This window comes from Arvicola amphibius, chromosome X, assembly GCF_903992535.2.
Source record: "Arvicola amphibius chromosome X, mArvAmp1.2, whole genome shotgun sequence".
NCBI lineage: Eukaryota > Metazoa > Chordata > Mammalia > Rodentia > Cricetidae > Arvicola > Arvicola amphibius.
Window position 1 is genome coordinate 15,997,887 of NC_052065.1, and position 71,706 is coordinate 16,069,592.

General features: G+C 44.2%; 3 protein-coding genes across 6 annotated transcripts in view; 2 read left to right on the plus strand and 1 right to left on the minus strand.

Moving 5' to 3' along the window:
• The first annotated feature begins 15,226 nt into the window (after positions 1-15,226).
• Positions 15,227-20,831, plus strand: LOC119804971 (kelch-like protein 24). The gene is given in 8 exon segments (XM_042054305.1): positions 15,227-15,355; positions 19,087-19,155; positions 19,157-19,183; positions 19,185-19,304; positions 19,306-19,371; positions 19,373-19,475; positions 19,478-20,298; positions 20,301-20,831. Coding segments are annotated over 8 exon segments (1,866 nt in total).
• Positions 20,832-36,999: 16,168 nt separating this feature from the next.
• Slc38a5 (solute carrier family 38 member 5) lies at positions 37,000-46,020 on the minus strand. Its single transcript, XM_038316711.1, has 16 exons — positions 45,926-46,020; positions 45,558-45,611; positions 45,396-45,471; positions 44,723-44,838; positions 44,556-44,629; positions 43,789-43,881; positions 43,588-43,666; positions 41,098-41,180; positions 40,654-40,712; positions 40,417-40,545; positions 40,157-40,236; positions 39,437-39,537; positions 39,122-39,237; positions 38,229-38,373; positions 38,035-38,138; positions 37,000-37,432 (listed from the first exon to the last, which is right to left on the minus strand). Exons 1-16 carry the CDS (start codon positions 45,946-45,948, stop codon positions 37,331-37,333), a joined length of 1,434 nt encoding a protein of 477 aa, XP_038172639.1. The 5' UTR covers positions 45,949-46,020; the 3' UTR covers positions 37,000-37,330.
• A 21,965-nt stretch (positions 46,021-67,985) lies between these two features.
• The window catches only part of Ftsj1 (FtsJ RNA 2'-O-methyltransferase 1), a 12,226-nt gene continuing 8,505 nt past the window's right edge, over positions 67,986-71,706 (plus strand). Inside the window, exons 1-5 of one of the 4 annotated variants that reach the window (XM_038317294.1) lie at positions 67,986-68,238; positions 69,455-69,653; positions 69,910-69,979; positions 70,066-70,156; positions 71,215-71,293. In XM_038317294.1, the coding sequence (XP_038173222.1) occupies positions 69,533-69,653; positions 69,910-69,979; positions 70,066-70,156; positions 71,215-71,293 (361 nt within the window). In that variant the 5' untranslated portion in view covers positions 67,986-68,238; positions 69,455-69,532. The remainder of the gene's footprint in view (positions 68,239-69,454; positions 69,654-69,909; positions 69,980-70,065; positions 70,157-71,214; positions 71,294-71,706) is intronic. The other 3 variants (XM_038317296.1, XM_038317298.1, XM_038317297.1) reach the window with 3 other exon arrangements.

Consider the following 71,706-nt stretch of genomic DNA (forward strand, 5'->3'; position numbering starts at 1 on the left):
GAGCTGGTGTGTGCTGGGCAAGATGAAGCTGGCCTCTCTGTCTCTGACTCCCATGTAGCAGGAAACATAGACAGGACATTTACAAAGTTGAGAGAGGAAGAGCAGACAGACACAAGCAGGTCTTGGAGCAAAGAAAAGAGTAGAGAATTCTTTCTCTGTTCCCCAACTGCCTGGTCCATGGCGTTATCATTTTGCTGACCTTCCCTGTCACCTGGGTACCCTGTCTATGGAGGACCCTGAGGAGTGGCTCCAGGTAGCTAACCAAGTAAGTTCTCTGTCATTTTTAATCAATAACTCAAGTAAAGTTTTATCCTTCTCAAAGATCTCTGATGCAGTTGACAGCTGAGAGGTAATACCACTTTCAGTATAATTTTTTACCATGTTTTAAATAAAAGGTGTTTAAGATATAAAAGTTCAGATATACAAATGCAAGTTATTAAGGTGTGTACCTACAAGTTATAAAGGTCTGAGGACAAAAGCAAAGTTATCAAATTTCTCTCTCACACTGCCGTTCATAGTCTTAACATTATCAATAAAATTCTGATGTAGCTATTAATCTAACTCTGGCAGAGTATTACCACTACCCACTACTGTGAGATCAAGATTTTAAATTCTCTTTGGTCATTTTCTAAAGATGCTTTTCATTGTGGCAAAAACATCTGTCACAGTCATTCTGACAGAAATATGCTGCTGTTTATACATGTATGTGTCTAAAACTTATGTTTTTCACAAACTCAAAGAATTCTTGTGAGTTTCAGGAAGCCCAAGTTGAAGAGGATTCACCCTTAAAACAGTTCAGACATACCCCTCTCTCATCCTTCCCTGGTCCTGAAATTTTTTTTCTTCCTAAACTTTTATTAAATTTGTCCTCTGCTCTGCCACACCTGACCAGGTTCCAAGAAACACAAGACAGTTCCACACTACACAATCCTGGACAAGAAGTCAAAGTGACCAGCTACCCCAGAATATAGCCAAGCACCCAGATTTCTCAGGTCCCCCAAGACTCCGACATCCCACAAATAAGCAGGAAGCAGTCTTACCACGCTGAACATCCTCATCCCTTTAAACTGCCACGCCTAATTCTCCACCTTGTTATTATAAGAAAAGATGGAAATGTTATCATTTTGTGATCTTCCCTGTCACCTGGGTACCAATCCCTTTAAAAGACAGGGTACCTCTCTCTTCCCTCCCCTCCATAACCTCTTACTCTTACACTTGTCCCCCAATACCCACTAAATAAACTCTATACCCCAGTTTCTCTCCGCATGGTGTTTCTGTCTGTGTCCCCTCCTGACACAGTCTCCCACCCACCAGGGGAACCTGACGGGGTTGTGCTGCTGAATATCTTTCACATGGAATACTGAGGCCAGGTAGTTGATTTAAAGGAGTGGTCAGAGGGTCCTCCAAAAGACATCCAATTGGAGTGAGGAGGGTGCATGACACAGTTCTCAAGGATGAGGCAGAGAGAAGTCCAGAACCTGAGAGCTTCAGGCATCCCCAGGACTCAGAGGAGAACCAAACAGAGCTGACACAGGCTGTTCAGGGCATCCTCAGGCAAGAACAAGGGTCAAGGACTACAGGCCCAAGAGAGACACAGTTGCCTGGTACTATGACTAAGGGATAAGCTAGAAGGCAAGAACTGTGCTCGAGAAATGAAGCTTCACATCCAGGGGAATGGTCAGAGGCAGGTAGTCTCACCAGAGCCCCAATTTCCGGTGTTGAATGGAAAGCAAACCCATCAGTGACCAAATCTGTTGGGGGAGGGGTCCCAGCATGGCCAGACCAAACGCCAGGAAAGTCTATTGAGTCGCGGCGCCAATGAAAGGATAAATAAAAAGAAAAGGCGAAGTGGGTACCTTTTGGTGGGCCCTGCCAAGATATACCACTAAGCAAACACGACATGTGCAACAGCGTTGGTGCAAGGGGTTTACTGAGAGAGGGGGAGAGTGAACAAGTGAGAGGCCATGTCTGAGTGGGAACTTGAGAGAGGCAAACAGGACGTCAGATAGTAAGACAAGGGGAAGAAGAGAGAAAAGAAGAGCAAAGAGGAGTAAGGCAAAAGAGACAAGAGGGCAAGCTGTGCTCTGTTGAGCACTTTTAAGGAGCGCAACATGTCGCATAGCTGACGGTGGAAAGGCAACCTGGCGAGGTGGTGATGGAACTGCCTTGGCAGCAGAGGCAGGATGCTACTGGAAACGCAGAAGCTAACAATCGGGGAGAGCTGGCTCTGGGCCAAAGAGCAGAGAGGAGCTGTCCGTGCCCCCACAAGCTACACCACTCAGGAGCAGCAGGCCTGTTGGGGAAGGTTGTGGGTAAAGCCAGCCCTGATATTGTGAACATGAGGAGAACTGTCCCGCTATTCATCTGTCTTGTGGCCAGCATGAGCGGAGGAGAGATGCCTCCCCCATCCACCCCACTATAATGGTCTGTCCTGTAACCTTTAAGAGACAAGCTCTGCCCTCCCCACCCCAGACAAGCCTATCTTCCACTTCCAGCGCTGAAGCACCTTTTCCAATGTGTCTTTCTCCCAAAGAAGTAGGTTCTCTTCTCCTCTCTTCCCCCTCCCCAGTTCTCTCTCTCTTTATCTCTCTCTCTCCTCTCTTCCTCTCTCTCCTTGCCTCCCTTCTCCCTCCCTCTCCCTCTCTCTTCCATAACCCACTAAATAAATATTCAACCTCAATCTTCATGGAGTTCCTATCCGCTCTGTCTCTCACCTGCCACGCTGCTCCCTGCCTGGGACCCACTTGCCCCTTGTGGCCTGCTGCCCACTGCCGCCCTTTGGGGAACAAGCGATTTTATTTTTACCATTTTACCCGCCCCCACCCATCAACACCCTGAGGCAGTGGAGAGCTGGCCCTGCCTGAATTAATAAACGGAGAGCTGTCCCTGCCGTCATCGTTTGCAGCACTTTGGGAGAGTGCCCCTATACCTCACGTAGGCAACACAGTACAGCTTGCTCTTAATTCCAATGGTGACAATAAGACTACTACCACAATTTAGCCAATTTGAAGTAAGCTTGATTTTATTTGGGAAGAATCCAAGAGCTGGCCAATGACTGTGTAAGTCGAGTTAAAGAGAGCAGCCCCAAATCTACCTCCTGGGCCGCTCTTAAGGAGAAATTGGAGTAGTTTTTTACAAACGAGCGAAGTGGGGTAATAAGAAAATACAAAAAAAGAAAAAGAAAAAACGTCGTGTGGTCACCACGTGATTAAGGGAGGGGTCAGCGAGGGTCAGGCTATTCTCAAAAAACAAATCAAGGTCATGGGTTGGGGAAGGGTCAGGTTTCAGGAAACAGAGCAACTCAGCTCTCACAGTAAAATAGAAACTTGTGTTTGAAAATCCAGCACAAGCTCCTGCCTTCAAAATGGAGTCAAGCAGGCTACCTCACTGGCCCAGAAGGTGTAGGTGTGGGAACTGACCTGAGGGGACATGAAGAGTAGGAGAACGGCCCTGCATCTTGCTCATCACTGTGAGGGATGAACTAGCCAGGGCAAAGCTGAGAGCTCACGCTGTGTGGTGAAAGACGGGAGAGCTGGCTGGCTGACCACCCGCAAGTATCCAGGCCCAGAAACACAGCTATGTACTGACCCACCCCAGCATCCACCCCATCTGTATCTGCTGGCCACAGTAGTGGTGGGGTCACATCCTGGGTTCCCAGAGCTGCAGAATCTTCTCAACACAGGGCGCAATGGGATGTACAGGAGAGCCCCAATGATTGCCTAGTATTGAAGGTGCAGCAGAACTGGGGGCCTCAACCAGACCAATGATTCTTTGTGATAAAACACCTGAATGTAAAATGTATGAATAAAAGGGGTTTTACTGCGTGTCTCACTGTGTCACCCTGCAGCTTCCATGACAAGATTTTTCCTTTCTTTTTTTTTTCTTTCTTTTTTTCCTCTTCAATTTTATTTTGTTTTATTTTGGGGGTGGGCAGGAGGCACAAAAAATAAATTTTAAAAGCCACTGTGACCATGGCAACTCTTTCTATTGTTTTTATTGCCCTGTTCATTACTCTTATAAACTTGGGGACTTAGAAATTGTAAGCAACTCTTGGGCCTTGCTTACAGTTTCAGAGGTTTAACCTATTATCCTCATGGTGAAAGCATAGCCGCACCCAGGCAAACATGGTAGCTGAGACTTCTATATCTGCATCTAATCTGAATCATCAGGAATAGAAAGAGTTGCTGGGCCTGCCTTTTGGCTTCTTGAAACAACCAATGCCCAATCTCAGAGACACATTTCCTCCAAAAAAGGCCACACCTACCCAGTAATACCACACCCACTCTAACAAGGCTACATCCCCTAATGTGCTCAAATTTGTGCCACTCCTAGCACTCAAATATATGAGCCTGTGGGGTCCATTCTTATTCAAACCATCACATTCTACTCCCTGCCCCCATAGGCTTATAGGCCTATCATAATGCAGAAATGCACTCACTCCAACTTCAAAGTCCCCATAATCTATAACAGTTTTAACACTGTATAAAAGTTCAAAGTTCAAATCTCTTCTGAGATGCAAGGCCATCTCTTACCTGTAACTCCTGTAAATCAAAATTAAAAGCAGGTCATGTACTTTCCAACGTACAATGGCACAAAATAACCTTATATCCAAAAGGGAGGAAAAGGGGGATAGTGAAGAAATACTGGACCAAACAAGAACTGAAAAACTGTCTCAGTCTCTGATCTCCAACTTTGGAGTCCCGTCCCTGTGTTTCACCAAACCTTGACCCTCCCAGAGGAGGGTCAAGACAGCCCGCCAAAATCTTGACCAATTTCCCTTGTTTATTTAAAGGGCTCCCCCAGAAAGGCTCCTCATGGTCTCTTCCGCCCCCCACCCCCCCCCACCCCCGTGATAGTGTAGCAGCTTCCCAGTTCCCCCTCAGGGCCACCCGAGAGCACAGGAATCCCATTAAACCTGGATATTTTTAAATTTGGCTTGTTGTGATTTGGCTTGATTGGAATTTTTAATTAATTAATTTTTATTGATTTTATTGAGCTCTGCATTCTCTCTGTTTCCCCTCCCTGCCTCACCCCCTCCCCACTTCATCCTCCCCCAAGGTCCCCATGCTCAGGAGATCTTGTCTTTTTCTACTTTCTACTTCCCATGTAGATCTAGGTAAGTCTCTCTTAGTGTCCTCATTGTTCTTTAGATTCTCTGGGAATGTAATTTGTGGGGTGGTTTTCTGTGCGTTATGTTTAAAAAACCACCTATGAGTGAGTACATGTGATAAGTGTCTTTCTGTGTCTGGGTTACCTCACTCAAAATAATGTTTTCTAGCTCCATCCATTTTCCTGAAAAATTCAAGATGTCGTTATTTTTTTCTGCTGTGTAGTACTCCATTGTGTAAACATACCACATTTTTCCTCATCGATTCTTCAGTCAGGGGCATTTAGGTTGTTTTCCAGGTTCTGGCTATGACAAACAGGTGCTGCTATGAACATAGTTGAGCACGTGTCCTTGCTATTGAGCATCCTTTGGATATATACCCGAAAGTGATATTACTGGGTCTTGAGGAAGGTTGTTTTCCTAATTTCCTGAGAAATCACCCATACTGACATCCAAAGGGGCTGTACCAGCTTGCATTCCCACCAGCAATGCAGAAGTGTTCCCTTTTCACCCACATCCTCTCCAGCATAAGCAGTCATCAGTGTGTTTGATCTTGGCTGCGGCGAACCCCCCCTGGCCAGCAGGGAAGAACGACCACCGAGTCGAGGATTCTTCTCAAATCACGCTTTATTGGAGCCTCTTGGTTGAAGGGAGAGCAGGAAGCGAGGGCCCAGAGCACTAAACGGCAGCTGCTTATATAGGGTGAGCAGACACGGCCGTGCCTGGATTGGCTACATGACTCGTCTTTCGATTCCTCCAGCCACAGGACTGGCCATGATTACTGCGCACTACTGCGCACTGGCGAGAGGTTCTGTCTACAGCCTTGCCTAATATGGAGTTGTTTACTCGCGTGATGCAGGGGCTCGGCGCCATCTTGTAATGGCGGCCAGCAAATCGGCTCCTGCACTTGGCCATTCTTACAGGTATAAGATGGAATCTCAGAGTTTGTTTTGATTTGCATTCTCTGATGACTAAGGATGTTGAACATTTCCTTAAGTGTCTTTCAGCCATTTTAGATTCCTCTGTTGAGAGTTCTCTGTTTAGGTTCGTACTCCCATTTTTTTTTTTGGATTAGTGTTCTTTTGGTGTCCAATTTCTTGAGTTCTTTGTATGTTTTGGAGATCATACCTCTGTCTGATGTGGGGTTAGTGAAGATATTTTTCCCATTCTGTAGGCTCTCATTTGTCTTGTTGACCATGTCCTTTGCTTTTCAGTTTCAGAAGGGTCCCATTTATTAATAGTTTCTCTCAGTGTCTGTGCTGCTGGGGTTCTATTTAGAAAATGGTTTACCTGTGTCAATGTGTTCAAGTGTACTTCCCACTTTCTCTTCTATAAGGTTCAGTGTGGCTGGCTTTATGTTGAGATCTTTGATCCATTTGGACTTGAGTTTGTAGATGGTGGTAGATATGGGTCTATTTTCATTCTTTTACATGTTGATATCCAGTTAGGCCAACACCACTTGTTAAATATGCTTTCTTTTTTCCGTTTGATTTTTTTATTTTTGCTTCTTTGTCAAAAATCAAGTGTTAGAAGATGTGTGGATTAATATCCAGTTGATATCCAGTCTTCTATTCAGTTCATTAGTCCTCCTGTTGTACTTAGGCCAATACCAGGCTGTTTTCAGTACTGTAGCTCTGTAAGTAAAGTTTGAAATCAGGGATTGTGATGCTCCAGAAGTTCTTTTAGTGTACAGGATTGTTTTGGCTATCCTGGGTTTTTTGTTTTTTCCATATGAAGTTGAGTACCGTTCTTTTGAGGTATTTGAAGAATTTTTCTGGCATTTTGATGGGCATTGCTTTGAATCTATAGATTGCTTTGGTAAGATGCCAAGAATATATTTTTAAAAGGAAAAATTTCACTTGATAAACTAAATGGAATTTTTGTTTATAAAACTTTACTGATCTTTTTCTTTGCTTTCTGATAATGAATAGCTTTTTTGAGTGTACAAAGATACAATATTCTCATGTTGCTAACTTTCTAATGAAGACATATTTGTTTTTCTTAACTTTTTTTCTGAAACCAAGCCTCTTATATTTAGCCCAAGATACCTTTAAAATGCTCTTCCTCCCAACCTGTGCATCCCAAGTGCTATGATTACAGGTTTTCCCCCCACCAATCTGGCTCCCTAAAAGAATTTCTTCTGACATTGTCCACAATTCAATTTTAATACACAAATAATAATATACTGCATATTCTATTGGAATACAGTGCAATGTTCCTGATAGGTATATGATGCGGCGGAGATTTGAAATACCAAATAGACTTTTTAAAGTGAATCAGTTTAATAAAAGGAGAAAGTGGGGTACACTTACAAAGCCTAGGTTCCAGCGAAGTAGAGAACCAAGCCGAAGAAAACAGGGCACCTATCCCAAACCCGGTTCTTTTTAAAGGTATCTTTTGCCCCTGGGAGGCGCCACGTCCCCTCAGAGAAGGGATTGGTCAGCCGCCCCAACAATCTCCCCCTTTTTGTCTAAATAAGACAGATTCAGAACAATACAACTATATACAATGGGAACAGATCATATAAAATTACAAGAAGCAAACAATATTAAGCGAGGAACATATACAGAAATTTTACTAAACATTCTACTTCAGGAAGTCTAAATAATGTAGAGGGTAGCTACAATTATCTAATCTTCAACCCATTAAAGATCTGAGAAGGGAAGTAATATTATTAAAGCAACCAGGAAGTACAAACGAGAACTTCCAAAATGTGCAACAGATGACAGAGACAACTGACTACCTGGGCAACCACAAAAAGTCTCGTTAGCAATGTTGAGGCAACCAACTTTGGCTAAGGCCTAACACAACCTGACATACCATTTTTCAATGGCAAGGCACCTTTGATAGAACTATCCTATCCTGTCTTGGCAAGATAAGACATTCTGTTTTATCCACTTATGAATATTTGTATCGTTGTCAGTAGTAGAGGTATGGGCTTTTCTTTGCCCAAAGGCCAGTTTTGCCAAAAAGAAGACAAACTCCCATTGGAGTGCCTTTTGGTGCTCAACGTTCCTCTCAGGAGTAGAGCATTGTTGCCAGAGTGATTGTGTCTCATAAGTACAAAACTCTAGGTTAGATTAAAGGCCATGTTCATACAGCTCTTCGAAGAGGTCGAAGATTATACTATCTATACTAAATATAGCTCTATGTATCTAAAAAACCTGATTATCCTAAATATAAATATGACAAACATAATTTTCAACACCTATCTAACTTATGACTAATAGGATAAACAACTGTGCAATAAATGAAGACAATGATTTCCAAATGTATACAGGGTCATTACATAAATAATATTCCGAGGTAGAAATGTACATTGCAATATGGTAAACAATGTCAGTAAATAAATAATATCAGAGGTAGAAATGTACATTGCAATATGGTATACAATGTCATTACATAAATAATATCAGAAGTGAAATGTACATTGCAATATGGTATATATCTCAATATAACAATTGTTTCAAACGAGGTAGGATCATACTCTCATACAATGTTTCAATATATCAATATACAAGATCAGCACCAATACATTTTTCTAAAAACACATAACTCACAAATATCAATCATTCCTTCAGACCAGTTAATCCCTCCTTTTTTACATAAATAATATATACATATACATATACATAGGCATATGCATATGCATATGCATATCATATACATATACATATACATATACATATACATATACCCGAGTCCATATAATACCTCCCTCATCCCCCCAACCCTATACCAAACCACCAATTAGTGTCCCTAAACCTGAGGGCAAACTCTGTTGGGAGAGGGGGGCGTCATCATCTAAGATTGCTTCCAGCTGACATAGGGGCGACTTTCTTCTCAGGGGGTCCTGTGAAAGCAAATGATGGTAAAATACCCAGGGTAACAGTTGATCTAGGAAGAATGTATCTAGCCTCTGAATGTTTTGAGGAGATCCAGCCAGAATGTTGTCAAAAATGCGCACTATTCAAAAGTGTTCTGTGCAATTGGTACCAAAAAAACGGGCCTAATTTTAGCGCTATAAAAAACATGACATCAAGCCGGGCGGTGGTGGCGCACGCCTTTAATCCCAGCACTCGGGAGGCAGAGGCAGGCGGATCTCTGTGAGTTCGAGACCAGCCTGGTCTACAAGAGCTAGTTCCAGGACAGGCTCCAAAGCCACAGAGAAACCCTGTCTCGAAAAACCAAAAAAAAAAAAAAAAAAATGACATCATAATAACCAGTTGGAGTTGATGTTGTGGGACCCCATCTTCATCCTGGAAATTTCAAAGATTACTGAAGAAAAAATTTGTTGTTTGTTACGGGAAAGGTAAGCATTATCTACAGAGACATATAGAGACATATATGTGTATATATTCAATGAAAGGTGTATTAAAGACAGACACAGATATGAGGGAAGGCAAAGAAGGCAAATATATTAGTATCATTATTATCATTATTATTATTATTATTATTATTCTGTCCCATAACATGACTCCTGACCGAGATAGAAACTCTGAGAAATCTCTTATAAACAGGCTTGGAATTGGAGAGGGACTGGGCCAGAGTCCCACTCCAAAAACCAGCTCTAAATATTTATAAAGAACACATTGACACCATTTTAAAAATTGTTTTTTCATACTCATGAAGCTTATCCAATGCTATTGATGATCCTTGGTGGGTTGTAACTGGTTCAATCCATCAGTATTTAGATATCCAGGGTCCTCAGATCTTTGAAGATGAGTGTTTCCTGTGGAGATAAGAAAAGAACCCTGCCCCCAAACTATATTTTTCTTACCATCAGTATGATCACCATCCTTGTGGATGATTGTTATTTTCTTTTCCAAGGGACTTCTCCTCTTCGAACCGAATCTTTATTAATTTTGATGGTATCCACAATTTTTCTTCTCTGTGGAGACAAGAGCAAAACCCCTTCCCCCAACGCAGCACATCCCCTGGTTTCCATTGCGAGTCAGCACATCCTTGAAATAAACCGGTTGATTTAATTCAGCAGACTTTTCCATTATCCAATGTCTTTCTGCAGCCATTGTCCCCTTCTCATTAGCGTTAGAGAAATCAAGGTTAATAGCATTATGTAATCTATTTCTAGGGGTATTTTCCACCCCGTTTTTGTTTGTTTAACATATCCTTTATAGTTCTATTGATCTTCAATGCTGCTTGACCTATAGGATTGTAGGGTATTCCTGTAACATGCTTAATATTGTAATAAGCAAAAAACCGTTTTTCATTTTCCTAGAGACATAAGCTGGACCCAATTAATTCGTCTTTATTTGCTCAGGTATACCCATGGTGGCCATAACTTCTAATAATGAGTGATTACTGAATCGGCCTTTTTCTGAGCTTAAAGCAGTTGCCCATTGGAAACCTGAATAAGTGTCAATGGTATGGTGTACATATTTTAATTTTCCAAATTCTGCGAAGTGGACCACATCCACTGCCAGATTCATTCCTTTTAGGTGCCCTTTGGATTAGCCCCTGCAGGCAGTGGTGTTTGGTTATAGAACAGAGCAGGTAGGGCATTTCTTTACAATCTCCTTAGCTTGTTGCCATGTATAGAAAACTCTTTCTTCAAGCCTTTGCTATTGACATGATGCTTTCATGAAATTCAGAAGCCTGCAGCACACTACCAATCAATAATTGATCAATATCTTGCATTACCTTGTGCTAAAGGACTGGCAGACTCGTATGGGATCAGATGTGTGTTATATACATAGGGCAAAGCCTGTTCCTGATCATGTCTTGTACCTGGATAAACAATGAGGTTAGTTCAGTATCATCAGGTATAAATTCAGCAGTTTCAATATGTAAAATAACTCTTTCTGCATATTGTGAGTCAGTAACAATATTAAGAGGTTCCTTAAAATCCCTTAGCACCATAAGAATGGCATATAATTCTGCCTTTTGGACAGAATCATAAGGACTTTGTTCCACCTTACTCAAGTTTTCTGATTTGTAGCCTGCCTTCCCTGATTTATTAGCATCAGTATAAAATGTACAGGCTCCAGTTATTGGAGCATCATGGACGATTCGAGGAAGAATCCAAGAAGTTCTCTTTATAAAGTTAAGCCTCTTGCTTTTTGGATAGTTGCTATTAATTTCTCCTAAAATGTTAGCACAAGCTCTTTGCCATGGTTCATTGTCTTCCCACAATTTTCTTATCTCATCATCAGTGAAAGGCACTATGATTTCTGCTGGGTCCATGGCTGCTAGTTAACGAAGTCTCAATTTGCCTTTTATAATTAATTCAGAAAGGGGGCTGGAGAGATGACTCAGAGGTTAAGAGCACTGACTACTGACTGCTCTTCCGGAGGTCCTGAGTTCAATTCCCAGCAACCACATGGTGGGTCATACCCATCTGTAATGAGATCTGGTTCCCAGAACACTAGGTATCACATAATAAATAAAATAATCTTAAAAAAAAAGTATTCCTCAGAATAATTCAGAAACCTTCTCCCACATAAGTTTTATTTTCTTACTGGGTTTATGCGGTAGAAAGATGCCACTCTAAGATAATATCATCTTTTTGCATTTATAATTCCTGTAGGAGAAATTTTTGAATGGCAATATGACGAGAATACAACTGAGTTCTGGGTTCACCCTATCCACATGTGCTTCCTGTAACTTTTCTTCAACCATGGTCAGTTCTTTTTCTGCTTCAGCTGTTAATTCTCTGGAACTGTTTAAGTCTCTTTCACCATCTAAGGTTTTATTTAATGAATTATCATATCAGGTGTTATCCCAACAGCCGGTCAAAGGCTGGAAATGTCTCCCCAACAACCTTGAAGTCATTAAGAGTCCGTAGTCGATCTCTACTAATGTGTGCCTTTTGTGTCTTGATTTTTTGCAAGCCTATTTTATAACCTAGATAATCAACAGAATCTCCTCTCTGAATTTTTCAGGAGCAATCTGCAATCCCCAATTTAGGTGGAAAACTATTTTTACCTCTTCAAACAGTCTTTCTAAGGTCATCCATGTTTTGAATCAGATATCCGGATGTCGTCCATGTAATGGAAAATTATAGACTTCAGAAATTGCTTGCGTATTATTTGTAATAGTTGATTACAAAGTATTGGCACAGGGTGGGAGAGTTCAACATGCCCTGTGGGAGGACGGTCCACTTGGTAATCGTCCTGGTAGGTTGAGAGTTACTATAAGTAAGGCACTGTGAAGGCAAACTTTTCTTCTATCTTTTTCTTGTAAAGTTATGGTGAGAAACAGTCCTCAATCAGTAACTATGAGAGGCCATCCTTTGGTAATAAAGAGGGCAGATGAAGTCCAAGATTGCAGAGAGCCCATAGGCTGAATAACCTTGTTGATAGCTCTGAAGATCTGTCACCATTCTCCATTTACCAGATTTTTTTTCTTAACCACAAATACAGGAGAATTCCAAGGGCTGGTTAGATTCTTCTATATGTTGAGCATCCAGTTGCTCTGTACCAGCTGTCTAAAGCCTGCAACTTTTCTTCAGCTAAAAGCCATTGCTTTGTCCATACTGGTTTCTCAGTCAACCATTTTAGAGGTAGGGCTGTTGGTATTTCTGGAGGGGCAATCATTTGCTTTAATGGTCTTGTACAGCCCAAATGGCTGGTTTTCTCCATCTGTAAAATCTTTAATGTTTTCCTCAGAAATATATGATCTAGAATGTAGCAGGAATGTTAATTTGGGTATTCCATTGTTGCAATAGGTCATTGCCCCATAAATTCACCTGCAATATTAGCTACATATGTCCTTAATTTTCTTATTTGTCCTTCTGTCCCTGTGCAATTCAACCCATCTCGGTGCTTTGCCTTACTTGAGATAGGGTTCCAATTCCCAAGAACTGAACATTTACGTCCTGTAGAAGCCAATACTGAGCCAGATTCTGGAGTAATGATACTTACATCTGCTCCTGTGTCACAGCAGGCCAGTATGAAAATGCCGTTTACACAACCCATTCTTACTTTGGTCTTTGATCACTTATAGAAGGTTGCCAAAATACATGTAACTCATCTTTCAGGCCCGTTTTTTTGCTTTTAACAAGCAGGCATGGGGCTTTCTAATTGTTCTGACAAGGGCATGTTCTCAGTAGTAATGGGAAAATGACTGGACCACAGTTCGCCATGGGGGGCTGCGAGAGGCCCCCCATTGCGTTTCCCCGCTTGCAGTGGATTCCTTGTCTATCCTTGATGATCTACATTCGTTTCGTCCAATGTCATACCTTTTCCACATCTCCTACATAAACCGAAGGCTTGAGGCCTCCTATTCCTGTTATTCCTTGAAGAGGCTATTATTATTATTTCTGGAAATCCTTTGTCTACAGTTCCGTTTCATATGTCCCATTCTGCCACAATTAAAACATTTGGTATTTTGATGCCTTCTTTTACCATTGGCAATTGCTTCTTCTTCTACCCATGCTTTAGTGCCATAGTCAAACGTATCAATATTCATTGTATGCAAGACCCATTCATCCAAAGGTGCTGATCTGATCTTTAAGGCGTCAAAAACCCTTTTGTCACTCTCCACATTGGCATTCTCATAAGCCAAAGACTCAATTATTATAACGCCTTGCTTCTGGGTCAGATATCCCTATTTGTACAGCTTTAGTTAGTCTATGTAAAAGTCACCAAAGGGTTCTCCTCGGACCCTGTTTAACCTCTGATATATGATTTCCGTTCTATGTCCTGGGGTCTTGAACCCTGTCCCAAGCCTTTAAGGCTGCTGTAGTACATATGGATAAGGTGTGGTTCATCATAATTAACTTGTTCTAGAGGATCAGAATAAAAGTCCTTCACCCAGATTTGATCTAGGGGTAATCGTTCTTTCCTCTGCTGTTCTAAAAGTCTAAGCCTCTTGTCCTGAACATACACTTCCAGTTTAAATTGAGATCTGCTCTCTAGAACCGCCGATATCAAATGAATCCAATCGTTTGGGTCGGTCTTATGCTTATGGACCATGATTTTAGCATCCCCTTAACAAAGGAGCTATGTATCCCAAAATCATAACAGCCTGTTTAATTTCTTTCAGATCATTCCATACGGATGGGTTCCCATGTATATTCCTTGGTGACCTTAGGGTTTTTAGAACCAGTCACCTTCTCTGCTGTTATTACTGGAAAAACAGGTAAAGTCTTATGGAAATTATCCCAGAGAGTTCTATTCACTGATGGGGTTAAGATTTTCTTTTGTACCATTTGCTCCTGTTCATCAGAGTCTATAATTTCCTCAATATTTTTCAATCTGTTTCCCATTGCCTTCTGCAATGCCTGAATTTCTTGTCCCAGAATTATGTCCAAGGCCTTCATAGAGGATTCTAAGATATGAAGTTTTGTCCCAACACCGATAATATCTCATTCTTGGACAGAATTTTCATGGCATAAATTGTGCCATCTTGTATTGAAATTCTGTCCATTAATCTTTCATAGCCCTTGATAAAGTCTTGTTAATACATCCAACGGTTCGAATCGTCTCAGATAATGGGTTCAGTTCCTACAGACAGGGACTGCAATTTATGATTCAAATCAGCTGTTCCTGCTTCCATAGCAATGAATTTTTTCTGAGAGGCAGTACAAATCTCCCTGCACATTTTTCTCAAATGATAAAAGCCATCTCAGAGAAATATCTATTATTCCTTTCTTCGAGAACTTCAAACGTTTACGAATCTCCTGCATATTTTTCTCATTGATAAAGCCATCTCAGAGGAAGATCTATTATTCCTTTCCTGGAGAACTTCAAACTGTTTATTGATGTGGTTATTGTTGATCTGAATTGTTTTTTGAAATTGTCTCAACCATTTGGAAGTTGTTTCCCAAAACAGTCGTGCCCTTCTTTAATTTTCAACTTCTGCCTGTAAGGACTCTATCATTTTTCTATTGTCCAACCACGTTGTAATGAAAAAAAATAAAAATAAGGAAGATACCAAGCCCTGTAAATATCCAACCAAAGGAAACCACATCTGTATCGCTCCAAAATTCAGGTCACTGTGTAATTAAACAAGGCAATAAAATCGTTTCAACGGTGATATTATCAGACATTTTCAATCAGATTATTTTTAATCGAAAGAAAAATTACCTGTAATGACCGTTGTCCTGCCAGTAGATGGCGCGTGCAAACCTGGATCCCGTGGCCAGGAAAGTCAAAGATGGCACTTGGAATCACGGTGGTGCATGGGCGCGCAGAGAAGCCAGCAGGCCGGTGGCTGCGTGGAGATAGCAGCGGTTGTGGGTGGGGCGCAGGGAATGCGGATCAGGGCTGCAGCGAGGGGATAGCAGTGAGGGGGATCGCAGCGAGGGGATCGCGGCCACGGCGAGGGGAATGCGGATCAGGGCCGCTGAGCAGGCACAATCTACAATCTTTAAAGCGGGCAGGGGGAGGGTGGCCCAAAGGTCTGGCCTGTGCGCGGTGGATACAGTTGGGACTGGGCGCTACTGAATGGGCTTGGAGGAATCAGAGGAGCTCAGTCCTCAGCCTAAGCAGGTGCAAGCAAACAGCTCCTGGGTGGAGTCGAGGCAGCTGAGAGCGTTCGGCCTCTGGCGGTCTCTGTATGGAGGCATGGGAATAAAAAAGGGCTGAGCGGCTCAATTCGCTGAATTAAAATCGACCGGGGTCAGCCCGCCTGCAAATTGCGAGTAGAAATCTGCTGACTGCCGTGGACTGTGGGGTAAAAGTAGTCCCCGGCAGCAACTGTCCCCGGGGTTCTAAAGAAAAAGAAGGCCCCACGTGGTGTGCGCCAGATGATGCGGCAGAGATTTGAAATAACCAAAATAGACTTTTTAAAATGAATCAGTTTTAATAAAAGGAGAAAGTGGGGTACACTTACAAAGCCTAGGTTCCAGCAAAGTGAGAACCAAGCGGAAGAAAACAGGGCGCCTATCCCAAACCCGGTTCTTTTAAAGGTACCTTTTGCCCCTGGAGCGGCCACGCCCCTCAGAGAAGGGATTGGTCAGCCACCCCAACAGGTATATGTGTGTGCTCATCAAATGTGGGTAATTCATATTTCTAGTGTCTCTAAATATTTATCATATGCACGGTGTTGATGAGAGCACCTTCTGGTTTCTCTCTTTCATTATTGTTTAACATGATACAGAATGAAGCTGCTGCCCTTACACAAACTAGACAAGTACTCTACTATTAAAACTGCCTCCACTTCCTCTGCCTCCTGAGTGCTAGGATAAAGGCATGACCACCATCCCCAGCCCTACTAAACATTTTTAGAAGCTCTATGCCCCAGTCCAATTGTAACAAGAATATAATATGTCCCCAAGGAGAGAAGTGCAGGGAATACAGTAATTGGGAATCACCCTTCTGTTCGTTTCTTGATAGTGAGAGCAATATTCAATAAAAGCTCCTCTGGAATAATTAACCAAGTTCACTTTTGTATACCATATTTTAGGAAAAATATTAAATGAGGGTCCACACTAAAATGATCAATTTGTGGCTGGAGAGATGGCTCAGCTAACTGCTTTAACTAGACCACTTGATGCTCTTGCAGGGACCCTGGTTTATGCCCCAAGTTAACATGGTTGCTCATCAGTACCACCTATAACTCCAGTTCCAAGGTATCTAATGCCTTCTTCTAGACTCCATGGGATCTTGCACACATATGGGGCACATTCACTCAGGCAGGCTTGCACACAAATATAATTAATAAAGAAATCTTTTTTAAAAAATGACAAATTTCTGTATCTTTAAGGTAAGCCCTTTGCTCGAGTAAAAAAAAAATAATATCAAGAGAAATTGCCTTCTGAGTGTTTATGCTTATGCCCATAAGTCAGAGCCGCTTTCAGTTTGTGCAGATAAACTTCATTTTGCAGTGGCAGCAATTACTGCAGAGAATATTAACTTTGGCCACAAAGCATTGTGAATAAGGGACTACTGAATGCTCACGCCTAATAGGACATCATTCCACATCCTCTATGGGCCCAGAAGTTGATGGAAGAGGGAGCAGAAAAACGCTGCAGAGGTGGAAGAAAGGTTGCAGTCCTATGGAGCAAAGTCAGTTCATAATTACCTGCACGCTGACTGGCCCCTCAGCATTCTGTCCAGAGGTGGTCAGGAGTTTGTGGGGCCCCCTCTACTCTCTGAGGAGTTTGTAGACAGTTAACAGTTGCTAGAGGGTAGGGCTACGAGAGCCACTCATCCCCAAGGACCTATAGTTTCTCTGTGAGGGGGAAGTTTTTACTTTAAAACAGTGGTTCTCGACCTTCCTAACGCCACGATCCTTTAATACAGTTCCTCATGTTGTGAATCCAACTATGAAATTGTCTTCATTGCTAAGTCATAACCTTTGTCTACTGTTATGAATAATAATGTAGATATCTGATATGCAGGGTTAGTCTAGGTGACCCCTGTGAAAGGGTCCTTCCAACTCTCCCAAAAGGATTACAACCTGCAGGTTGCGAACAAGCTGCTTTAGAGGTATAAGCTCTAGTAAGGGCCCATTCTTCTAATGAGAGACAGAAGTGGATCCAGAGGGGAGGAAGGAGCTGAGGAAGAGGCTGGGAGGGAGTAGAAGGAGGGGAAACTGTAATTAGGAGGATATATTGTATGAGGAAAGATCGTAATTTCAATAAAAAAGAACTAGACTTTTCATCTCTGATACGACCCTTTGTTCATCCAAAACACTTACTTATTCTTTGAGATGTAACACTGGAGCTTTTTTTAAACTTAGATTTATTTTATTTTACAGAAATGGGTGTTTTGTGTGCATGTGTGTGTTTGTGTACATGTATGCCGCTGCCCTGGGAGGCCAGAGACAGTGGTCAGGTCCCTTGGAACTGGCATTATGAATGTTGGAAAGCCACCATGTAGGTACTGGGAATCAAAACTCAGGTCTTCTGCAAGAAGAACAACTGTCCTAAAACCACTGAGGCCATCTCTCCAGCCCCAAACAGTACTGAAATATCCCATTTTTCTCTACTCCTGTTCTGGATACGCAAGACTTCCCTACCCCGGGGCTCAGTGGGCTTCCAAAACCCTAGGGCAGTTCTCAATGCGCAGGCAGTACAGAGGCCAGGTGAGGCCATCAGGGTTGCCTTAACAGAGGGTTCACTTGGGCTGGCAGGCTCTGGAGTGAGGCACAGAGGGGTAGGGCAGATTTGGGCAGACTGCAGCTGCGGGAATACTCTGGCACTTTCTCCCTTCTCTGACCTGTCCTTGTCTCAGCCCCAGAGAGCAGAACATAGCCAAGCATGAGAAGAATCAAGGGGCACAAGTCTGAAATCCAAGTAACAAGTGTGAGAACAAATGAATACACAGCATCTCCCACAGTGAAGAGTTAGCGGACGGTGCATGTGTACTGTGTTGAATGAGACTGATCACATCAGCAAACGAGAAATGCGAAGGAATCATGAAGAAGCTGCGTGTGCTGGCACGTGTTGTAGACAAGGCCAGAAGAATCCACCGAGTGTAGGTTCAGGCCACAGCAGTTGGAAATCTCTACTAGACACGGAGGAGAGAGCCTAAAAATAGTCGCACAAACGGCGACTTCAGGGCTGCAGTTGTGATGCGGAGGAGAGATGGGACAGTCCTCTCCCCATGTGCCATTCATTGTACACTAACAGGAAAGCTTCACTCTGGGGCTGATAAAGAGATATTTTGGTCCCGGGGGGGAGCCCCCCGCTCTCCGCGCTCCCGCTCCCCTCCCCCGGCTCTCCCGCTTCCCCCCCCCCCCAACGCCAGGCTGCCGGCTTCCTTCTCTGCCGGGCTCTACTTCTTAGTTCCCAGTGTTCCCGCCCCCAAGCCCTAGACACCCAAAGCGAAGACTGTCCGGGTTGGGCACTGCATTTGCAGGCTGGACCCAGCTTGTGTGGAAATTTAAACACACGGGTATTTTGCCTGGGGCCTTGGTCAAGCCAATGCCTAAAATTCTCTTAGCAGCCATCCTTGCTCAACAATTACATAGTCAGCTGATGCAACAATGGGACTAATGCTGAGAAGGCAGACCAGAGCAGACTTGACCCAGAGGAGCTTGTGCCATGTGGATTCCCCAACAGCTAGCAGAAAGTTTGTGAAATGGACCCGAAATCGCTGCTAAGTCCCAAGTATTTTGACTTTTCTTTCGGGTCAAGCCCAAGCTGAGAATGAACTCCGGGTATTTAAAGGACTTCCGAGACAATCGCATATTCACAGATGTTATCATCTGCGTGGAAGGAGAGAAGTTTCCGTGCCATCGCGCTGTCCTCTCAGCCTGCAGCAACTATTTCAGGGCCATGTTCTGTAAACGGCCACAAGGAGAGCCGCGAAATGCTGGTTGAGATCAAAGGCATCTTGGCTGAAGCTATGGAACTGTTTTTTACAATTCGTATATACTGGAAAGGTGAAGCTCACAGCAGAGAATGTTCAGTATCTCGTCGAAACATCCAGCCTCTTTCAGGTCAACGGTCTCTGTGACGATGTGTCCATTTTCTAGAGGAACAGCTGGATCCTTGCAATTGCATAGGAATCCAGCGCTTCGCCGACACCCACTCACTCAAACACTCTACGCAAAATGTCAGACCTTTGCATTACATTACAACTTTTGAAGATATGTACCAGCATGAAGAATTTCTTGAGCTTGACAAAGATGGACTTATTGGTTATATCTGTAATGATGAGCTTATTGTTAGGAAGGAGGAGATTGTTTTTGAAGCGGTCATGCGCTGGATCTATAAAGATGTTGATCACCGAAGGCCATTCTTGCCTGAGCTCCTAAACCACGTCCGACTCCCTCTTTTGCATCCCAACTACTTTGTTGAGACTGTTGAGGAAGACCCGCTGATCCAGAATTCCCCTGACTGTTACCAGCTGCTACGGGAAGCAAGAAGGTACCATGTACTTGGCAACGAAATCGTATCTCCGAGAACTAGGCCCCGCAGGTCAACTGGCTATTCAGAAGTGATCATTGTCATCGGAGGCTTTGAACAAGCGGGAGGATTTAATCTCCCATACACTGAGTGCTATGACCCAGTAACAGGAGAATGGAAGTCCCTGGCTAAGATTCCAGAATTTACCAAATCGGCCTATGCTGTCTGTGCACTGAAAAATGATATTCTTGTCTCAGGTGGAAGAATCAACAGCCGCGATGTCTGGATGTACAACTCACAGCTAAATATCTGGATCAGGGTTGCTCCTCTAAACAAAGGCAGATGGCACCACAAAATGGCTGTCCTTCTCGGTAAAGTGTATGCTGTTGGAGGCTACGATGGACAAAAGAGGCTTAGCAGTGTAGAGTGCTAACGATTGTATTTTCAAACCAGTGGACAGAAGTTGCGCCGCTTAAGGAAGCAGTGAGCTCTCCTGCAGTGACAAGCTGTATGAGAAAATTATTTGTGATAGGCGGAGGACCCGATGATAACTCTTATTCAGATAAGGTCCAATCTTACGATCCAGAAACCAATGATTGGCTCCTTCGTGCATCTCTCCCAATGGCCAAGAGGTACATAACAGCTGTCTCTCTGAACAACCTGATCTACGTTGCTGGTGGAATGACCAAGGCGGTGTACTGTTATGACCCAGTTGAAGACCACTGGATGCACGTACAAGACACATTCTGTCCACGGGAAAATTGTGGCATGACTGTGTGTAATGGTAAAATCTATATCCTGGGTGGAAGACAGGAAAACGGAGAAGCCATAAATACTATTCTCTGTTACGATCCTGAAACAAGTATCATCTCAGGGGTCACTATAATGCCCAAGACAGTGTCCCATTATGGCTGTGTGACTATTCATAGGTTCGAGAGACACGAGAGACACTCTAAGCTCTAAACCCAGGATACCTTACACAAGAAGCCACACCACTCCAAGAGCAGAATTTTAAAGAACTAACCCAGTTAACAAGCTCCTTTGTGCTGTGTGCAAACAGAAATAAACAATCGTGATGCTTTCTGCTCAAAATATCAATATTTGAAGCAGTAATTAATCCTTTCCTGTAACTGGGGAGTGAGGGGTGTTAAAATAATAGTGGAATAATAGTGGTTAGAACCAGGCACAGTAGTGCATGCCTTTAATCCCAGCACCCAGAAGGCAAAGGCAGGTGGATTTCTCTGAGTTTGAACCTAGCCTGGTCTACATAACAAGTTCTAGACCAGCAAGGGCTACACAGTAAGATTTTGTCTCTAAAAAATATAATTTGGCCTATGACTATACTCTTGCATCTGTGAGAAACCTGTGGGTAGAAAAATGACACCCAGCTGCAAGCATCTTAGGGATTTATGACTGTCCTTTTAGGAATGTTCTCTCTTCTCTCTCTCTCTCTCGACTCTCCCGTCTCTCTCTACTCTCTCTCCTCTCTCTCTCTCTCTCTCATCAGTTATGTAGAGAAAATTTGCCTGACTTAAGATTCATTTCAAGTTGAATTGCCTGATGTTAAGAACATTTAGAATTCATTGTGAAGGGAAGAGATAAGTTTTTAACATCCCTGTCACTGACTTTATCCGCACTGATTCATTTCATTGAAGGTTTTTTTTTTCTAATTGTAAAAATGTAGTGACAATTCTTGAAATTACCTGGTGGGAGTGAGAAGGAAACATGGAACACGCAACAAAACCACTTAGGAGTTTATTGGGGGGGAGGGATACAGGCCAGGTGAGGTGGGTGTGTGGGGGGAGGGGGAGGGGGTAGGGGAGGAAGGGGGAGGGGAGCGAGGGAGGGAGAGAGAGAGAGAGAGAGAGTCCTGAAGATGGTGTCTCCAGCTTTTCAAGGCTGCCCAGCGCATGCGCACAGGGGGATGGCGTGGTTATGTCATATGCAGATGATGTAGCTCATGCAGGCGCTCAAGGGCTCACACAGTTGTGTCAGATGTAGGTGATGCAACCATGCTGCACGTAGGTCACACAGGGTCCTCTACGATCCCCGGGGCCATTAGGCACTTTTGCCTGAGAGCTTGTCAGCACATGCATGGCCCTGGATCCCGGAAGTGTCAGCCATGTTGTGGCTGAATCATAACAATTCTGCTACCATAAAATACCTAATTTTATGACTTTATAGACTGTTCTCTGATATTAAATACTTTTTGTAGCTGGGCGGTGGTAGCGTACGCCTTTAATCCCAGCACTTGGGAAGCAGAGGCAGGTGGATCTCTGTGAGTTCGAGGCCAGCCTGGTCTACAAGAGTAAGTTCCAGGACAGGCTCCAAAGCTACACAGAGAAACCCTGTCTCAAAAAACTAATAATAATAATAACAACAATAATATTAATTAATTAATTAATACTTTTTGGTAAAATTATGTAAGAGATATAACAATAAAGAGATTTAAATTATACTTTAGTCCCTAGGGAAAAAATTAAATAACTAGCAAAGATAAAGACTTTGATCCGGGGGGCTGGAGAGATGGCTCAGTGGTTAAGAGCATTGCCTGCTCTTCCAAAGGTCCTGAGATCAAGTCCCAGCAACCACATGGTGGCTCACAACCATCTGTAATGGGGTCTGGTACTCTCTTCTGGCCTGAAGGCACACACACAGACAGAATATTGTATACATAATAAATAAATATTTAAAAAAAAAAACTTTGATCCGCTTTGGTTCTCAGAGTATTTAATGAATCAAAACCAGGCAGTGGTGGTACGTGCCTTTAATCCCAGCACTCAGGACACAGAGGCAGGAGGATCTCTGTGAGTTCAAGGTCAGCCTGGTCTGCAGAGTGAGTTCCAGGACAGCTAGGGCCATTGCACAGAGAAACCCTGTCTCAAAAAATCAAAAGAAACAAAGAAGCTAACAGAAGAATTGAAATCCCGTGACAGGTACTACACACCTGTATCCAGGATCTGGAAGGCATGGGCTGAAGAGCTGGTTCTGTGTTTAGGAATGCTTACTGCTTCTACCAGGCTTTTTCTTTTGGGCCACCAACCAGCTCCCAAATCATGACACAGAGACTTACTATTACTTCTGAATGCCCGGCCTTGTTTCTGACTAGCTCTCTCAATTTATCCTGTTTCTCTTTATCTATCTTTTGCCTTAGAACTTTTTACTTTTCTTTCCTCTGTATCTCCTCCTTCACTGCTGGCTTCTGGCCCTGGCTGTGTCCTTCTCTTTCTCTTTGTTCTCTTCTTTCTTTTCTCATTCTCTCCCCAGTCTAGATTTCTCCTCCTACTTATTCTCTCTGCCTGCCAGCCCTGCCTGTCCTTTCACTACCTAGCTATTAGCCAGTCAGCTCTTTATTAGACCAATCAGGTGCCTTAGAGAGGCAAGGTGGAACAAATACAACACATCTTTACATAGATAACCACACATCCTTACAGGATGTTAAACAAAAATAGCATAAACAAAAGTAACACACCTTTACACAGTTGAAGCAGTATTCTGCAGTGTAAACAAACGTGACATTTCTTTGTCTAGTCAAAGTAATATTCCACAACTGCTTTTGCAGAGAACCCTGGTTCGGCTCCAGCACCCATATCAGATAGTTCACAAAGGCCTGTAATTCTAGTTCCAGGAAATCTAACACCCTCTGGCCTTCCTGGGCATCTACAGGCATTTGGTGCCCATAAATTCACACAGACACACATAGATCAGTACATAAAAGAAATAAATGTTTTTTAAAACCAAATGTGTTTTTGTAATACTGCTATAAGAAAATACAAACAAGAACAGGTTTGCTCCGTACCCAACCTAGTAGAGTTGGAGCTTACTAGTCTGAAGTTTTGTCGAGTACCTCTTCCCTAACTTGCAGGCATCTACCAGCCCTAGGAATCCCTACACTGATTCCTTAATCGCATAAAGCAGAAGCCACTGCCCTCAGTGGAACCACTTTTCGTAAATTAAGTCTGAGCAACACTGGCCAGCAGCAGTTTCGGTTTTCTGAAAGAATTCACCTATTTGGGAACCGTTGTATAAAATATTGATCCATGTTTTCAAATTTCTATTAATTTTTTTCCTCTAAGTTTTTTTCGCCTCCATTTTATAAAGCTTACCAATAAGGTAATCATCCAAAGCCAAACATTGGCAAACTTTTTCTTCCTCATCTTAAAATAATACAAACATTTCTTAACAGTAGTCAGTGCTTAATTGGAATCTAGAAAAAGAGACCTTTCCCCATAAGCCGTTTTATGTGGGTGAACAATAAAGCCACCAATGTTAAGCCAAAATGTAGATTTGGTGACCGAGACCAATAGGAATCATCTTACCAGGGAGTTGGCATGGGCACAGAAGCTGGTTTGGGAGTTCAATGTGACTTCAGGACGGGAGGGGATGGTGTAGTAAGGACAACTGAATGTGCCTCTGGTTCAGTTCCAAATCGCAGGGAATAGGACAATGGGCCATTTTCCAAGATAGGGTATCATTGGAAAGGTGACTGAAGGTAAGAAGACCCAGAAATAAATGATGGCAAGAAAAGAGACCTCTCCAGGATGCAAAGGAGAGGTTGGGTTAAGAAGGAGTGGGGTGCAGGGAGACTATCAATTTTTATTCTCCGTGGAAACAGAAGAGTAGTGAAGATTTGCTTTTTCTCTCTTCCTAGAAGGACATGATCATGTCTGCATCTTCAATCACAGGAGACAGTCACAGAGAAGGGGGGTTCATAGATCACTGTCAGGACTGAAAATATTAGTACTAGGTTCCTTCCAAGAGATAGAACTAACTCCTTGCGTTATTCCTCCTTCTCCTCCTTCTCCCCACTTACACACCCCTCTTTTGTGGGTTCAGAGATCAAACTCAGGTTATCAGGCTTGGTGGCAAGCCCCTTTACACACTTACTCATCTCTCCAGTCCAGACTTTCAATAAATTCTTCACTATTTGATAAATAATCCCTGTTCCTTGTAAAGAATTTGAAAAACATAAGGACAGGCGAGAGAGAATAGGAAATCCATCAAGAGAAGTGAGTCCAGACTCTTCTGACCACCGCCACAGTATAGAACGGGTCTTCTGAGATGCAGATGGAGTTTTGTATGCATAACATACACAAGGCGCCAGGTTTTGGTAGCCCACGCCTTTGATCCCAGCACTCGGGAAGCAGAGGCAGGAGGATCTCTGTGAGTTTGAGGCCAGCCTGGTCTATAAGAGCTAGTTCCAGGACAGGCACCAAAAGCTACAGAGAAACCCTGTCTCAAAAAAAACATACACAGGCATTGGGTTCAATCTCTAACACACACACACACGCACACGCACACGCACACAGAGTTTTTGTGAAGTATGTGTTTTAAGGTGGCGTTGATCTGAAAACAAATGCTTCACAAAAACAATGGTAATTTTCTTCATGTATGTAATACATTCAGATAGGTTCTAGTCTCCTCTATAAGCTGCTCATTCTGATTTATTAAAACAGAAAGTTCTGACTGTGGTGGTGGTGGTACATGTCTTTAATGTCAGCACTTGGAAGATTTCCCCGAGGTTGATGACTGTCTGTGCACATGATGAGTTCCAGGTGAGTATGAGATGCATCGTGAGAACCCAACTCAAAAGTAAAACAAACCAAATGAAAGTTCTGTGCAGATCCCACAGTTCTATTGAGCTGGTTGCATGCACAACCTGCAGAATGAGATCTCTTCCCCAAGGTCTGCTGGTGAGGACTCTATCCCTCTTCATTTTATTCTTGGAGACAAGGTGTCTCCTGCACACTGTTTCAGCTAGACTGGCTGGCAAGAAGCCTTTTAGCAGGACCTGTCTCCTCCCCTCCCATCAGTTCCAAGGTTCCGGACACCAGCTCCTATGCCTGGCTTTGATGTGCTTGCTGGCGCTCTGTACTCGGGTCTCTGCACTTGCCATCAAGTCCTTTACTCGCTGAGTCATCTCTCGAGCCTCCCCTCACTAAAATCCTTTTTAATGGTGTTTTTGATCTTAGCCATTCTGTGTAAGATGGAATCTCAGATTTGTTTTGATTTGACTTTCTCTGATGACTAAGGATGTTGAGCATTTCCTTAAGTGTCTTTCAGCCATTTTAGATTTCTCTGTTGAGAGTGCTCTGTTTAGGTCTGTACTCCATTTTTTTAAATTGGATTATTTGTTCTTTTGATGTCAATTTCTTTGTATATTTTGGAGATCAGACCTCTGTCTGATGTGGGGTTAGTGAAGATCTTTTCCCATTCAGTCGGCTGTTCTTTTGTCTTGTTGACCATGTCCTTTGCTTTACAGAAGCTTTTCAGTTTCAGGAGGTCCCATTTATTAATTGTTTCTCTCAGTGTCTGTGTTACTGGGGTTCTATTTAGGAAGTGGTCTCCTGTGCCCACGTGTTCAAGTGTACTTCCCACTTTCTTTTCTATGAAGTTCAGTTTATGTTGAGGTCTTTGATCCATTTGGACTTGAGTTTTGTGCATGGTGATAGATATGGATGTATTTGCACTCCAGTTATGCCAACACTATTTGTTGAAGATGTTTTCTTTTTTCAATGTGTAATTTTAGCTTCTTTGTCAAAAATCAGGTGTTCATATGTCTGTGAATTAATATCCAGGTCTTCAAATCAATTCCATTGGTCAACCTGTTTATTTTTATGCCAATACCAGGTACCAGGCTGTTTTCATTATTGTAGTTTTTAAATATTTATTTATTTATTGTGTATACAATATTCTGTCTGAATGTGTGCCTGCAGGCCAGAAGAGGGTACCAGACCTCATTACAGATGGTTGTGAGCCACCATGTGGTTGCTGGGAATTGAACTCAGGACCTCTGGAAGAGCAGCCAGCATTCTTAACCACTGAGCCATCTCTCCAGCCCCTATTTTTGGTTTTTCGAGACAGGATTTCTCTGTAGCTTTGGAGCCTGTCCTGGAACTAGTTCTTGTAGACCAGGCTGGCCTCGAACTCACAGAGATCCACCTGCCTCTGCCTCCCGAGTGCTGGGATTAAAGGCGTGCGCCACCACCACTGACTTCATTATTGTAGTTCTATCGTAGAGTTTAAAGTCAGAAGTTCCTTGTACAAGATTGTTTTGGCTATCCTGGGTTTTTGTTTGTTTTTCCATATGAAGTTGAGTAGTGTTCTTTCAAGGTTTGTGAATGCAAACTTGTCCCCATACTTGCAAACAGGGCTCCCTATTCACGAGCCTACTGGAGCTGTAGACTGGAAGTAGCTAGAGCTTCAGAGTTCTCGATCTCTACACCAGCGCTTCTCACTGCAGATCACTAGCAACTGGCTAACCACTGGCCTCACGCTGAAAGCTATCAAACTCCGAAACTACCCTCAGGGGATGAGACTGACTACCCTCAGGGGATGAGAGCCACGGAGCTGCCTGAGCTAAGCCTGCAGGCAGGCTCTCATGGCTCTTTCATCCTGGGTCTATGGTTTTAGATAGTACGTTCCCCCTCAAGATGCCCTGAAAAGGTCTCCACGTGAGTAACAGAATGGGATTCGTCTCCACAGCTGATTGTCCCACAGAATCTCATCAAAACTCAGCACTGGACCTGAGTCTTCTTTGTTTAGATTGATTTTTTATTATGTATACAGTGTTCTGTCTGCATGTATGCCCTCATGCCAGGAGAGGGCGCCAGATCTCATTACGAATGGTTGTGAGTCACCATGCAGTTGCAAGGAATTGAACTCAGGACCTCTGGAAGATTAGCCAGTGCTCTTAACCGTTGAACCATCTCTCCAGTCCCTGGACTCGAGTCTTACAAGAGCTGAGAGCTTGTCCTGTGCATTAGTGCTACCAGTGTGTTCTGACTAGGGTTTGCCTGTGGGATGAGGCTTGTATTTCCCCATCCCACAAGGGAGAGTTAGGGCTAGGACTGAATGTGGCTGCTGTTTGCTGAGTTGTCTTTCAGCTTCTCCAGGCTACCCACTGCATCTGTGAATTCCCGCTGTTCTTCCTCTCTACTTGAGACAGTCTCTTCTTTCTTATGTTCTTTCTCTTTTACTGCATCACATGGGGGCAACTTCTAATCTGCCCTCCTGCTCAGAAGGCCTTTTATGAACAATTTGTAATGAACTTGTTTTTGTCTGGTGCCTGCCTATCTGTCTATCTCCTTGTTTGTTTGTTTGTTTGTTTGTTTGTTTGTTTGTTTGTTTTGAGACAGGGTTTTTTCGGTGTAGCTCTGGCTGTCCTGGAACTCACCGTGTAGTGTAGATCAGGCTGGCCTTGAACTCCAACATCCTCCTGCCTGTACCTTCTAAGTGCAAGGACTAAAGATCACTCTGCAGCTTAGTATTAACTACATACTCTTTGATCTATTAACTCAGGCTTCTTATTAACTAACTCTTACATCTTAAATTAACCGATTTCTATTTTTTTATATTTTACCACGAGACTCGTGGTTTGTTACCTCTTGCTTCTTGGGCAACTGCATGGCATCTGCCTGACTCTGCCTTCTTTCTCCCTGCATTCAACTTAGTTTTTCCTGCCTACCTATATTCTGTGCTGCCATAGGCCGAAGTAGCTTCTTTATTAACCAATGGAAATAAAACATTCCCAGAGCATACAGAGGGGAATCCCACATAATAACTATCTTCCTTCCACCCTATTTGAAAGTTTTCTTTTAACATTGTTGAGCTGTTACATCAGTGTATCCTTGTCAACAAAGTTGTGTTTGTTTTATAGGCAGGATCATGTTTTATAGCCCGATCTGGCCTAAACCCATAATCCTCCTGCCTCTGCCTCCCAAGTGATAGAGTTACAGTTATGTACCTCTGGTACCTGGCATAAAGAGAACAATTATTTTAGCTTTTCTTCCTTTTTATGGTGCTGTAGATGGAAGCCAGGGTCTTGTAGTCCAGGTAAGCATCATATTGTGAGCCCCGCCAGTATAATGTCTGAGAAATCTGGTGTTAGTTTTGTTATTTCTTTATATGTAACTTATTGTTTCCCCTGGAAATATTTTCTTTGCCTTGCTTTGCTTTTTGATACTATTGGTGGAACCCAGGCCTTCTCACAAGCTAATCAGAAACTCTACTTTCCTTCATTTTTCATACTCTCAAATGTCATTGGGTCTAGACGTGTATTCTATTCAGTATACCATAATATCCTTAGGTTTGAAGTTTTTTCTAAGTCTGAGAAATTCTCATTCATTTATTTACTTAACGCTCCTCTAGTGAAGTTATTATTTGGTGAATTTATACTTCCTGTTTCTCTCTATTCATTAACTTATCCTTCATTGATTCCATCTCTATTCATTCCTGATGACTATTAAAGAATTCTTTAGGTTGACCTTCAGCTTGGTAGTTGTTTTGTACATGTATTAACATGGTGGTGGTGGTAGTGGGTGGAAGGTCTCACTATGTAACCCAGGCTAGCCTCAAATGCACAGTCCTCCTTTAGTCTCCCCAATCGTAGGATTACAAGTATGTGCTACCAGGCCCAAATCAGTAGTTGCTTTGCAACTACATCCATTTTCACATCCAACCTACTCTATTGACTTCTTTATTTTGACAATGTTTTCATACCCAGTGTCTGCATACCCAGTTCCTTTATTCAGCTCGCTGTTCATGAAAAGATAGGTAAAGGTTGGAAGTTGGTACTTTTTAGGGTAGTGAGTTTCTGAGGCTGAGCTCAGCCAATCCCCTCTCTCCTTTTTGCCTGTTGTGATTCCCCCTGCAAGCATCCAGGACTTTTCCATTAGCCACCCATCCTCAGTGTCAAAGGATCCAGGTATGAGTGAGATTTGTTGTTACTGCACACTAGAGGCTGGAGAGATGGGTTTGCAGGGATTGCTCACTTGCTAGTCAGCCTTGATTTTCACGAAATTGTCCCCCTCCACTTAGGCCTTAATGTCCCCAAGTTACTTTGACCTGGCACTGGGCCAGCCCTACCAAGTTTCTCACCACTGATATTTACAAGATAGATAATGAGCCTTCCAGAAAACACAAGGAAAGAAAAGGATTTCATTAAGAAAATACCTCAGTTGATTTTTCTACCCATGGCCTCTGAATGCTGAATGTCTCACTCTCAGGTTCCCCCCACAACCTGTGGGGATCCCAGGATACATATAAATACAGTGCAACACAGATGACAACATTATGTTGTAATATAAAAATGTTGGATATACAGAGGCAGGCAGATCTCTGTGAGTTCGAGACCAGCCTGGTCTACAAGAGCTAGTTCCAGGACAGGCTCTAAAGCTGCAGAGAAACCCTGTCTCGAACAAAACCAAAAAAAAAAAAAAATGTTGGATATACATACAGGACATCTCATCCCCCAATGTGGGGCAAACCATCAAGAATTGTGTTGCCAAGCCTGGTCTACAAAGCAAGTTCCAGGATAGCTAGGGTGTTACACAGTGAAACCCTGTCTTGAAAAAAAAACAAAGAAGAAGAATTGTGTTACCACAGGACTGGCCAAAGTGCTTGCCTTGTACACACAAGGTCCTAGATTAAATTCCTAGTATGCCCCCAAACAGAAGATTTGTTTCTGGCAGCTATTTGAAAATCCAACCACCTCCACCCATCTTCTGTACCATCTCTGTGGATAGAAAGGAAGCCAACAGCTATTGCTGGTCTCCATCTCTATGTGGAACCACAAATGCCTTCACTTTTTTTTTTTTCTGAGATGATCTCATCTGATAGCCCAGCTAGCCGCAAACTCACTATGAAATAGCTCAAACTAGCCTAGAATTTATGGTCCTCCTGCCTCAGCCTCCCTAGTATTGGGATTACAGGAGTGTGCCACTGTCCCAGCTCCTATGCCTTTACAGTTTAATATTCAGTTTGTCACTAATAGCTAAAATATATAGTAATACTTATTGGGTGATGCCTGCTGTTCTTATTTTTAATGTATTAGTTCATTGAAAAGTTCGATTTTGTACTCCTGCAATCTGGCTCTAGAGTTTGTACCTGAACTGTCAGAGCTCTGGTGGAAACATGCTCTGTCTTCCTCCTGGGCCCCAAGAGTCTTAATATATTTCTCAGGCTGGCCTCAAACTCCTGAGATAAAGCAATCCTCCTTCATGTCTCTTTTTATAATTTTTCTATGTTATGTGTATGAATGTTTTGCTTGCATACGTGTATGTGTACCACATATATGCCTGATAAGGTGAGAAGAGGGTGTTGGATGCCCTGGAACTAGAGTTACAAATGATTGTGAGCCACCATGTGGGCACTGGGAATTAAACACAGTCTTCTGCGAGAACAAGTGCGCTTACCCACTGAGCCAACTCTCCAGCCCCCAAAGACTCATGCCAAGTTCAGACAGTTCTAGATCATTATTTCTTCAAGTAGTGCCTTCTCTCTATTCTTTCTTTTTATACTTTATGTCTGAAAATCCCATTGAATGACTGTTGAGATTTCTGGAATCTACTGTCCATTCCCATTTTGGTTCCTTTCCCTTCCGTTCTCTGTTTCTTAGTCTTTTTGTGCTATGCTGAGATACTACTGAACATTTTTTATGTGTATGGGTGTTTTGCCTGCATTTATATCTATACATAGTGAAGCCAGAAGAGGGCATCAAATCCCCTGGACCTAGAGTTACAGACAGTTCTGGACTGCCCTGTGGGTCCTGGGACTTGAACCTAGACCCTCAGCAAGAGCAGCCAGTAATCTTAACCACTGTGCTATTATTTCTCCAGGCCCTGACTTTATTTTTAATATTCAGTTGACTAGGTATGTTATGCCAGTATGATACCTACTTACTAATACACAATAACTTTATTCTTATATTCTAAGAAGTTATTTTCTTTTTGAAAAAGTTTTATGTAGCCTCAAACTCACTATGTAGCTGAGAAATATCTGATCCTCCAACCTCCATATCTCACTCTTCTGATATTTTTGGTTGTGAGCCTAGCCTATAATGACTGAGCCATCTCTCCAGCCCCATATCTCACTCTTCTTACAGGGTGTTGAGGATCAAACCCAGATCTATTGCTGGGAAAGCACTCTTATCAAAGGAACTGTATCCTCTGAACAGATACTATTTATCTGTTACATGTCTCTTCCCTTCCCACCAAATCTGCCTTTTAATTGGCAGTTCATCATGTCTTTTGCCTTAAATGGTATTTTAATTTTCAGGTCTTAAACTATATCTGATTTATTATTTCTAGCTATTATGTCATGTCAAGACGTGCTTAGACTAAATTATTATATTGTGCTAAATTTATGGCTATGTTTTGTTTCATTTTATGAGACTTGATCTCACTAAGTAGCCCAAGCTAGCCACATAGACTCACAATTGTTCTGCCTCTACCTTCCCAAGATTGGGATTACAAGCATGCATGTCTATATCTGGCCTGCATCTACTTTTTAATGTACCTTTGGCAGTTAAACCTCTAATTTTTCTTAAATTTATTGTTTTTGTCCTGTCTCGTAAGGATTTAATTTTTGTAGATGGACAGGCACTTGTCAGTTATTTATCATGAAAGCATCCTCTACCCACTGTTTGGGAATGCAGGTTTCATGTGTAGATTGATCTAGTTCCTACTTTTCTCTTTTGCTTCACTAACCGATCTGTTTACATGCATTTCATTTTTATTGCAGCTATGGTAAATTGTCACATATCAGTGGCCTAAAGAATCACAAATGTATTATCCTACACTTCTTTAGTTCAGAGATCCAGCACAAATCTTACTGGACTTAAAGCAAGGTTGGGGGGGCTGTGTTCCAAAGAAAACATTCCCTGCCTACCTTCCTTGGCTCCTGACTTTCATCTTGCATCTTCAAAGCCAACAACATAACATTTCTTTGGCTTTGTTTCTGTCATCTTTCTCAGACTATTGTCTACATTCCACTTATAAAGACCAATATAGTGACATTGGAACCATGTGGATAAGCCAACATGATCTCACTATTTTAAGGTTTATGTACCTTAATTCCACATGCAACTTCAATTTCTCTTCAACATGTTCATGGGTTCTATGAATTAGGATGTGGATGTCTTTGAGGGATCCTTATTTTGCTTAAAATACCACACTAGCCCATTGACTATGATTTTAAGCTACATTTAAATATTTGTTAGGGCAAATATGCCATATTCAGAATGGGGCAGGCCTGCCATGGGTATCAACAAAGCATGGCATCTCAAGTTGAGGTAGGACTAAGCTCCTCCCCTTGTAATAAGGCCGGGCAAGGCAACCCTATATGGGGAATAGGTTCTCACGTGATCAGAATATAAATGAATAAGTTTAATTAATAAAAAATAAAATTTTTAAATTATATCATATTATCCTCATTTTCAAAAACTCCTGGGCTGTAAAGTAGGGTTTTAGCTCAGTTGGCAGAGAGCTTGCCTACTACGCACAAGGTTCTGGATCTGATGTCCAGCACTGAATAAGGAAGTTCCTGACTATTCTTTGTTCTGTGTGCATGATACTAGGAACTGAATCTAAGGCTCACCAATACTAGCTAGATGAGCACTCTCCCAGTGAGCTCTACCTTCAGATCTTTCTGTTTCTGAAAAGACGGAACTTTCTAGTTCTGATGCAGATTCTTATTAAATCACTCCATTGCCTTTAAACTTACTCTAGGGCCCAGGTAGGCCTTGGGCTTGTGAGGATCAAAGAACAGTGAAGCAAGGAGCACATCACTGGGCATGGTGGTGCACACCTGTAAACCCAGCACTTGAGAGGCTGAGGATGAGTATCAGGAACTCGAGATCACCGTTGACTACATAGCAAGTTTGAGACCAGCTGAGGCTACATGAGACCCTGTCCCAACTACATAGATAAATAGACAGACAGACAGATATAGGTAGGTGATAGGTTGGGCATGGTCCCATCACTCAGGAGGCTGAAGCAGGAGGATCAGTACAACCTCAAAGCTAGCTTGGGCTACAGAATGAAACTGTTTAAAACATACAGAAGGGGAGAGGGAAAGACAGGGATAGGGGAAGAGAGGGAGAGGTGTGTGTCTGTAAGATGATCCCTTGAAACCAGGGGTTTGAGATCAACCCCATTGCTAAAATTCCTTCCCAGAGGAGACATAAGCAATGTCTACTCCTCCTAAGGTCTCAGTGACAAAATGAGGCATGATTCCTCTCAAGTTCACGCTGGGGAACCAATGAGTTATCGGGCTTCCTTGCACAACCTAAGTGAGTGGTCACTTACAGGGGTGTGACATTCTTTCCCAAACAAGCCTCACCTGGAAAGCCTTACCCAGCTGGGATGAGGGCTTCCCCAGAGGCACATAGATAAAGTCCCCTTCTGGTCTTCCCAGGACAGCACAGGGTTGCCAATTCGCTAGGGAGCAGTTGGCTACTCAGGGTTGGGGGAGATAATATAAACTGTCAACAAGCCCAGCTGGGGTGATCTTTTTACAGGGGTGGGGCACAGCTGATTGCATCAAGATGGCAGTTGCTTGGCTGAAAGGACAGTCACACATAGCACACTTGAACAACATGGCGAGAACTATCTGCGAAAATGAAAAGCGTGGACTTTGGTCACTGTTGTGACAAAAATCAACTTAAGACGGAGGGGGACAGTTTATTGTGGGTAAAGGCATTCGAAGAGCTGGTGACATGGCATTCAGTCAGGAAGCAGAGAGAGAGATGGATATGGTGTTCTGCTTGCTCTCTCCTTTTCCTTTTTATTCAGCCTGGGGCCTCGTCCCATGGGGAGAATGTCATCCACACTCAGAATGGGTCTATCCTCCTCACACCTAACTGGAAACACCTTCATGGACAAACCCAGAGCTATGTCCTCTAGACAATTTCAAATCCCAGCAAGCTAACAAGAACAACTGTGGTGATTTGAAAGAAAATGGTCCCCAAAAGGAATAGCACTATTAGGAGAGGTGGCCTTGCTAGAGGAAATGTGTCACTGTGGGCTTGGGTTTTAAGGTCTCTTTTGTTCAAGCTTCCCTCGGTGTGACTGTCAATCGACTTCCTGTTGCCTGCAAGATGTAGCACTCTTAGCTCCAACACCATATCTGCCTGCACGCTGCCATGTTCCCTGTCATGATGACAATGGACTAAATCTCTGAAACTGTAAGTGAGCCACCTCAATTAAATGTTTTCTTTAGAGTGAGGTAAACCCAGACCCAGAAAGACAATTATCACATGTACTCACTCATAAGTGGTTTTTAAACATAAAGCAAAGAAAGCCAACGTACAAATCACAATCCCAGAGAACTTAGACAACAATGAGGACACTAAGAAAGACATACATGGATCTAATCTACATGTTAAGTAGAAAGTAGAAAAAGACAAATTTTCTGAGTAAATTGGAATTTTGGGTACCTTGGGGGGAGGGTTGAACGGGGGAGGGGAGAGGCAGGGAGAGGAGCAGAGAAAAATGTAGAGCTCAATCAAAAAGGGAAAAATGTTTTCTTTATAAGAGTTGCCATGGTAGTTATATCTCTTCACAGCAAACTAAGACACCAGTCATCACATAGGGGGACATATTATTTACCAGTAGTAGCCTATGTATGCATAAAGATTGTTGGGGAGGCTTGGGATGCAGCTTTGATTAAGTATTCACCTAGCAGGTATCAAGCCTTTGATTTTATTCTCAGCACAAGAAATATTAAAAATATACATTATCTGGGAGGATAAATGTTACCTAGCATCTGAAATTTTCTTCCATAAATATATAAATGTAACAACCACACCATTTTTATCTCTTTGACAGCCAATAATACGTTTTGTAACCCAGGATTATTGACAAAGCTGTGGTGAAATCAGTCCGTACACATTCATGCTAGCTCCTCCTTGCTCCTTACTCTTGCTTGGACTTGCCGTGTCCATGTATGCCTCAGGGACTTTGTACCTGCTGTGCCCTCTACGTGAGAGAACCTTTGCCAAAACAATCACGAGGCTTACTCTTTCTATCCCAACTAGGATCCCTGTTCCCTGGCCTCCCTTCAGTGAGGCCTCCCAGACTGCTTCCTCACACAGCTTCAAACATCACATATATACCCATTTGCTTCAGTGTTCAAAATGATCCTTTATGGGGCTAGGGAGACGACTAAGCAGTTAAGAGTCCTTGCTGCTCTTGCAGAGGACCTGGGTTTGGTTCCTAGCACCCACATGGCAGCTCACAACCATCTGTAACTCCTGTAACTCTATCCCAGGGGATCCAATGCCCTCTTGTACCTCTGCAGTCACAAAGCATGAATATGGTGCACATACACATATGTAGGCATTCATACACACTAAAAATCAATAATCTTTTTAGAAAGGCTAGTCCTGATAGAATATGCCTTTAACTCCAACACTTGGGAAGCAGAGACAGAGGCAGGTTGATCTCTTTGAGTTCCAGGACTGGTCTACACAGTAAGTTCCAGGCCAGAAAATACTACATAATGCAACCCTGTCTTTTAAAAAAAAGAGAGAGAGAAAAAAAAAGATGTTTTTCTTCCATTCCACTAAGTCAGCATTAAGCTAATTTTTTTCTGGAAAAGACAGATGAGTAAATAACGTAGGCATTGAAGGCCATATGGTCTCCTAAGTAACTCCTTAGTTCTGCACGAACAGCCATGAGCAGTCCACAAACACACACACTGACCGCATTATGGCAGAAACGTACAGGCACTGAAACGTGACTTTCCTTCAGTTTCCAAGGGTCACAAAACAGCTCTCATTTAACATTTATCCACTGGAGATGTGTACACACACGCATGCATGTGCCTATATTTGCATGTGCACAAGCGCCCTGGCTCTCGTGTGGAGGTCAGAGGACAACTTAATGGGAGACAGTACACTCCTTCCAAACAAACGCACTTTGTCAGGCTTGGTGGCAGGTGCACTTACCTGCTGAACAATCTTACCAGACCAGAAAATGCTATCTTCTTTCGATTTTTTTAAATACTTTAGAAATTTGCAAAACGTTTTTAGTCCAAGGACCACCCAGAAGTAGGACCAAAGTTAGACCATTTTTCTCTCTTGTACGGAAGCACTATGATCTGTTTGGTCCATGGCTCTATCTATGGCAGTTGGGACATTCACTGCTCTATTCCCAAGCTCACAGTCACTGCTGAGTAAGTAAATGGGCATGTGACTGGGTTGAGTGCAGAGTCACTGGAGGAATGGAGACAAGAGGGAACAGATGAGAAAGAACACAGTTCTACTCGTAGCCTCAGTTTACCCCTGCCTTCACTTCAGCTTGTTTCTTCCAATAAATCTTTGAGAAATATCAGAAGGTTCAGACCAGGGTTTCATTCAGCATCTTTATTCTTCCCTTTGAGCCCCAGGATAACCATGACAACAGCTTCATCTAGAAAGTGAGAACTATGTTGGGTAAGAACCCTTCTAAGGACCTGGCCTCCCCTCCTCCTCTCATGGGGTTGGCAGTAGAAGTAAGACAACCCTAGGGAGAAGGAAAGTGGACTACTCTACAGCCTCGACTATCCCCATTTCTGGCAGCAATGTTAATAGAGACCAGCCACCTCCACATCCCACACAGGGGGAACTCAGGAAAGTGACTTGGACGCCCTCATATACATGCCTGTGAACATGGGGACTGAGTGAGGCAGGCCAGGCCAGGTCAGTGTCCAGACATACGGCTCTGGCCTGTGGCCCAGTTGGCAAACATAAAGCCCAGACTGATGGCCATGAAGAGGACTCCCAGGATGCCAAAACACAGGGCCTGTGAGCAAGAGGAAGAAAAGGTGGAGTTGGCCAGGATTGCCCACCAAAGCATTCCTGAGAATGCTCTTGAACACCTTTCAGGCAAAGCCCCATCCATTCCTGGCCCTCCTCTATTCTCCTGGCCCTCAAAGCAAGCATCTATTCCATCTTTTCAGAGCCTTCTGGGAATTAATTCCCTCCATCATCTTTTCAGAGTGTCGCTGCCTCTCTCCCCAGTGGTGCTCCCTCCATCTACCTGAAGAAGAGCCCTCGCTCTGTACTAGTCCTCTCCCCACTTTGCACTGCTGGACAAAGACCCTGGAGATTCAAAAATGCTAGGGAAGCCCGCTGCAACTGAACCACAAGTTCAGCCTACCAGTCCCTTCTAGAGTGTTCTCTCTCTTCCCAAATGTTGCTTGTGTTCTATCTATTCTATCTACTCTACCCCTTCTGATGACAATCACCTTCACTCTTTCTCACAACCTGTCCCTCTTCCTGGATGCTCCTTCCTCTCCCAACTTCATCTGGATAATGCTCCTTTCATTTCTAGCCCTCTTGGAGCAAGTAGTTGCTCTTCAGAATGCTACTTCTTTCCCCAGCACTCCTTCCTGAGAGACTCACCTGGATCTTGGGCCAGGAAAATAAGGGTTCCACCTCGGAAGGAACAATACGTAGATAGAAGACACTGGGAAGGATGAAGATGAGGCTAGGGGCTGAGGTGGACCCTGAAGGACAGAAGGGGACAGCAATCAACCTAAGTCTGAAGGCAAGGCCCATATTAGCTAGGTCAAGGAACTGAGGTTGAAGATACTGACCAATAAACCCAAAGATATCTCGGATGGTTGGCACACAAATGACAAGAACATTGACCAAAATCAGCAGGATCAAGGCTATGGCCACATGTCGTGGCCAACTGAAGGCCTTGCTTGGGAAGAGCAGCTGCTGCAGGGCTCGGCGGATCTGCAGGCAAGGAAGGGCAGGACAGGGATCAGGACTCACATGCTGTTCCCTCTGGCATGTGATCCTGTCTGTTTCTACTCGGTCCAAGATCCTTGATTTCCTACCCCACTATCTATGCCTTCAGCCTGTCTGGCCAGGTATCCATGCCTCTACCTCAACAGGCCACGTCTCCTTTTACTATATGACTCTATCCTTGCTTCCACCACTACGGAAATCCTGTCTCTTCTTTTGTTCATCTCCACCTCCCCCTCTGACCATTACCTATCCTTTTACCCTGTCTGAAAGCCCTGCCTCTCTCACTATCTGACTATCTCTACCACCCTGTCCCTTCTTTATTTGTGGTTTTTGAGATAGGATCTCATGTAGCCCAGACAGGCCTCAAACTCAACACTGTAGCTAAGAACGACCTTGAACTCCTAATCCTCCTGTCTCTACCTCCAGAGAGCTAGGATTACAGGCATGCACCACTATATACTATTTAATACAGTGCTTGGGATCTCACCCAGGGCTTCATGTACGTTAGGAAGCACTCTGCAAACAGAGCTACATACCTGACTCCAGGTCCCCTTTTGTCCAACCATATATTTTTGCCTTCTCTTTTCACCAGGCCCGTTCTTGTGTATCTATTTCTGCTCCCTCCACCTACCCATCTGCTAATATCTCCACCTTCTTTCCAAACATCCAAGTTTCTTCCCTCTGCTCATCCCCTTATTCCTTCACTCCACAGGCCCTCCTTGCCCCCACTCACAGGGAAAAGCACAACCGGCACAGTCAGGGTTACAGCAAGCAGCACAGCCAGACGCACACAAAGAATGAGCAGATCCTCCTGGGTATACATTTCCAGCATCTCTGCCTTCACAGTGCCTGGTACACAAGATAAAAGAACACTAGGCTCAGTGGCCCAGAAACCATGACACATATGATGATAAAGTCTACACACATGATGTTTACTCTACTTTTTGAAAACTGATGGGCCTGAGGTCCCAGAGGGCAAAAGCTCAGAGGCTTCTGCCCTTGCCCAGGCTCGGACTCTACACCCACCCATGGCCTCAGCCACACTCACTGTAGAAGGTCAGGTATCCAAAGGTGGCTGTGAGTCCATACATGATGAACATAGCCCCGATGGACATGTTGGCCACAGCTTGCATCCTGCGCTGGGAGGGCCTGAAGTGTATAGATCATGAAATTGTCATGGCCATACCCTTGAACTTGTGCACCCTCAAAACTGGCTCCCACCCTCCAGAGTCTCCCTCCTCCTAGGACTAACAATGTTCAACTGGTACATACTGACACTCTATCTCTGCCTCCCTTGGGTAACTAGCCAAGCCTCCCCATCTGTCCATCTATATCTCTGCCCCATGACCATCTCTGCCTTTTCCTCCCATCTGACATCTATACTGCCCTCTTCTGTCTGATCCTCTAAAAACCCCAGTCCTGCCTCCCTTCTGTCCACCTGTCCCTCTCCAGCCATCGGATCATCCTTGCTTCCTCGACCTCATCTTTGGAGACCGTCACCTCTTCCATCTACCCATCTGATCCCTGCCTCCCGACTCTGTCCACTCACATTTATTCTGGGTATTAGAAGAGTGTACTACTTAAATCCAGTCAGTAAATAGTCACTTCTCTGCATCCCTCAGGTTTCATAAACACTCCAAATCCCTCCTTTGTCAAAACCAGCCACCCTCAAGATACCATACAGGGGTTGCTACAAAGACTGCCAGACATTATGGCTACTACCCCCCTCTAGATGGCTGATCACAACGCCCCTCTACTCTCTACTCACCGGCATAGCTCTGTGTAGATGGGCAGCACCTCAGGGTGGCAGACAAAGGCAAAAGCCATAATAGGGACCGTGTAAGACATCTGGGGGAATGGGGCATGAATATAGAATTAGAACCCTTAGAGTAGTCCCCATTACCTTTGAAGTAGGGCACATGACACAGCCCCCAAAGCCCAGTACTCTGATCTAAAAAAAAATTGAAATGTTGGGATAGGGCAAGAGGGCCCAGTGTGGTACAAGCTCCTACCTGCCTGCATACCTACCTGTGAGTCAACTGTGAACAGCTTGGCCTCACAGCTGCTGTTAAACCTCTGGATGGGAGGCTGTTCACCCCCCACTGCTGTGTCATTGTGGCTCACATCACAGCCAAGCTGGAACTTCTTATAGATGACCTGGGTATCCCGAGTAAGGAAACAAAGTTGCAAAGAAGGTTTTGCCTATGCCTCAGTGTCTCAAACTCTCCCCACCGCCTCCTGCCATTCATGTCCTTGGTAACTTACCGAAACGAGGAAAAACAGCATGCAGGTCAGAGAGAGGCTGCTTGTATACCCCAAGTAGCCTACAAGAAGTGATAACAGAGCCTTGGAAACCAAGGAACCCGGTACACTGAACACCAAAGCCTTACTCTGTCCTTCGAATACGCTTCCATTTCCACCTGAACCAACCGCCCTCTATAGAAAACTCCTACCAATCTGCTAAAAGCCAAATCAGACAAGCCCTCCCCACCCTCTCAGCATTCCATAACCATTGAAAATGTCTCTTTTTTCAGACTGGCAATATAGCCCAGTGGTATTACACTTGCCTAGTCTGTGTGCACTCCTAGGTTCAGTCTCCAGGACCAAAACAAAAACAAAATTAATATGGGAAATAATAAGGGCTTTTTCTACTTGGTGCTCATGCTCTGACCCCTGCCACCCAATGACCAACCCAGGAAGCCTCCTTACCCAGGTGTTTCATGAGAGCCAGAGGCAAGATGATTAGAAAGCTGACCATGATGATGAGGAGGTTTCCCTTCAAGAACCAGTCCCTGGGTAGACAAGAAGATTTCAGCACCCACATCAGATGGCTCGCAAATGCCTAAGTTTCCCTTCCTAACTTTCAGTTCTGACTTTCTCTTCTGGCCTCTGGGGCCACCGTGCACATACATACATTCCAACAAAGATCTAAACCAAGTAAATATTTTTTAAACTTAGGACTGTGGAGATGACGCGGTTGATACAGTGCGTCCTATGCAAACGTGAAGACCTGAGTTTGGATGCCCAGTTCTCAGGCCACAGTGCACGGTGGAGGTGGAGCCAGCAGGATGCTGTGGGCTTCCTGGCACACTGGTGTAACCTAATTGGTAAGCTTCAGGTTCAGTGAGAAATTTCATCTCCAAAACATAAGGTAAAGAGAGATAAAAGAAACACTTGAGACCAATTCTGGCCTTTACACGCATGTCCACACATGTGCACATACATAAGAACATACACATACGCCGAGCGGTGGCAGCACATGCCTTTAATCCCAGCACTCAGGAGGCAGAGGCAGACAGATCTCTGTGAGTTTGAGACCAGGCTGGTCTATAAGAGCTAGTTCCAGGACAGGCTCCAAAGCCACAGAGAAACTCCGTCTCGAAAAAAAAAAAAAATAAAGAACACACACATACAACACAAACACCCTTTGAGTGTCTATGTTCTGGGCACTCACCTTTTCTCTTTCTATCACATAAACCGAATTGAATAGAGTAAATGTTGGTTACATACACGAGACTTAATTGTAATTGCTATGGCAGAGGGACGTCTTTCACTGGTAAAAGCACTTGCCTGGCATATGCAAAGGTCCCAGGTTTGAACTCCAGCGAGGTGTAGAAAAAAAAGAAAACTCGGACATACCTAGTCATAGTTGGATGGTCTCAGAATCAAGCCAACCATTTCACAGGATACACACAGATAATAAAAAACAAACACTTATTCAGCTTGGCACATAAAACTGTCAGACAGGCACATAAAACTATCCCAGAGTTTAACTGACAAAACCGCACATGTATACCAAAGTCCATAGGACTACTAAGTAGAATAAGAGCTGGTCCCTAAACATACAAATATGTATGTCAAGATATACAGAGGCTAGCCGGGCGTTGGTGGCACATGTCTTTAATTCCAGCACTGGGGTGGGGGGGCAGGCAGAGACAGACAGATCTCTGTGAGTTCAAGGCCAGCCTAGTCTACAGAATGAGTTCCAGGACAGGTGCCAAAGCTACAGAGAAACACTGTCTCAAAAAATAAATAATACACACACAGAGGCACTAGGCCAAGTGGTGCAAGCTGTAATCCCAGCCCTTGAGAAGCTAAGACAAATTCCAGGCCAGCCTGGGCTACAGAACAGAACCCCATCTCAGAAACATATATAGAAAGTCAGACATGGTGGTGCATGCCTGTAATCCCAGTACTGGGCGGCAGCTCTCTGTGAGTTCAGTGTCAGACTGGTCTACAAAGTGAGTTGCAGGACAGCCAAGGCTGTATAGAGTGACCCTCTCTCCAAACAACAACCCAAAGGTATGCAGAGGGAGTCAGGAGTGTGTAGTTCAGTAGCTGAGCACTTGCCTGGTACACATGAGGCCTGAGGTTCTATCCACATTTAAAAAAAATACAAACAAAAAGAGGCAGAAAGATGTATGCAAATGAAGAAAAGCACAGATGTATGCACAAATGAACATGCTTGGAATCCCACTGTATGTATAGAAAATAACTGGGAGGCTGTGCCAGTAGTATGAATCTGGATTCTAACAGTCTGAGCATATACATGGTTGCAGCCACAATCAAGAGGACTTCCACAGTTACAATTCCCTGAGCACACACACACACAGCCTGAGAGGATCTGCTACACAATAATCGCCAAAGCAAACAGGAGATGGAGTTGACAGAGCGCACATAGTTGACACGACACACAGACCACTAGAGTCAGCAATCACACGTTTAGAGCTAGATAGAGCCCAGCAGCCTGATGGACCCTGAATTAGTTAAACAAGGAAAATGAGAGTAGCCAAGTGTCAAACACATATGGTTGGGATCAATTGCAGCATACAGGACCCAGCTGTTATCCATCACATGGCTGACCAGAGAGAATCAGCCAGTACAGCAGTCAAATCCAGAGTCCACATCTACTCTATCTGTACGGTCACACACACATATGGTCAGCATCAGCATATACCAGGCATACAGAGACCGCTGCCAACCAGAATCAGCCTGGAGAAGTCTCAGAATCAGCACATGGTCTACCATAGTCCTGTGGAGAGCTATAGTCACATGTAATATTGACTCCTAATACATGGGCATCATAGTCTCGGTTAACCTGAAACGGAGCCCCTGGGAGCCAGGTGGACAGAGTTAGAGATGATTGCTGGAACTCACCAGGTAGAGTCCCGGTCAGCCAGGGAGATTTCATGTACTCACCCCTCAGGGTCCATGCGCAGGAAGGTGCCAATAACCAGAGGGAGTTCAGATTTGATGATGAACAGGTAACTGGACATAGCTGGTGCAGATGGAGACTATTTAATCAGAATTCCCGCGCCCCTCCCCCGCCTCCGACCACCCAGAGAAAAGCCCACCTCATTCCACCCTCTTCCCCCTAGTTGACCCTCCCCAAGTCCTCACCCCCAACATTGTGCAGACAGATGATGACGGCCACCACTACTTTCCCAGCAGGCCCGAATGCCCTCTGTCCCAGCTGCTCATAGGCTCGGATGCCTATGAAGGGGGAGGCAGGAAAGAACAGCCTGTGAGTTTGGGGAAGCCAGGCTAGGTGAGAGAGGTGTGCTTTCGCCTGTGACTGACAGAGGATTCAGGTGAGGACTGTGCAGCTTAGGGTAGAATTTCTGAGTAGAATCCAGCAGATGGTATCTGAGGCCAGGGAGACATTAAAAGCTGAGAGTGAAGTGTTGGGGTTTTGGAGGCAGACAATGGACTGAGACCATGGAGGGAGAGAATCCTGGAACCATGGACATCAGGGGTCTGAGGATTTCAGAACTGGTTTCCAGGTTAAGAAGACCCAAAGACTGAGGGATGGGAGTTAGAGGTGGAATGGAATAGTCTAGGAGTGGCCTGGTGGGGAAGGTCTGAGATCAGACTACAGGATGGGTATTAGGAATTGGGAGGTGATGATCTAGGAGCCCAGATAAAGACTGAGGGCTAGGGTTGAATATGGAATCTGTCACATGGAGAGTTGAGTGTGGGAACTGAGGTGCTGAGTTTGGGGTCTGAGGTCAGAGTAGTCATGCCCAGAGTCAGATTTGAATTGCAATCAGACATTAGGAAGTAGATCTGGGTCTGGAGCTCAAGATCTGAGCTGGTCTGGATTGGAAGCTGGAGTCTGAGGTCCAGAGAGGATGAGATGAAAATGGGGACCTAGGACGGAGTCTCACCGACAACACTGGCACAGGTCAGCAGGAGGTGGATCGAGTAAGAGGACAGGAGGGCGATGCACAGCAGCAGGGCCCTGCAAGACGGGGCAGAGCTCAGACTTGGCCCAGGCCTCCCATTTCGCCCACCACACCACTGACCACCCCCCAAAGGCTACCTATAGACTCACAGAAAGAAGATGACTCCCGTGTGGGCCATGGCATAAGCCAGCCCCAGGATGCCGCTCCCCATGATGGCATTGCTGAGGTTGAACACGGACATTCCAAATGATGTCTTCCCCTCAAACTGTTGGCAAGGGGCAAAGTCCAGCACATATCGGGGAGGGGGGAAATGGGACAAGAGACTAGAGCTGGAGCCAGGGAAGGAAGGGCGAGAAGATTAAGACAGCTGAGAAGGGAGACATCCAGGAGGAATGATGGGAAGCAAGAGAAAGCTGAAAGAGAGAGTCCATGGGAAGAAACTGGAAACATAGCTTCCAAAAGGAAATGTAGGAGAAAGTCTGGAGGGAGCAGTTGGAAATGCAAGGGGGCTGCCGGGGAGGATCTGAAGATAAGAAACAAAAGAAAAGAGGAGGGGGAACAGTAGGGGGCACAAAGCCGAAGAGAATATTTAGGGAGAGCAGTCAGTAGGCAGGGGCAATAGGCAAAAAAGGAGAGAAAGTAGGTAACAGAGAGAGTAGAGCGGGAGTACTTGGGGAAAGGGAGTATCTGGAGATGGCAGCGACTAAGGAACCAATAGCTGGGGCAGGGAGATAGCTAGGCAGGAGAGCAGCTAGGGAGGAGAAGGAGTTGGAATTAAGATAGGGGAGGTGAGACTTCAACAGATCCTGTGGGCTTACTTACATCCATGAACTGGACAGGTTTCCTCCCAGAAGCAGTACCATGGGTGGGCAGGAAGCCCTCACGTTCCTGCCTGTAGCTGGATAGATGGGGCAGGAAACCAGAGGCTCATGAAAATGTAACCCCGACCTCTCCCCACAAACCTCCTTGGAGTCCCCCACTCACCCCTCAGCACCCGCAGAGAGCGCTCCGTTCATCTTTGAATCCTGCATTTCCATCCTGCTGGCAAAGAAATGGGATAGGAGGGTCAGGAATGGAGCAAAGGGACTAGAAAGTGAGGAGGGTTAGAGGAAGGGGAGAGGAGACTGACGGATGTAAAGGCAGAGCAATTGGCCAGAGAGAAAAACCGGAACAGAGAGAAATGAGGGGCAAAGGAGAAAATGGAGAGTTGAGAAAGGTAGGAGAGAGAGAAAGAGAGATGAAGATCAGAGGAGGAGAAACGAAAACAACCTCTCAGAAAGACCCGGAGAAAAGAAGGCAAAGAGAGATAAATAAAGGGAGGGAGAGACACAGAAAGATACAGAGAGACCCACCCCACAGCACATGAAATGGCCATTTGGAGTAGGAAATAGACTTTCCTCCCACAAGGCGAACTCTGTCTCTCACGGTGTCTGCCTTTTTCTGTCTCTCTCTGTCCCTGATCTCCCGCCCCCACCTCCCTCCGGCTGGCTCTTAGCAGGGACACGTGTCACCTGTCTGCCCCACCCCTCCTAGCGCCGCCCTGCCCCCCAGCTTAGAGACCCCAGCCCCAATGCTGCAAACTGCTTTTACTTGCAGTTCTAAACATCTTCGCCAGAGACTGCAAATTGAAGTACCCCTCTTCCTGGGACAGAAATGACTGACCCATATGCAAGTGTGACTGGGTGCTGGAGCGCTTTCAATCCTCAGGACTGAAACTGACCCAGGGACTCCCACTGAACTTCCCTTCTAGGTTCTAGAGGAATTTTCTATGAACCCCCCTGTCAATTCTGAAACTCTCTTCTCCTGGAAGAAATAGTTTGGGAGACATTTCCAGACTTGGAACACTTTCTGGGCTTGGAGTACTTCAGAAACCAGTAAGACTTTAAATATTTTCCCCTCCTGATAATGAGCTGCCAACAAGACCCAAGTCCCCCTCCCAGGTCCTCACGTGTTTCTCAAGGTGAGAGTGGCTTTGCAATCTCCATGGGAACCTGGAAAGTCTGTCTTTTTTAATTAGCATTTGTAAATTGTAGAAAATAGTGGCTTTCATTATGACCTTTCATATATGTTTGAAATATGCTTTGATCATCTTCATTCCCCTATTGCCATATCCTGCCCTGCTTCCCACTGTTTTCCTTCCTCTACCTCCAAGCCCTCTTTCTGCTTTCATGTATTATCTCTACTGTTTTCTTTTTTACTTTATTATTGTTACATGTATACATACATATATAAATACAACCTGCTGAGTCTCTTTAGTGTGGCTTGAATGTATATGTTTTCAGGACTGACCACTGGTATTGCATAATGAGTTGGGGAGCTCATCCCTGAGGATAACTGATTCTCCCTCTTTCAACAGTCACTAACTGCCTGTGATAATTATGACTTCATTTACAATAGGGCCTTTTGACATTTTCCTCATCTATATGAACTGGTGTCATTGTATAGGCAACTGTACTATTGAGATTGTATTGAGATTGTATGAGTGTTGCTTCCTTGTCGTGTATAGTCTCTCAGCCATAACCCTGAACCTCTTGTTCTTATGACCTTTCTGACCCCTCTTCTATGATGTTCTTCAAGCCTTAGATATAGAGGTTGTGTTGTATGTGTATCAATTGGGAATGAGCACACGATGGTCAGTTACTTGTTCTCTGCATTTTGATCAGTTAGGGCCTTCTGTAATGCTCTCCTTCTGCAGCAAAAGAACCTTCTTTGATGAAGAATGAGAGTTACACTTGCCTGTGGTTAAAAGGATAACTACTTAGAATGCAAATCGAAATTATACTGGTATCAGAAATGGGCACTAGTACTTTCTCCTCTGGGTTCCATGACTTTACTAGCCATGGGAAAGTTGGCCAGGTTTACAGTGCCAGGCTTGAATTCTCTCCTGTTGATAGGGTCTTAAGTCCAATTAGGCAGTTGTTGATTAGCCCCAAAATAGAAGTGCCACTACTGCACTTTTGAATGCATCTGGGAGGCAAGCAAGAACAATGTCAATAAGCCTATACTGTTTTAGGAGTCTCTTGCACTTCCCTGAGCAATGACTTGTAAGGAGGCTTCTCAATTCTGAACTGAGGATTTTGTTACATAGACTATAGCCCTTGTAAGAAGCACTATCACCCCTAATGGTGTAACTTCACTTAAATTTGTATGAGTGTGTGTGTGTGTGTGTGTGTGTGTGTGTGTGTGAGAGAGAGAGAGAGAGAGAGAGAGAGAGAGAGAGAGAGAGAGAGAGAGCGCATGCGTGCATGTGTAATTGTGTAATTTGGTGGGGGGGTTCAAGACAGGGTTTCTCTGTAGCTTTGACTGTCCTGGAATTCACTCTATAGACCAGGGTGGTCTCAAACTCACAGTGATCCGCCTGCCTCTGCCTTCTGAATGCTGGTATTAAAGGCATGGGCCACCATTGCCCAATTTATCACATGAAATTTTAGGTAAATATAAAATAATAATTGCCTGTGACTTTTTCAAACATATTTAGTGCCATTTATCCCTCCTCTTTCCCTCTCCCTCTGTAATGCCCTCCTCCACAGTTAAACCCCCTTTTCCCGTTTCCCCCCTCATATAACACCTATGACCTGCTATTTCCCTCTTTAGAGCTCTTTCTCTCATCCCTCATTCCCTGTCTTGGTTCTCCTCCTTTTTTTCTTTCCTGGTTTCTTTGGTTATACCAGGTTATATACTCATATTCAAAGATTCAGAACTAGTAACCACAAAGAAAAGAGAGCATGTGAAGTTTGTCTTTCTGGGTCTGGTTACCTCACTCGGTACAGTATTCTCTATTAGCATCCATTTACCTACAAACTTCATGATTTCACTTTTCTTTGCAGCTAAATAGTATTCCATAATGGATATGTATCACATTTTCATTAATCCATTCATCAGGAGACGGACATTTAGGTTGTTTCTATTTCTAGCTAGAAATTGCTGCCTGTGGGTGACAGTAGTGTGGCTTGGTCTGTTTGTGGAACTCCTGGCAGTGGGACCAGGATCTCTCCCTGATACATGAGCTGGCTTTTTGAAGCCCATTCCCGATGGAGGGATGCCTTGCTCAGCCTTGATGCAGGGGGGAGGGGCTTGGTCTTGCCAAGCTTTGTTGACTCCCCATGGGAGGCCTTACCCTTTCGGAGGAATGGATGGGGGTGGGCTGGGGGGAAGGGTGGGAAGCAGGAGGGGGGAGGGGTAACTGTAGTTGGTATGTAAAATTATTAATAATAATAATAATAATAATAGAATTTCAATGAGTAGTGAATAGAGTTGCAATGAACAATAAGTTGAGTGAAAAAGTCCACAGAATGGGTGAGGATCTTTACCAGCTACAAAAGGACACGAATACTTGGGTAAAATGGACGGGACTAAGATACCCAGTCTTTTGTATATGCCAAGGAGCGATATAGCTGGATCACATGATAGATTTCTTTTTAGCTTTTTGAGAATTCAAAGATTCTGATTTCCACCAATTCCATCAACAGTGAATAATGGAAGTCATCTCTTACTCCACATCCCCTCCAGCATTTATTGCCAGTTTTCTTGATAGCCATTCTGACTGGAGTAAATGAAACCTCAGAGTAGTCTTGATTTGCGTTTCCCTAATGGCTAAGAATGTTAAACACTTTTGAAGATATTCCTTAGCCATTTTTCTTTTTTCCTTTGAGAACTCTCTGAGCCATACCCCTTCCCTTTTTCAATTTGAGACAAGATCCTGGCTACTAAGAGCTCGCTATGTAGACCAGGCTGGCCTCAAACTCATAAGAGATCGGTCTGTTTCTGCCTCTCACGTGCCACCATGACTAGCTTCATAGCCCATTGTTTTTTTTTAACTGGGTCATTTGTTTTCCTGACTTTATATATTCTGGATATCAATCCTCTACCATCTGTATAGCTGGCAAAGATCTTTTCCCGTTCCGTGGACTCCATCTTCACTTGTTTCCTTCCATGTATAGACACTTTGTAGCTCTATGAGGTCCCACTTGTCAATTGCTGCTTTTAACTTCTTGGCCAATGGAGTCCTATTCAGAAAGTCCTCTCCTACACCTATCCTGTGCCCTGCTGCCCATGTTTTCTTCTGGAAGTTTCAGTGTTTCAGGTTCCACGTTTAGGTCTTTGCTCCCCTTGGAGTTAATTTTTCTGCAGAGTGATAGATACGGATCTAATTTCGTTCTTCTACATGTGGGCATCCGGTTTTCCAAGCACCATTTGTTGATGTTGTCTTTTCTCCAGTGTGATTTTTTTTTTGGCATCTTTGTCAAATATCAGATGACTGTAGTTAATGTGCACTCATGTTTGAGGCTCCTATTTACTCATTAGTCAACACAGTTTTATTATTATATGTTTTAATTTGCTTTCTGATGCTGTGACCAAATGCCATGACCAAAAGCAACATGGGAGGGAAAAGGCTTATTTCATATTAATTAGAACTCTCAGGTCACAGTTTATCATAAAGAGAAATGAGGGCAGAAATCTGGAGGTAGGAACTGAAGCAGGGCCATAAAGAAATGCTGCTTACTGGCTTGCTTCTCGTGGCTTGCTCAGCTTGTTTCTTTTCTTTTCTTTCTTTCTTTTTTTTGTTTTGTTTTGGGTTTTTTTTTGGTTTTTTGTTGTTGTTGTTGATGTTGTTTTGTTTTTCGAGACAGGGTTTCCCTGTGTAACAGTCCTAGCTGTCCTGGAACTAGCTCTTGTAGACCAGGCTGTCCTCAAACTCACAGAGATCCACCTGCCTCTGCCTCCCAAGTGTTGGAATTAAAGGCATGCCCAGCTCCCTTAAGTCCATTTGTATGATTTATTTCATCTATTGACAGGTATTTTGAAGCCTCCCTGTATCTCCAGGATAAAGCCAACTTAATTATGATGGATGATCTTTTTGATATATGCCTATACTAGGCTTGCATTTTATTGAGGATTTTTGCATCTTTGTTCATCAATAATATTAGCCTATAGTTTTCTTTCTTTCTTGTGTCTTTACATGGTTTGTATATAAAAGTTATACTGACTTCATGGAAGGAGTTTGGAATTGTTCCTATTTGGTTTGGGGGGTTATGTTGTTTTGTTTTTTGTCTTGTTTTGTTTTTTTGAGTCAGGGTTTCTCTATGTAACCCATCCTGGCTGTCCTGGAACTCTCTTTGTAGTCCAGGCTGGCCTCCAACTCACAGAGCTCCACCTGCCTCTGCCCCCTGAATGCTGTAATTAAAGACGTGAACTACCACAGCCTGGATTTTCTTTCTTTTTTTAATCATTTAAGACATATTGGCTGGAGACCTTCTTTGAAAATGTGGTAGAATTCTTCTGTGAATCCATCTGGGCCTGGAGATTTTTTAGTCAGAAGGCTTTCTAGCACTGTTTTAATCTCTTTATTTGTTTAAATTGTCAATCTCTCTTAGTTTAATTTTGGTAGTTTGGATAAACCTAGAAGTTGTCCTTTCTTTTATGTTTTCCAAATTAATGAAGAATAGATTTTTTTTTAAGTACTCACTTATAATATTCTGAATTTCAAAGTATCTTTTTGGTCTGCAGTTGGCCATTGCTAGGTGTAACCAGTGAGTAGTCATTCAAGAATGCTAGACGGCCAGGCATGGTGGCACACACCTTTAATCTCAGCACTTGGGAGGGCAGAGGCAAGCAGATCTCTGTGAGTTCAAGGCCAGCCTCACACTCCACACAGCGAGTGTCAGGCCAGCCATAGTTGTATAGTGAGACAAACAAACAACACAGAACAACAAACAGTGAAGCCAGCATCTTCAGTTTCTCACCTGAGTAGGGTGTATATGGCTGGGAAATCTCTTCAATTTCTTTTAGCATCCAGTAGCTACATTATGTAAAATAGCTGCTTCAAAAACCAAAGGATTCAACAGTGGAGGGAATTAACTATAAGAAGAGATCTATAACAAACCTATTAAAACTACCTGTACTAAGCCGGGCGGTGGTAGTGCATGCCTTTAATCCCAACACTCAGGAGGCAGAGGTAGGTGGAACTCTGAGTTCAAGGCCAGCCTGGTCTACAGAGTGAGTTTCAGGACAGCCAGGACTACTGGTACACAGAGAAACCCTGCCTCAAAAAAAAAAAAAAAACCAACTATCTGCACTCTATGATGCCTTTTCATGGAGGTCTGGTATTGCCTCTTTAGCATCATTTTTAAAAAAAGTATATTGACCTTATGTAATAAGGTCTGATGCATAGAAAACAGTATGTAAGCACAGAACCAGTCAAGGGAAGAATCCTTGGATTCCTTGGATGCACAAGATTGAGTGTTGCCCATTACTGAGGGAGTATTTGTTTGTTAAATCAAGAGAGTTCAGAATGGGGAGAAGGCAGACTCACATCTTTGTATACCTCAGTTTACCTGCACAAAGAGAGGTGCACAGTGAACAGGGGTCCAGAATAACTCAGAAGCTAGTGGGGGAGAAGGAAAACATGAGCAGAAGTTCTGGGAAAGGCAAGAGGCAGGAAAGGTGGGGCCAGAACCCTAGGAGTAAGTTAAAGAGTCCTATAAAGAAGATGGGCCATGAGGAAAGACCCTGAGAACAGGACAAAAGTGCAGAAGATCCACCAGGACCCTGACAGGGTGACATATAAAGGGGCCACCAGAATGCTGCTATGAGGACAAAGCTGGGAGGGGCCACCAGACCTCCAACACAATGTAAAATTGATGCGAGAAAAGCAAACATGAGGGTGGGAAGAGACATAAGAGACATAAGCTGAGCATCCTAAGGATTAGAGGACAAACGAGAAAGTTAATGACAGGCAGGCACTACGCGAGGAGTGTCTATGCAGTGGAGGGCTTATTATTATTACGAATTTAGAGGAAGTTGTAGAAAAGGCATCATAGAGTTACAGGTAAATTTAATAGAGGTATTATAGATCTCTTTAAACTTAATCCCACTAAGTAGATTTTGAGTTTTGATCAAAAAAATATTGTCACAGGGATTGGAGCAATGATGGAACAGTTAAGAGCACTAGCTGCACTTCCAGAAGACCCGGGTTAGATTCCCAGCATCCACATGGTACCTCACAACTGTCTGTAGCTCCAGTTCTAGGAGATTTGACTCCTTTTTCTGGTCTCCACGGTGCTCATATATGATGCGGAAGCATCCACGCTGGCAAAACACCCATACACATGAAGTAAAAATAAATAAATCTAAAAAACAAAATGCTGTCATATATGCAGGAAGGTATGAGACTGACTATTTAAAAGATTAAGATAGCCCAGCTAAGACCCTAAGCCATAGTGGAGAGAGTGCCCGAGCTGGCCTTGCCCTGTAGTCAGACTGATGAGTATCTTAAATCTCACCATAGAACCTTCATCCAGCAACTAATGGAAACAGAGGCAGAGACCCACATCAGAGCACTGAACTGAACTCCCAAAATCCAGTTGAAGAGTGGGAGAAATGAGAATATGAGCAAGGAGGTCAAGACCATGAGGGGTTCACCCACTGAAACAGTTTACCTGAGCTGATGTGAGCTCACCAACTCCAGCCAGACTGGGAAGGAACAAGCATAGGACCAAACTAGTCCCTCTGAATGTGGTTGACAGTTGCATGACTGGGGCAGACTGAGGGGCCACTGGCAGTGGCACCAAGTTTATCCCTACTGCTTATGCTGGCTTTTGGGGAACCCATTCTCTTTGGATGGATACCTTGCTCAGCCTAGATATAGTAGGAGGGCCTTGGACCTACCCCCATCAATGTGCCTTACCCTCTCTGAGGAGTGGATGGAGGTGGGGAGAAGGGTAGAAGGGATGGGAGGAAGGGAGGAAGTGGGGACTGGGATTGGTATGTAAAATGAGAAAAGATACCTTGTTTTCTTTTTTAAAAAATTTAAAAAGTGAAAAAGAAGACTAAGATAGACTAGGCAGTGGTGGCACACACCTATAATCCCAGCACTCAGGAGGCAGAGGCAGGTGCGATATTCTAACTTAGAAGAATTCAAGTAAAAAAAAAAAGAATTCAAGTATGGGTATCCCCAAAATAAGATAGGGAACCTGGGTAAATGAGGTTATACCAGAAGGAGCTGAAATTACCTTTACTTGTAAATTTTTCAGACTTAAGATTAGTCATTTTTATTATTGAAGAATAACTCAGCAAAAATTTAAATGTCTAGAATTTAAGAGATATTAAAGTATGGTCCTTTCCCATAGCTAAATATACAGGACTGAAGGTCATAGGCACAGTGAAATTTTGTATAATCGACCAAATTTGTATAGATTTAAGTTGTTGTCCCATGAAGTAAGATCTATGATCACTATGAAATTTAGCCCATGGCAAAACATAAAAACAGTATTTAGAGAAATCTAATCACAGGGTTTTAAAATCTCATTTAGCGTTAGGCAGTGGTGGCACACACCTTTAATCCCAGCACTCAGGAGGCAGAAGCAGGCAGATCTCTGTAAATTTGAGGCCAGCCTGGTCTACAGAGCAAGTTCCAAGACAGCCAAAGCTACACAGAGAAACCCTGTCTTAAAAAAAGAGAGAAAGAAAGAAAGAAAGAAAGAAAGAAAGAAAGAAAGAAAGAAAGAAGAAAAAGGATCTCATTTAGCAAAAGGATAAAATAAAATTCTCATTTTTTTTTTACAACAACTCGAATGTGCTTGGTGCCCACAGGGGTCAGAAGAGAGCATCAGATCCCACTGGAGTTACAGATGGTTGTGAACCACGATGTGGGTATTGGGGATGAAACCTGGGTCCTCTGTAAGAAGAACCAGTGTTCCCAACCACTGAGCCTAAGCTCCAGCCCTAAAATCTATGTTTTTGCAAGACAGTTTTTGTAAACACTACTAAGATTTGATAAGAATTAGTAAGAGCAGATCAATACTTAAGATGACCTTGTTGTAAATAGAGAATTGGGCTTCAGTTTTATCTGGATATACCAGATATTAGAAGTTAAAATAGTCAGAACTATATTATAACCATCGTTTGTAAATTTTATGTAAAAATCTTTTTATGGGAGCTGGAGAGATGGCTCGGAGGTTAAGAGCACTTAACTGCTCTTCCAGAGGACCTGGGTTTAATTCCCAGCGATCACATGGTGACTCACAACCATCTGTAATGGAATCTGATGCCCTCTTCTGGTGTGTGTGAAGACAGAGCACTAATATACATAAAATACATGAATAAATAAATCTTTTTGAAAAGTCTTTTTATGTAAAACCACTTTCCTTTAACATTTTACCAATTATGTACTTTATATTTTGTATCTGTTTAAATGTAATAGCTTTTAAAAATCAATTATATTTTATATTTATATTTGGAGAAAGGCCCAGTTCAGTTACCAGCACTCACATATCAGCTAAAAACTTTCTATAATCCTAGTTTCTAGTTTCAAAGGGTCCACTGTCCTCATCTCTGTGGGCAATGTACACCTGTAGTACACACACATTCATGCTGGCAAAGCACCCATACTCATAAAATAAATCTTATGAGACAAGAAGATACATACACTGTATTTCAAATGTTTAACAGCACAGAAAAGTATAGTGATCATTGTAAATATGCTGACTAGGAAAGCTGTATATGCAGTTTTTAAAAATTAAGGAACCTTAATATGTTTACATATTACATAGTCATACATATTAATGTTTGCATATTAATATGTTTACAGATCGATACATATTAATATGTTTACATATTAATGCATATTGATATGTTTATTGATGCATATTAGTATGTTTGCTTGTTGGTACATATTAATATGTTTGCTTATTGATATATATTAATATGTTTATTAATGCATATTAATATGTTTACACATTACATATTACATAGTCATACACGTCGATACACATTCACATATCTTTAAAAAAAACATTCATTTTATGTGTGTGTTTGCTGGCATACATGTTCGCCACATGCATGCCTGGTACTTGTGGAGGCCTGAAGAAGTCATCAGATCTCTTAGAAGTGGAGTGACACAGTTGTGAGCCACCATATGAGAGCTGAGAACTAAACCCAGGTCCTCTGCAAGAGCAGCAATCCTTTAACCGCTGAGCCGTCCATCTTTCCAGCTCCATATGCACAGCTGTTTTTTAAGATTTCTTTTTATTTTTTGTACTTGTGTGTGTGTGTGCAGGTGGCCATGGAGGCTAAAAAGTGTTGAAGCCCCTGAAGCTGCAGTTAGTAGTTCTAGATGGCTGCTCAGCCACCTGATGTGGGTGCTGAGAACCGAGCGAAGGTTCTTCGGAAGAACAGTGGGTGCTTTTCACCACCTCTTGTAATTACCTCCTTTAGCCCCACCTCCTGTATGGAACACATCTTTAAACCAGGTACTCTATTTCCTTAACAGTGGCCTCTGGTTTTATGAAACATGAAGACAGTTTATATACATGTAACACAGAACACTTATGAACATAGACAACAAGCAGCTGAAGTAAACAAAAATGATATCACATTAGCCGGGTGGTGGTGGCGCACGCCTTTAATCCCAGCACTCAGGAGGCAGAGGCAGGTGGATCTCTGAGTTTGAGGCCACCTGGTCTACAAAGAGTTCCAGGGCAGCTAGGACTACACAGAGAAACCTTGTCTTGGAAAAAAACACATTAAAATAACATGATCAAATGCAATCACTGAAGGGCAAAAATAGTGTGAAACTTTTATATCTGGGCAGACTGTGGGCATTTGGGAAACAGAGGTACAGCTGGGAGTTAGTTTGGGCAGTTTAACCCCGCCCCCTTCTAGAGCACCTTATCTATTGCAGCTTGGCTGAGAGACCTCTTGCAGGGTGGGTGGGGCAGGAAACTGGGGTATGGTCAGAAAGAGAAAGAGGTTCAACTGAATACATCCCTGCAGGCTAGAGAAGTCTGCAGATTGAACTATTTTAGCTTTTTTTTAAAAAAAAAAAAAAAAAAAAAACAATTAAGATAGGGCCCTTCGATGGCCCAGCAGGTAAAGACACTTTTTGCCACATCTGCTGGATGACCTGAGTCACCCCTAGGATCCAATGACAGAAGGAGAGAACTGAGGCCTACAAGTTGTCTTCTGACATCCCCCATACGGTGTGGCAGGCAGGCCTCCATCACAGTAAATAAATAAATAAAAATGTGGCAACATGTTTAACATAGAATTTTAAAATACAACTTGGAGAGTCAGTCAGCCATGAGGGGAGCCTCCAGTTGCTTCTCAGGGCAGCCAGGTGGGTGAAGATGGATTTGCCATTCTAGAGAAGCTGAGAATTTGGTCCTTGCTTTGATCTACATGTCTAGCCAGAGAAACTGCAAGTGTAGGCATGGTGGGTTTCTCACTGAACGATCCCTGCAGGCAAATGTAGGTAAGATGCCCACATGGAGGTGAATGGCCCACTCCAGTTTTAGACTAGATAGGAAAAAACTAAGTGGGAAGCAGACAGACATGAGGAGATTTGGCAGAGAAACTCTCCGAGGAGGGGTGGGTAGTGGTCATGAGCTGTCAAACAGGCAGCATACAGAAATGAGGAGATTTGGCAGAGAAACTCTCCGAGGAGGGGTGGGTAGTGGTCAGGAACTGTCGAGCATATCAGAGTGTTGGGGGGGGAGCACAGAGAGAGCCTGCCTGGGCCTTCTTATCTGATTAGAGCAGGAGTTTGGTTAGGGAGCAGGTTTTGCTAGGCGGTTGCCCCTCAGTCAGAACAAAAGAAGGGTTTCTGGAGAAGTAGATCTTTAGAAGCAGGCTTTGGAAAGCAGCATGCAACTAATAGAAGAGGTGGCCTTTGCAGCAAGGGAAAATATGCTCATCACAAGTTAGGAGTGGGATGGGACCTAGGAGATTTGCAGAACCAGAAGGCCAAAGCTGAGAAACATGAAGGTTTGAATGCAGGAGACTTTAAACCGTATTCCTTTGCATCAGTCCTTGAATTTGGATGTCAAAAGCTTGTTGCTGTCTGGCTAGAGGTAGCCATTGTCACAGGGGTACAGTGAGTGGCCAGGCTGGGTTACAGTAGAAAAAATTTAAGGTATACCAAAAAGTCTCTAGGTAGTTAGAAGATTGCTGGCCCAAGGCTGCAAGTAGCAGTGAAAAAAAAAAGGGGCGGGGGAGTCGTTCCTGATGGAAAATAAGCAGAAAGAAAGAGGTATCCCTCAGCCAATGGCTCTGTTCAGTAAGAGGACCGTCTAGAGGACAGAGATATCTCTACTGAAGTCCTCAAAGGAGACCAAGAGTTCGTTCTAGGAAAACCCTCTACGAGGCCCCAGGGGTTCTGAGAAGGCTTCCAGGCAGACAGTCAGAAGGGAAGAGTTTATTGAGAAGGGAAAGGAATCTCAAATCTCACCCAAGGGCCAGTCAACTGGTGGTATATGTGAGGATTGCAATGGAGAGATGGTCCCTGGAGAAAGGAAGGGCATGAGGGGTGGGGGAAGGACCCTATGGGAGAGCTCACACACACTGACTCCCCATATGGGCCACCAAATGAAAGATCAGTGAGAAGGAAAAACAGACAAGGGAACAAGGGACTTAAGACACTGCAGACTTTTATCTGCAGGGAGAAACCTTCAGAGGGGTCTCTGTTAGGTTCGGCATCCACTGTCCTCCTATAAACTGGGTTAGTAATAGAGGAGAAGCAGGGATGAAAGAAGGTTGAAAGGCTTCCATTTGGACCTGCAGTTGACCATTGCCAGGGGTAACCAGTGAGTAGTCAGTTAAAGGATGTTAGGTGGCTCATGAACCTCTGTCCTGGCTGGCTGTTACTGAGGGTCTATGGAGTAAGGCAGTCAAGAAGCTAGAAAAAAACAAGTTAATTTACTTCTAGAAACCAAATTTCTGTAGTTACTGGAATTCTCACAGCTCAGTCAAAATGGAGTTTTACAAAATGGTGTGGCCCTTGGAAAACTTCCTGAATTCCTCTCCTGGGATGAGGAGGAGTCCCAAAGGATCTCTACCCCAGACAAAGTACACGTTGGAGGCTCCCACCACTTCCCAATTCAATTCCTATAAGGAAGGCACCAAAAGGACATCCTCCTTCCATTCCGAATGTCCCCAGGGAACCCCTAAAACAGCCATCCATCCCCATGGTTTCTAGGACCGCCATCTCCATGGCTTGCCATCCTCCTTCATCTTCAAGCTTCTCTCAAGTCCTCAAGTTGAAACAACTCAGACTTGAACTCGGGCCAAGCTTAGCTCCTCCTGGGGTGACTCTGCCTCTGCCTTGTACCAACCTACTTCCCAAGTGCCTGTCCCACATCCAGTCAGCTTTGCCATCACACCAGAGGAATTCTTTTTGGTTAGTTGGCTGGTTGGTTGGATGTTTCTGCTGTTTTGTTTTGCTTAGGGGAGAGGGAAGAAGTGTTGGCTTTAGTTAAGTTTTACTTCTTTGAACCCTAGGTGGAGACAAGGCAGGAGTTACCCCATTTGGACCCATGAAAAGGGTGTGTGTGTGTGTGTGTGTGTGTGTGTGTGTGTGTGTGTTGGAGTGTACCAAATGGATGGACTGAATGACTGAAGAGATGGAGCCACACCCAGACTCAGAGACAGGCAGAAGAAAGGAACAGACTCAGACAGCAGAGGAGGAGCACAGAGAAGACAAAAAGAGAGAGTCTCAGACAAATCGGAGGTCAAGAGATACAGCACAGGGACAGGAAGTCGTGGATCAAAAAGGCAGATAGGGTAGGCACAGGGAAAGAGGAAGTGACAAACATTTGGAAAGGCAGTTACTGGAAGAAAATGCCATGGAGGCAAACTCAGACAGGTGGGTGGAAATGGGTTCACACAGTAACCAGGAAGAATGCCAAAGGCAATCAGAGCCAGTAACAGAAAGAGGCTACTAGACAGGTATGTGCAGTTAAATGTGTCCCGAACAGGTTTAGCTCAGACATCAGATACATCAGTCCAAAGAGACAAAGGGACAGGGGTAAGTCTTAAGACAGAAGCCATGTCACTAGAGGCCGATCTTAGGCAACCTAACCTTGACACTTGGTCGCCCAGACAGATGTAGGGAGAGCATTTGTAGTTGAGTAAGAAGTATGGACAGTGTCATCAAATTGGGTGTGTCTCAGTGTCTTGGAGCCCAGCCTAGGCATTGGGTGGGGCCTGTCCATACCCTAATGGAAGAGTCTCACATAGTCTAGCATACTGTCTTAGATGGAGGTCTATCTGTTCACTTCCATCCAAAGATGTGACAGGCATGTCTGTACCAGACAAGACATAAGTTCCTTAGAGGGACTCTCAGGCATGAAATCCTAGCTTAACTAGACTAGGCTGCTTGAAGCCCAGGTGGACAAGAAGCCTCTATGTGGAACCTGCTCTGCCTGCCTACCCCCTACAGGGAGCATAGAATTCCCGGAAAGGCCAGAAGCTGGCTAGGCCTTCAAAGGTAGCCTAGATGCCCCCACCCCCACCTACTTCCCCAGAATAGGAAAGACTCTTGCACACTCAGGGGATCACAGCTACACAACAGGCTCCTTCCCAGCTCCATCCATGGACTTGGTGATGCAGGTGCCAAATCTAGTCAAGTGCCCACAAAGACTCCCAATGCATGCGGAACCCTCATCAAGTCACAGCCACGCCAGATGACAGCAGTCTTACAAGTGCCACCCACAGAATCAAAGCCTGGCACAAAGTTGCCCATGGACTCACAGACACACCAAAGAGAAACAACTGATTGACCCCACACAGACTCGCAGCTGCTCAGCACACAAAGATGGGCGCACAGATGAGTGCACGGAGCACAACGCATCCCTACACCTTTTCTACACTTGGGGTTAGATGATGTCCCAGACCAGCTTCCTCATCCCAGGCTCAAAATGATACCTCTATGTCTGAGGACTCTCGAGTGTGCCCTTGTGGCCACATGTAGCCACACACAGCTCTGGTCAGAGAGAAGCAGGCATTCGCAAGCAAACATGACGGTACATGTTTGTACCAGTAATATGCACACCCACCTATCTGCGTTGAAGCACATGGCCACAAACAGCCCAAGAACAAACCCAAGAATTCAGAAGTCAGACATCCAGGGAAACCTCACAAAGGCATGTAAATAAGAGCTGCGGGAATGCAGAAAGCATACTTAGGATGTTGCAAATGGGAAATCAGAAAATATACCTAAATGTGCAAGAGGCCAAAACAAGGGGCGAGATAGTTTAAATCCAATGGGTCCAGAAGAAGCACCCATAGCACACACGCACATGGAGCTGCTCACCAAAGAAAGACATAACCACAGCCACGGCAGACACACAGAGAAAGCACACATGAGAAATGCATCCACAAGTCTTAAAAAGAGCACACATAAACACCTAAGAAACACACACCTCCATACAGATGTAGACAGTACTACACAGCGGTTGACAGAAAAGAAATATGTTAAATCGGGGAGGTGGTGTCGGAGAAAGACACAACCAGGCAAATAAATAGGAAAGCACATATGCAGCTTGTATCCTTGGGGTCACGGCTGAAAACGTGACCAGACACATAGCTATACCCATAATAATCACGCACACACACGCACACACACTTCACACCACACACGGGGTGGGGAGACGCTCCAGTAGCTGCCTCCTTCCCTTCTATTCAGTCCTACTCAGATTTCTCTCTCCTCTGACACCCTCCCCCACCTAGAGTCATTATTCATCTGTACTCCAGGCTGGCCAGGGAAAAAGGCACCTGTCAGCAGAAGCCTTTGCCCATGTGACTAAGTGGGGGAGGGGCTAGGGAAGTATTTACACTTCAAGAAAAATCTGAAGTCTTCTGTCTAAAGAATCAATGTACTTTGGAAAAAAAACAAGCAAAAACAACAACAAGAAGAACAAAAACCCAGATATCCTCACCCACCCATGTGCCTATCCATTTCTCAGTCACAGCCTACTGCTCTCCCTCACCAGAACCTTCCTCAGCTCTTCAGGATTGCCCACAGCAAAGAGTCAATCAAAATATTCCAAACATCAACATCAAGTGCAACATTATTACTATCATTATTGTTGTTGTTGTTGTTGTTGTTATTCATATCTGTCAAAGGAGACGGGGTGGGGCAAGGAACCGTCAGCTAGTGGGTCAGCTCCATTCTGAGCCCCTTAAAGTTTCAAAGAGCTGCGCAGATCAGCGCGCAACAGGTATTGGCACAAAGCAGAGCAAAGGCAAGTGGGATCTGGCTGTGAAGGACAACGTGTTATAGGAAGAACAGATGTTCTTAAGCATGCCTGCAGCCTTGACCCTGTGCCAGGGTGCAGAACACTTTGTTAGTTCCTCGGAATAGGACTCCTACTCAAGGCCATTTAAGGCTCCTTCAGTCAAGCAGGGCTTTGGGTGATTTTTGGCATACCTATTTCGAAATATAAAAGCCATTTTGGTAAGCAGGTTATGGCGACTCATGCCTGGTCACTGAGGAGGCTGAGACAAGAAGATCTTGCTGTCTCAAAAATAAATTAGGGCTAGAGAGAGAAGACCCCTGATGGTCACTGAACTGGGTCAGAAGCCAGGAGTGGGCGCAACATAGCAAAGCAACTCCGGCAAAAGCTTCCTCTGCTCAGCCACCCCCTAGCTCTGTGACCATGAGAAATTCCTAAATTTTGCCTTGCCTCAGCGTCCACGGGAACAAGATAATGCCTAGCTTAGGAAGCTATAGGGGAGATACATTTCAAAAGTAAAACACTTATAACGGTGCTTAGCCCATCTTAATTGCTGATTCTATATTTTTGAAATAAATGGATGAACAGTCTATAGGGCAACCCCCACCCCACACATTCACTCACGTTTCTGCATTAAGGATTTTAATCTGTCCTTTCATGCAGGCATCCCACAGGGGAACTCTTTTCAATCTTTCCTGTCCCTCAAAGTTGTCCATGCACCCCCCCCCCGCTTCCCCAACCCACCGCTGCCCTCAGCACATTGACTGAAGCTGGTCTAAGCCCAGGCTTCCTCTTTCCCTTCATAAATGCCCTCTCTGGGACAGAGTTGGTCTGGCAGCTGCACTCCTCCTTGACCTCTTCAGGAGGCGGTGGGGAGGACCCCTTTACACTCAGTGGGGTGCTGGGTGGGAGCCTCTGGCTCCGGGAAGAGCCTGGGTGTAACTGGCTTGCCTGGCAGGAATGAGGATATTCTAAAGAGACACTTGTGTCCTTTCCCTTGGCTATTAGACGATTGAAACAATGCACCCCAAGAAATTGGAATTTCCCCAGGAATCTCACGCTGGGTAAAGAAAAAGGCTGGGGGCTGGAGAGATGGCTCAGTGGTTAAGAGCACTTGACTGCAACCATATGGTGTCTCCCAACCATCTCTAATGGAATCAGATTCCTTCTTCTGGGGTGCATGAAATACATAAAATACATGAATAAATAAATCTTCAAAAAAAAAAAGAAAAAGAAAGAAAGAAAAAGGCTGAAGTCTGGGGCCAGCCAGAGGGAAAACTTATCTCAAGGAAAGAGGTGTTCTAACTTGTCTCGCTACCTTGCTGGAGAGCCTGGAGCAGAGAGCTGATGTCTCTGATACACCTACAGAAGCACACCTTGGCTGGGGCTGCATTAGTATACACAGCTCTGACCCCCTACTCAATCTCACCCTCTTTTCAGGTCACCTAAGACAGACTTGGTGGAAGGTTGTCACTGGATCGCTTCATCCTTCCTCCCAATGTGCCCACGTTGGTTAAATCTCCTTTTCCTGCTTTTTCACTATTAGTGTGTCTCTTGCACAGGCTTATTGAGGACAGGGGACCCAGTCTGTCTTGTTCGGTGACACTAACAACTTCAGTGGCATGGGGAATTCAGAGCCTGGCTCCTGCCCCCCAAACCCTGAGCCCTGTCGGAGGAAGCAAGTTTCTTTGCTAAAAATTAAACATCCTCTTTGTGGCCCACAAGAAAACAGGACATAGGAAGCATCCAGCAGGATGAACACTGGCCCCCCCATGCCTGGCACTCCCTCCTGTCTTGTGGAGCAGTGGCCTGCTTGAACCCTTCCTTTCTCACACTTGTTTACTGTAGCGTGAAAGCCAGCTTCCCATAACCCCGCAAGACTCTCTTGAGCTCCACTGACTGTTTTGATTTTAATGTAACATGTTTTCTTTTGTGGTGATGGGGCTCGAGTGAGACCCTCGGTCCCAGAATCACACACACCAGGCAAGTACTATACCACCAAGCTACATCTCAAGCTGTCCCTCCTTCCTTGGCTCTCAGGTACCTTAAATGGTTGTTGCTGCACAATAACCCCCCCCCCCATCACATCCCTATCTAGGGACTCAAAAAAGAAATCTCCTTCGGGAATATTTCTGTCTCTTCATGGGCCTGTCAAGAATGAAGAATAGGGGCTGGGACATGGTTCAGTGGGTCAAAAGCACTAGTCTCACAAGCAAGATGACCAAGAGCAGTCTCCAAAACCCATGTAAAAGCTACATGCTGTGTGGGCTGGAGAGATGGCTCAGTGGTTAAGAGCATTGCCTGCTCTTCCAAAGGTCCTGAGTTCAATTCCCAACAACCACATGGTGGCTCATCAAGCATCTGTAGTGAGGTCTGGTGCCCTCTTCTGGCCTGCAGACATACACACAAACAGAATATTGTATACATAATAAATAAATATTTTTTTTAAAAAAGCTACATGCTGTGGCATGAATTTGTTAGCCTGATCAAGTGCAACAGGAGACCAGCCCAGAAGTTAGCATGCCAGCTTCCTGGGCTACACAGAACAGCAGTTAGAAACAATAAGAAGACCTACGAAGTGGAAGGCAGGACCCAATTACCTAAAGTTAACCTCTGACCACCAGACAAGACCCTATAGAAATATGTGCACACACACACACTTTTTTTTCTGGGAGACAGGATTTTTCTTTATAACCTGGACTGGCCTGGAAAGCACTATGTAGACTAGGCTGGCCTCAAACTCACAGAGATCCTCTTACGTCTGCCTTCTGAGTGTAGAGATTAAAGGCCCTTCCTAAAAAAAAATTTAATACAGAAAGCCAGGCTGGAGATGCAGCTTAAAGGGAGGCTGTTTGCCTTATTTGCATAAGACCCCACCTGGACAAAAAAAAAAGAATATACTGAGAAGAAAATGAAGGGATAAAACCACAAAAGGATAGATAATAAACAACTATGAGCAGGTCTTATTCTAGGAAGTGGGAGACAGCAGAGAACATCACAAATAGGAGCCTCCAGCTGATGAAACTCACATTTGAAACACATGAAGAGTCCATCTTTCAGGTCTTTGAGTACTCACCAAACTCCTTCCCACTCACCTGTTTGCATTTATTATTCCCTCTTCCTGCAAAGCACTTCCTCTGGTGCTCTTCTGCAAGTGTGTTAGCTCCTGAGTCACTTCTCAGAGAAGCTTTACCCCAACCTGGCAGTTGGTGGCGCAGGCCGCCTTTAATCCTAGCACTTGGGAGGTAGAGGTGGGCTGATCTCTGTGAGTTCGAGGCCAGCCTGGTCTACTGAGCTAGTTCCAGGACAGGCTCCAAAGCTACAGAGAAACCCTGTTGAAAGAAAGAAAGAAAGAAAGAAAGAAAGAAAGAAAGAAAGAAAGAAAGAAAGAAAGAAAGAAAGAAAGAAAGAAAGAAAGAAAGGAAAGAAGGGAGGGAGGGAGGGAGGGAGGGAGGGAGGGAGGGAGGGAGGGAGGGAGGGAGGGAGGGAAATTTAAAAAGAAAAGAGACTTATCCTGCAGCTGACTTTCTAAATAACAGCAGAGTTTGTACCATGTACAAACTACCATGGTACAAACTACAGTCCAAGCTGCTCTGAAGGATGCAGCAGAAAAAAAAATGGACGAGGGCAACCTCTTAGGATCTCATCTGTCACACTAGTTATCTCCACACTTGGAAGAGTAAGGCAGAAAGACTAAGGTAAGGGTCAAGGACAGCCTGAGTTGTATAACAAGACCCTGTCTCAAAAATAAAATAAAACATTCTGTATCTGTTTATTTAATAGTACATTTGTATTTAATGTAATTACTTTACTAAAGGTACAGAGGCATGGTGCCATACTTGTATTACCATATACATTGTATGTTATATGTATAGGATGATACCTAGGTTTTATGCATGATAAAAATATATAAAGTATATACTAGTATATATTTTTATTTACATGTGACCTATTTTTACTGTTTGTTTACTACTATGTAATATAAAATTATATATCATTGTATTTCTATATAATCTTATACATTTATGTTAAATTATGTATATTTATGCACTTCTGATAATGTGTATCCTTTCCTTGCCTCGGTTTCTTCTGTGTAAGTTAAGGATAATTAGCTCCTATGTTGTAAGGATTAAATTGAGTTAGGGAAAAAATAATTCAGGAGGCTGGAGAGATGGCTCAGTCATTAAGGACACTTTTTGTTCTTCCAGAGGACCCAGGATTGATTCCCTGAACCCACAAGGCAGCTCACAATCATCTGTAACTCCAGTCCCAGGGGATCCAATGCCCTCTTCTGGCCTCAGAAGTTACCAGGCAAGCAAGTGATTCACATACATAAATGCAGGCAAAACATGCACACACATAAAATCAAATCTAAAAATAACATTACAAGACTTCAGCAGTGCACTGGAAACAACTTTATAGGCTTTCACAAGTAGGCTAGTTCAATTTTCAGTGATTTTTGTAAACTGATTTTTAAATAACTATTGTTAAAAATGAAACACTGGGACTAGGCAGATGGCTCCGTGGTTAAGAACACTTGTTGCACTTGCAGAAGACCCGGTTCAGTTCCCAGCACTCACATGATAGCTCACAACCGTCCATAATTCTGCTTCCAGGATCTGATACCTTCTGACCTCCTTGGGCAGCAGGCATGTATGTTTTCTTCATATACAAGCAGATAAACATCATACACATAAAATAAAATAAAAATAATCTTTAAAAAATAAAATACTAGCCGGGCAGTGGTGGCGCACGCCTTTAATCCCAGCACTCGGGAGGCAGAGGCAGGAGGATCTCTGTGAGTTCGAGGCCAGCCTGGTCTACAAGAGCTAGTTCCAGGACAGGCTCCAAAGCCACAGAGAAACCCTGACTCGAAAAACAAAACAAAAAAAAACAATGAAATACTGGTAAACCTCAGCACTCGGAGGGCGCACAGGCAGGTAGATCTCTGTGAATTTGAGGCCAGCCTGGTGTACGCAATGAGTTCTAGGACAGCCAGCACTACCTAGTGAGACCCTGTCTTAAAAAAAAAAAATAAATGCTGAACAGTGCATGTTGTGGGGCGTCTGTAATGTCGGCACTTGAAAGGTGGGAAGTGGTTCATGGGTTTGAGGCCAGCTTGACCTACACTGAAACCATGAAGAAAAGAGAGAAAGAAAAAGACAGAAAAGGAAATATAACACTGTGAACTGAACAATTAAGTGGATTGGATTTTTAAAGATAATAGATATTTAAAATCTATCATTTCTTAATTCTCTCACTGCATATCATTCCTTGTCTGTGCTCTTGAAGCCATTTCTCTTATTATTGTATGGTCCAGTAAACACTAATGGTGTGCAGCTGCACCTGTGTTCAGACTACACATGGGTGACTTAAAATCTGACCAGATGATAGATGATATGTAAACCATGGAAACTAACAAATGCTACAAACAGATCCAACCCCTTACCCTGCCAAAAGCCAGTTAATCAATTACCAGCACGCCACTGACAGCACTTAGTGCCTTAATACACGGTAAATAACTGTTTCATTTATTTTTTGCACTAGATTATATGAGTGCGCGCGCACACACACACACACTAACATATACATACATATATGCTTTAAATTTTTATTCACTCGTATATTTATTAATTTGTTCATTTATTTGGGGAGGGGGCACGTGCCACAAGGTGCACGTGGGGGTGTGGGCCTGCTGAATTAAATTCAAGTGGTCAGGTTTGGCAGAAAGAGCCTCTCCCGAGTGTGCAGCCTCACAAATTAATAGATACTCTTTTTACTGGAGCATAGGGGTTAAAATGTTTCCAAAAATATGTGGGGAAATGTATAATTACGAAAAGGACGTACATCTTTCTAATCCTATTAACACCGTGAACTCTTCGTTGGCAATGATCTCCATTTTTCAAATGGGGAAACCAAAGTTCTGAGATGGCAAAATTAAAAGCACCGCAATCAACCAGGAAAAATACGATTCAAAATAGCACGCGGTAGCTTCGCTGTAGCGTACTTTCGCTACGTGCTTTCCTCCTCCGCATGGTCACGTGCCACCCCCTTGCGTAATTTCCCTTCCTGCCAGACTTAAGGAAAATAGGCGTGGTCACGTCGCTGAACTTTGGGAAATGTAGTACATAGGCTAAACGACCGCCAGGGTGTATAAAAGAGGCGGCTACGTTATTTTAGCTTCTTATTTCTTGCTTTTTTTGTGCAAGTACGTGGAGAGAGGTGGGGGTTTCCCATGGGTCTCCCTATATAGCCTAGATTGGCCGAGAACTAGCGATCACGTTGCCTCGCCCTCCTGAGCGCAGTTACACGACCTTGGCCTTGAAACAAAGAACGAGAGCCGGCTCACGAGCCTTGCAACATCATTGGCTAAGCAATGTCAGTTGCATCCTGGGAATAGCAGTTCCTGTGACCCGGATATGTCGACAAACGATGACGAGACTAACGTCATAGGTTGTGCTCTGCTCTGGTCTGGACCTCGGTGGAAGTTAACTATTTAACAATGAAAAGTTTGCCACGTTGTAACAACCTCTAGGTATGTGCTACAGGCCTTCGGGTCAACTGAGAACACCAACTGGAGCCCTACCTTTTTTCACCGATTTGCACACTCTTCTTGAGGCGGGTGATCCAGCCTCCCTCCCTATCCAAGAGCTAAGGTAGGTCCTGGGACACCTAGGACAAACTGGGACCAAGACTGTAGGCATGCGTGCGCTGTCGGTATGGAGGGGGTTCATTCTCGGTGTTGCAGCTGCATAGTTCAGTCAAGCCTCGGGAAGCAGGAAATTAGAATGCTGCGTGAACTCGAAGGGGTGCCGCGTGACGCTACACAGCTGATCTGGTATCTGCCGGACCACCTCGAGGGGGATCTGGTGATCCTGAGAGGGTGATGGTCTTTGAGGTCATGAAGATGAACTTGGGGCTGTTATTAGAAGAGGAGTCTTTAAGGTATTAGGCTCATGGCGCTGTGTCCACGAGAAAGTTAATGAAAGCTAGTAATAGTTCAGTCGCTCATGGAGACCTAACAAAGTGCGCTCACTGGCTGGAAATGAAGGAAATGCTAATAAGAGTATGATCTCTGGGAGTCGTAGATATTCAGCAGTTTTCATAGTAATCGATAACGGCGAGGTTCCGGAAAGGATAACAGAGATGAGTGGGCAGGGGGAGAAAAGCACTCGTTAGGGAAGCGAGGAAAGAAGAAACAGAAGCTGTGTGAGCATCCAGTCCAGGGTATTGTGTGTTTTGATGAAAAGGATACTGAAGGCCACTAGTGTGATCTGTGAGAGGTCGGTTGGAGGTTAACCGAGTTGAGTTAACGGAGCTGGTAAATTGACAGAATGGAGACCTAACAGGTCATGATGCTCTAGGCATTAGTGGAGATTAAGGAGGTAGTAAGTAATTAATGGCTGGAGGCCTAGACTTTTAATGGATTGATGGACTGCAGAGTGGAGAGAAAGATTAGGCTGTGGGAGACAGAATAAGGTTGTATCAGGGTATTAGGTGTGACAGGCATGGGATTAATGGGGGCAGTAAGGGTCTGTGAATCTAGAGACACGGGAAAGAGCTAGAGAGATGGTTGGGTATTAGTAGAGATGAAATGGGCAGAGAAACTAATTGAGAGAGAGATGACTGGGGTAGCGGGTCAGTGAGGGTAGCTGGAGGTGGAGGTGGGCAGAGTCAGTAGTAAGGTCATTAACAGTGGGGTCTGTGGTGCCCACAGTGATGGGAGCCTATGTGATGAGCAAAGGGGCCTGAGAGTTCATGATAAGGTACTCAGAGCCCTGGCAGGGCTTCAATCTCCGTGTGTTGAAATGGGCTGTCTTATGGGTCACATGAACTCAATTAGCTGTACTTTGTTTTCTCTGCCCTGTGCAGGTAGGTGGTGTCCTACTCCCTACCCTGTTTATCCATACAGGACAGCAGCATCGGCTCACTGCCTCCCAGCAGAGTGAGATGGGACGGACATCAAAGGATAAACGGGATGTCTACTATCGCCTGGCCAAGGAGAATGGCTGGCGGGCCCGGAGCGCCTTCAAGCTGCTTCAACTTGATGAGGAATTCAATCTCTTCCAAGGTGCTTATTTGGTGGCCACGTGACCTGGGAGTGAAGAGAAGGCCGCTTCTATAGAGCTCACTGCAGTGGGTGGGCTAACTTCGAGGGTATCTGGGGCAGGGAAACAGGGAAGAAGATGAAGCCACAAGCCTTACAGGAGGTGGCCCAAGAGCAGTTCATAGGTTCACCCCAGGGGAGAGAGGTGAATCCGGCAGGGTCCTCCTGTTTAGAAAGGTCTGTGCAGCTGACAAAGTGTGTTTTCACTGTATGCGCGCAGGCGTGAAGCGAGCAGTTGACCTGTGTGCAGCCCCAGGCAGCTGGAGCCAGGTTCTGAGCCAAAAGGTTGGGTGAGTAAAGAGGTCTAGGAGGATGAACTGGTGGGAGGAAGGGCTGGGAGTAACGCGTGTGCTGACATGGGCTGTGCTGTCCACAGGGGCCAGAGTTCTGGTCGGGTGGTGGCTGTGGACTTGCAAGCTATGGCTCCTCTTCCAGGCGTGATACAGATACAGGGGGACATCACGCAGGTGAGCGCATGACTGAGAACATCGGGGTTATCCTGAGAGAAGGCTCCACTTGGGGGCTATGGGAAGTGGAAGAGAAGCAAGGATATAAAAACAGCGAAAGTAATATGTAATCCTCGGAATTAGAAGGCTGAGCCTGTAATAAATGCAAAGCTAGCCTGCCTTACATAATGAGACTGTAGTTCCAAATTCAAAAGAGAAAGAGGACTCCATGGTGGCTTCAGCAAGGAAGGGTGCTTGCCGACAAGCCAGTTGACTGAGTTAAGTCCTGAAAGTTGTCCTCTGACCTCCATGTGTGGGCAGTTGCACGTGTACCTAAGCACACACAGAGAAATTAATGAATAAATGCAGTTTTTAAAATACTTTAGGGGCTGGAGTGATGGTTCAGAGTCAAGAGTCCCGGTTGCTCTTGCAAAGGGCCCAGTTTCAATTCCAAGCATCCACACAATGACTCACACCTGCCTGGAACTCCAGTTCCAGGTATTGTGATGCCGTCTTCTGGCCTCCCCGGCACCAGGCATACATGTGACACAAACAATACATATAGGCAAAACACCTATATACATTTAAAAAGGAAAAGAAAGGAAGGGAGAGGAAAATGTTGCGTGTATATGTGGGGGTGCTTATATGCTATGGTGTGCATATAGAGGTCAGAGGGCAGGAGGAATCAGTTCCTTCTTCCGTTATATGAATCCTAGGGATGGAACTCTGGATCACCAGGCCTGGCAGCCAGCACCTTTACCTGCTAAGCCATTTCACCAGCCCATTTTTTTTTTAATTTAAAAGAAAGAGGAGAGGGACTGGAGATGTAGCTTAGGGCTATAGCACTTGTGTAACACGAGCAAAGCATACTGGGCTCTAGCCCCATATCTGAGACAGAAACTGAGAAAGACAAATTAACAGCAAACAGCAGGTAGATCGTATCGCAGAGACACCAAAAGATGCTGAGGATTTGTTCATGGCTGTCCCAGAGGCTTTGAGGCTAGGGCTGTGGGTGGGTGGGGTTTGAAGGTGAGGGCAGCTAAGGGGCACTGAGACCACTCATCCCCCTTTCTCTGTAGCTTTCCACTGCCAAGGAGATCATCCAGCACTTTGAGGGCTGCCCTGCTGACCTAGTAGTGTGTGACGGGGCTCCTGATGGTAAATGGGGTGCGGGGTGACCTCTATCTCCCAGGTCAGTTTTTTTCCTCCCTCTTTTTCCCTCTGCTCTCAGCATTTCCTCCTTTCTGGCAGTTTCTCCCTACCTCTGATCCCTGCTTTCATTCTCCTTCTTCTCACCACCTTTCATGGTGCTAGCAATGTTGGGGTCCCCAACTATGCTAGGCACGTGTTCTGCCACTCAGGTATACCTCCAGCTTTGTGGGTTTTGTCCATCCTTCTGCCTTTTCATATGACTGCCTGTCCAATCCTATATTCTTTTTATAAGGCAGCTATCTATTCAGAATGTTTTCTGAGCACATGTTGTGTTGGGAAAGTGTACATAAATAAGTTCCACTGACCTCTGGCCTTGTGAAGTCAATGTTTTAGTGGGAATACATAAAAGAGAAATGGTT

Excerpts from the sequence above, each read along its gene's own strand:
- Slc38a5 (XM_038316711.1), bottom strand. The coding sequence starts at position 45,948 with ATGGCCATTTCATGTGCTGTGGG. Across the intron at positions 40,546-40,653 it reads TGCTGTTTTTCCTCGTTTCG|GTCATCTATAAGAAGTTCCA; the intron begins GTAAGTTACCAA and ends CGGGATACCCAG. Across the intron at positions 37,433-38,034 it reads TTTCCTGGCCCAAGATCCAG|GCCCTGTGTTTTGGCATCCT; the intron begins GTGAGTCTCTCA and ends TCTTGCTCACAG.